The 72,089-nt window shown below is 40.4% G+C and overlaps 1 long non-coding RNA gene across 2 annotated transcripts; it reads left to right on the forward strand.

Annotated features, from left to right (window-relative positions):
- Positions 1–13,805: 13,805 nt before the first annotated feature.
- On the forward strand, positions 13,806–51,975 carry LOC120100824 (uncharacterized). 2 transcript variants are annotated; one of them, XR_005500964.2, is made up of 3 exons: positions 13,806–13,954; positions 22,038–22,307; positions 48,471–51,975. It is a non-coding gene; the product is annotated as an uncharacterized LOC120100824 (long non-coding RNA). The 2 variants fall into 2 exon arrangements; XR_005500965.2 differs by lacking the exon at positions 48,471–51,975 and adding an exon at positions 23,868–26,370 and having other exon boundaries at positions 13,826–13,954.
- The last annotated feature ends 20,114 nt before the right edge of the window (positions 51,976–72,089 follow it).

Genomic DNA, 72,089 nt, shown 5'->3' on the forward strand with positions numbered 1-72,089 from the left:
TGTGTGAAAAGACTACCAACTGCAGCTTCCTGCTCTTAGATGTTTAAATCCTGAGACTGCTCTTTAACAGACCTCCTACCTAGACTAGCTAATTCCTCCTCCTGTGCTGAACCTAATAAACATACAGGTCAAAGAACTGCCTGTAAGTTTTAAACTCTCAGAGTTTGGAGACAAGCAGGCTACAGTTACCAGTTAAGGGAGAGACCTGTAACTTCTGCAACTAACACATTCTCAGCGTACCTCATACGGCCCACTTTCAGTCTTGTAGTAGCTGCACAGGATCTGTTCCAGGTACTTCGTGATGAACCCAAGCGCTAAGGGTATCAAAGTCTGTGGGACATTATAGCTAATGGCTTGGTAGTGGTATTTGTGTGTGTGTGTGTGTGTGTGTGTGTGTGTGTGTGTGTGTGTGTGTGTAAAACACACACAAATATATATATATATATATATATATATATTTCCAATATACTCTTGCTAAGTAAAAATTACAGTAAACATTGTTTCTTATCAAACACTCAAACACTGTATTAAATCTCAACAGACAGGGCCAAAAATTAAAATGGAGTCATTGAAGCTAAGGTTTCATGTCACCCAGATGAACTAAGCTATGTATCTGATCTTCTGAGAAAGCAGGATTAGAGAGATAACAGCTGAATTTTGCAAACGGGCCAGTTTTAACTGTCAAGATAATGAAATTCCCTTGACTTTAATCCTCACACAATAGAAGTAACCCGAAACAAACTGTTGTTAAATGAGCAATCATTTTCCTATTGTTCTATTTCTCTGTGCTTCTTTACAAAGAATGTAACTTTGTAATGACCCTTCAGGGTTTCTTTTACCTTGTTTCTGTTTGCATTAGCCCTTTTCTGTTTATAAAACCAACCTTTTCTGTTCAGCCCAGATTCTATCTTACAAAGTAAAGAATTGTCAGATTCTAGAATTGCAAAGGAAGCAGATTAAGATCATTAGACTAAATGTCCCCAAAGGCTCATTTGTTGAAAGGTTGGTCTGAAGATAATGGCCATGAGGGAGGTGGGGGATTCTTTAAGAGGTGAGGTCACATAGCAGAAAGTAAGATGGTTGGTGACAAAGCTTTGAAAGGTAATTAGGGCCTTAGCCCCTTCCTATTGTGTACTTCCCAGGCCTCCTCTGCCATGCATCACTCTCTCAGGATGTTCTGAGCTAACCCATTGTTGAAGCTAGGAACCAAAGACCATTATCTCCCCTTTAAACTGATTATCACAGGAATTCTGTTGCAGTAATTAAAAAACAAACATAAAACAATAATTTTAAAAATCTACATATTTAGTACAGAATGAAAGTTTTAAAAACATTTTTGTACCTACATGTGTATGTGTCTGTGTGCATATTTGTGCAGATTTCAGTGCATATATGTGTGTGCTTGTGTTTTCACGTCTGCTATGTGTACAGGGAGGCCAAAGGACAATCGCAGGTGTTGCTTTCCCAAAGGCACCGTCTACCTTGTGTTTTTGTTTGTTTGCCCCAGAACTGCCTCCCCATCACTGAGATTATAAGCTCTCACCACCATACCTGGATTTTTGAGGTGTGTTATGAGAATCAAAGATGTCATTATGCTTGCCCATTAAGTACAGAATTTCCAACCTAGAAAAAACCGCTTTGTTCCCAAATTAGTTGAGTTAAATTAGATCTGTGGAACATAGAACCCAATGAAGATGAACAACCGATTTTACTTCCCTTTGTCTTATTGTTAGTTGACATGCAAAGAATGAAGCCATCACTACTTGTTACAATTTTTTTAAAATTTATCATAGTTTTATTTATTTATTTATTTATTTATTTATTTATTTATTTTTTAATTGGATATTTTTAATTTATATTTCAAATGTTATCCCTTTTCCTCATTTCCTGGTCATAAACCCCCTATCCCATCCCATCTCCCCCTTCGTCTATGAGGGTGTTCCCCTCCCCCAACCACCTACCCCTTAGCACCTCCCCACCCTGACATTCCCCTATACTGTGGGGACCAGCCTTGGCAGGTCCAAGGGCTTCTCCTCCCATTGATGCCCAACAAGGCCATCCTCTGCTACATATGCAGCTGGAGTCATGGGTCTTTGATGGTCATGAACTCTTTGGATGGTGGTTTAGTCACTGGGAGCTCTGGTTGGTTGTTCTTAAGGGGTTGTCCTTATGGTATTGTTCTTATGGGGTTGCAAACCTCTTCCTCTCCTTCAATCCTTTCTCTAACTCCTCCAATGCAGACCTCATTCTTAGTTCAATGGTTGTTGAACATAGGCATTTGTTGATCTGATGATTTTTTTAATTTCTTCAGATTCTGTTGTTATCTCTTTTTGTTTCTGATTTTGTTAATTTGGATATGCTCTCTGTGCCCTCTGGTTAGTCTGGCTAAGGGTTTATCTATTTTTTTTGATTTTCTCAAAGAACCAGCTCCTGGTTTTGTTGATTCTTTGTGTAGTCCTTTTTGTTTCTACTTGGTTGATTTCAGCCCTGAGTTTGATTATTTCCTGCCTTCTACTCCTCTTGGGTGTATTTGTTTCTTTTTGTTCTAGAGCTTTTAGGTGTCCTGTCAAGCTGCTAATGTATGCTCTTCCAGTTTAATTTTGGAGGCATTCAGACCTATGAGTTTTCTTCTTAGCACTGCTATCTATCATTGTGTCCCATAAGTTTGGGTATGTTGTGTCTTCATTTTCATTAAATTCTAAAAAGTCTTTAATTTCTTTATTTCTTCTTTGACCCAGTTATCATTGAGTAGAGCGTTGTCCAACTTCCAAGTATATGTGGGCTTTCTGTCATTTTTCTTGTTATTGAAGACCAGCCTCAGTCTGTTGTGATCTGATATGATGCATGAAATTATTTCAATCATCTTGTTGAGGCCTGTTTTGTGACGAATTATATGGTCAATTTTGGAGAAGGTACTATGAGGTGCAGAGAAGAAGGTATATTCTTTTGTTGTAGGATGAAATATTCTACAAATATCTGTTAAATCCATTTGGTACATAACTTGTGTTAGTTTCTCTATATCTCTGTTTATTTTCTGTTTCCATGATCTGTCCATTGATGAGAGTGGGATGTTGAAATCTACCTCTAATATTGTGTGAGGTGAAATGTGTGTTTTGAGTTTTAGTAAGGTTTGTTTTATGAATTTAGGTGCCCGTGCATCAGGAGAGTCATTGTTTTAAATAGCTGAGTAATATTCCATTGTATAGATGTACCACATTTTCTGTATCCATTCCCTGTTGAAGGGCATCTGGGTTCTTTCTAGCTCCTGGCTATTATAAATAAGTCTGCTTTGAACATAGTGGAGTATGTGTCCTTGTAATCTGCTGGAGCATCTTTTGGGTATATGGTCAGGAGTAGTATAACTGGGTCCTCTGGTAGTACTATATCCAGTTTTCTGAGGAACCTCTAGACTGATCTTCAGAGTGTTGTATTAGGTGTCAATCCCACCAACAATGGAGGAGTGTTCCTTTTCTCCACATCCTTGCCAGCATCTGTTATCACCTGAGTTTTTGATCTTAGCCATTCTGACTGGTATGAGGTAGAATCTCAGGGTTGTTTTGATTTGTATTTCCCTGATGACTTAGGATGTTGAACATTTCTTTAGGTGTTTCTTAGTCATTTGATATTCCACAGTTGAGAGTTCTTTGTTTAGCTCTGTACACCATTTTTAATAGGGTTATTTGATTCTCTGTAGTCTAACTTCTTGAGTTCTTTGTATATATTGGATATTAGCTTTCTATCAGGTGTGGGTTTGGGAAAGATCTTTTCCCAATCTGTTGGTTGCTCTTTTGTCCTTATGACAGTGCCTTTTGCCTTACAGAAGCTTTGCAATTTTATTTGTTGATTCTTGATCTTAGAGCATAAGCCATTGGTGTTCTGTTCAGAAAATTTTCCCCAGTGTCCATGTGTTCAAGGTTCTTCCCCACTTTTTCTTCTATTAGTTTGAGTGTATCTAGTTTTATGTGGAGGTCCTTGATCTGCTTGGAATTGAGCCTTATCTAGGGTGATAAGAATGGGTCAATTTGCATTATTCTACATGCTGACCTCCAGTTGAACCAGCATCATTTGTTGAAAATGCTATCTTTTTTCCACTGGATGGGTTTAGCTCCTTTGTCAAAGATCAAGTGACCATAGATGTGTGGGTTCATGTCTGGGTCTTCAATTCTATTCCATTGATATACCTGCCTGTCTCTGTACCAATACCATGCAGTTTTCATCAGGATTGCTCTGTAATACAGCTAGAGAACAAGGATGGTAATTTCCCCAGAAGTTCTTTTATTTTTGAGAATAGTGTTCACTATCCTGAGTTTTTTGTTATTTTGAATGAATTTGCAAATTGCTCTTTCTAATTTCTTTCTTTCTTAATTCTTTTCTTTCTTTTTGAGTTGGAATTTTGGTGGAGATTGTATTGAATCTGTCGATTGATTTTGGCAAAATGGCCAGTTTTACTATATTAATCCTGCCAATCCTTGGCATGGGAGATCTTTCCATCATCTGAAATCTTCAATTTCTTTCTTCAGAGACTTGAATTAATGGAAGACCATCATTACTTTAGAACAGGATTCCAAAAGATTCTGAACTGAAGAAGAATTCATGAGACACTGAACTCCCAGGATGAAACTGAGAAAGCCTCAGCTCAAAGTGGTTAGAGATCTGTGAAAGCATTATGGGAGTTGAAGAGCCTTGTGCTTCCTGGTCACAAGGAATCTTGTGACCTTGTGTCCTTAGGAAGCCGACTTCACATTCTGCTGTGTTATGTAGCTGTTTCTGCTAACATTAAAATCTTTCTTCTTGGGGTAGAGATGAAGGGACTTTTTTTTTTGTTGTTTTTCGGAGTTTGCGCAGCTGATTTTCTTTTCTTTTCTTTTTTTTTTTTTTTGTATTAACTTGAGTATTTCTTATTTACATTTCGAATGTTATTCCCTTTCCAGGTTTCCTGGCAAACATCCCCCTAATCCCTCCCCCTCCCCTTCTTTATGGGTGTTCCCTTCCCCACCCTCCCCCCATTGCCGCCCTCCCCCCAACAATCACATTCACTGGGGGTTCAGTCTTAGCAGGACCAAGGGCTTCCCCTTCCACTGGTGATCTTACTAGGATATTCATTGCTACCTATGAGGTCAGAGTCCAGGGTCAGTCCATGTATAGTCTTTAGGTAGTGGCTTAGTCCCTGGAAGCTCTGGTTGCTTGGCATTGTTGTACTTTTGGGGTCTCGAGCCCCTTCAAGCTCTTCCAGTTCTTTCTCTGATTCCTTCAACGGGAGTCCTATTCTCAGTTCAGTGGTTTGCTGCTGGCATTCGCCTCTGTATTTGCTATATTCTGGCTGTGTCTCTCAGGAGAGATCTACATCTGGCTCCTGATGAAGGGACTTCTTAAGATATAGATTATAAAAGGAAAATTAAATCAACAGGATATTTTAAGACAAGATGTTTTCCATGGAGTTAAAACACTTCATCCTTCAGGGAAGCTATTTAGGACAGGAAGTAAATAATACAATAGCTTTAGAAAGTTCCTGAAACTAACAAAATTTTCTAGGCCCTTTTCCTGACAATCAATATTTTTAAGCAGTAGACCCTGTTCAGGGTCACTCTTAGCCAGTCACCTAGCAGAAGCAGAGGTCAGCCAAGCTGCCTAAGGAAGGTAGAGAGCAGCCAAAATGTGAGAAAGAAACAAATACCAACCAAGTTGTCTAGAGTAGGCTCATGTTAACTGAGCAACCTAGAAAGGGCACTCTCTTATCTCTTCAGTTGCCTGCAGTCTATGCAGTATGCTCCAGGTTTCCCGTTTATTCCGATCTGTCACTTATGCTGGGGTGGACCTTGCTGAGCAGCTGTCTTTGAATCACTTCTCTTCCTATAAGTAACCTATGTATCTACAAATAACCTCAACAAAATGTATTGATCCATCAAGTTGGACTTTGGTTGTATGTATTCTCTGGATCTATTGTTAGTTTTCTATCTGGAATTCATGTCTCCCTAGAAATAGTGTCTTACAACACAATACTCTAGGATTCAATTTGGTGTCTTAAAAATTGGTTGAGTGATCAGAGAATATTGAGTCTTTGAGGCTCCTAAGTGTCTCTTATATAAAATGAGACCAGGTACAAGACCTTAAAATAGCAGCTATTCATCAAGCATTTCTGTAGGTTGGCTCTTTTAGCACAGCCACAATATGATGTTGACTATGAGCCATGTAAGAAGGAAAGTTTAGGAGAATGGACCTGAATGGAACCAAAGGAGTTATCTGTTCCTTTGCTACAACCATACGATCTTATTAGGTGAGATTTTATGTGAAATATCCAGCAATAGAGTCCATATAGGTCAGATTATTTTTTATAGGACTCAGTTGGATACAAGATAGAGGTGGGGAACAACTTTAAACTGGGGAGAACTTGAGGTTGGGCATGGACATGAAACTGTCTCCTTTCTTAAGCACTTTTCTTAAGCTGTGGGAAACATGTTCTTATAGCTCTGCTTCATTGACCTAGAAATCCTTTCTCACCTGGAGTTCACCAAATCCTTCTTTCCAGAAAGAAAATCTCTATTTCAGAGTCAGTAGACTTAATCCAGTTATCAATGGTGATATTTCAAATAATGCAGAGTATTAACTTCTGGCAGAACTTGGAGCCTCAACCTACGCTTGTTGGAGAAAGCCCATGAGTCAAGAGCCATAGCCTCCAGGTCTACTCATGCTCCTGAGAGCTGAATTCCCCACCCAACTGCTTCTGTGCACAAGAATAATTTTCCAAAGAATTCTGGCAGGCTCCTGATAGTAGAAACAATGCAAGGAGCTTTATGGAAATGACATCTATTGAGAAAGGGCAAAGGCAGGCCCATTCCACCATGAGTATTATTTCCTGGGCTGTTCTGGCCAAGGGATTCACTAAGTGAGAAACTTTGCATGGCTGAGAGATTTTTGGAAAGGAATACTTAGCTGAAAGCCAGGTGACTTTTGGTGACTTTATATAGAAAAGGGAAAAGGCCTTTCCCATCTACTCATTTTAGTTTCTCTGGAAAGGGCCTTATGTAATGACAACTTAGGATTTTGGTTTCTTTAAAAACAGAGAAATATTATAAGAATATGTTTCCATTTTAATCCCAGGTATGGAATATGGAGCTATTTCAGATTATCCACAGCAGCTGACTATGATTTGCCTTGACCTTGAGGGAGAGGAGGCCTGATTTCATCAGAAACTTTCCACCATTGTGTAACTTTGGGAATTCTGGGAACTTTTCAGAGGGGTATGTGAATGCTAGAGCCCTGAGAGGTAGGGTTATTGAGTTGCTGGTTGGTTGTTGGTTTTTGGTTGGTTGTCCTTAGTTGTTGTTGGTCACAGTTTGTTAAGTAATCATGAACAAAAGAGAAAAGAGAAGAAGAAATTAGATATTCTGACAGTGGATCTCAAACTTGCCCCACAGAACTTGGCACAGTAGTCTAATGATAATATCTCCTCCTTTCCTGTCTATTCTTTTTTCTCTATGGTCTCTCGGAGAGATCTACATCCAGCTCCTGTCGGCCTGCACTTCTTTGCTTCATCCATCTTGTCTAATTGGGTGACTGTATATGCATGGGCCACATGTGGGGCAGGCTCTGAATGGGTGTTCCTTCTGTGTCTGTTTTAATCTTTGCCTCTCTATTCCCTGCCAAGGTTATTCTTGTTCCCCTTTTAAAGAAGGAGTGAAGCATTCACATTTTGATCATCCGTCTTGAGTTTCATTTGTTCTAGGCATCTAGGGTAATTCAAGCATTTGGGCTAATAGCCACTTATCAATGAGTGCATACCATGTGTGTTTTTCTGTGATTGGGTTACCTCACTCAGGATGATATTTTCCAGTTCCGACCATTTGCCTACGAATTTCATAAAGTCGTTGTTTTTGATTGCTGAGTAATATTCCATTGTGTAGATGTACCACATTTTCTATATCCATTCCTCTGTTGAAGGGCATCTGGGTTCTTTCCAGCTTCTGGCTATTATAAATAAGGCTGCGATGAACATAGTGGAGCACGTGTCTTTTTTATATGTTGGGGCATCTTTTGGGTATATGCCCAAGAGAGGTATAGCTGGATCCTCAGGCAGTTCAATGTCCAATTTTCTGAGGAACCTCCAGACTGATTTCCAGAATGGTTGTACCAGTCTGCAATCCCACCAACAATTGAGGAGTGTTTCTCTTTCTCCACATCCTCGCCAGCATCTGCTCTCACCTGAGTTTTTGATCTTAGCCATTCTCACCGGTGTGAGGTGAAATCTCAGGGTTGTTTTGATTTGCATTTCCCTTATGACTAAAGATGTTGAACATTTCTTTAGGTGTTTCTCAGCCATTCAGCATTCCTCAGCTGTGAATTCTTTGTTTAGCTCTGAACCCCATTTTTTAATAGGGTTATTTGTCTCTCTGCGGTCTAACTTCTTGAGTTCTTTGTATATTTTGGATATAAGGCCTCTATCCGTTGTAGGATTGGTAAAGATCTTTTCCCAATCTGTTGGTTGCCGTTTTGTCCTAACCACAGTGTCCTTTGCCTTACAGAAGCTTTGCAGTTTTATGAGATCCCATTTGTCGATTCTTTTTTTTTTCTTTTTTTTCTTTTATTAACTTGAGTATTTCTTATATACATTTCGAGTGTTATTCCCTTTCCCAGTTTCCGGGCAAACATCCCCCTCCCCCCTCCCCTTTCTTATCGGTGTTCCCCTCCCCACCCTCCCCCCATTGTCCCCCTCCCCCCAACAGTCTAGTTCACTGGGGGTTCAGTCTTAGCAGGACCCAGGGCTTCCCCTTCCACTGGTGCTCTTACTAGGATATTCATTGCTACCTATGAGGTCAGAGTCCAGGGTCAGTCCATGTATAGTCTTTAGGTAGTGGCTTAGTCCCTGGAAGCTCTGGTTGCTTGGCATTGTTGTACATATGGGGTCTCGAGCCCCTTCAAGCTCTTCCAGTTCTTTCTCTGATTCCTTCAACGGGGGTCCTATTCTCAGTTCAGTGGTTTGCTGCTGGTATTCGCCTCTGTATTTGCTGTATTCTGGCTGTGTCTCTCAGGAGCGATCTACATCCGGCTCCTGTCGGTCTGCACTTCTTTGCTTCATCCATCTTGTCTAATTGGATGGCTGTATATGCATGGGCCACATGTGGGGCAGACTCGGAATGGGTGTTCCTTCAGTCTCTGTTTTAATCTTTGCCTCTCTCTTCCCTGCCAAGGCTATTCTTGTTCCCCTTTTAAAGAAGGAGTGAACCATTCACATTTTGATCATCTGTCTTGAGTTTCATTTGTTCTAGGCATTTAGGGTAATTCAAGCATTTGGGCTAATAGCCACTTATCAGTGAGTGCATACCATGTATGTCTTTCTGTGTTTGGGTTAGCTCACTCAGGATGATATTTTCCAGGTCCAGCCATTTGCCTACGAATTTCATAAAGTCGTTGTTTTTGATTGCTGAGTAATATTCCATTGTGTAGATGTACCACATTTTCTGTATCCATTCCTCTGTTGAAGGGCATCTGGGTTCTTTCCAGCTTCTGGCTATTATAAATAAGGCTGCAATGAACATAGTGGAGCACGTGTCTTTTTTATATGTTGGGGCATCTTTTGGGTATATGCCCAAGAGAGGTATAGCTGGATCCTCAGGCAGTTCAATGTCCAATTTTCTGAGGATCCTCCAGACTGATTTCCAGAATGGTTGTACCAGTTTGCAATCCCACCAACAATGGAGGAGTGTTCCTCTTTCTCCACATCCTCACCAGCATCTGTTGTCCCCTGAGTTTTTGATCTTAGCCATTCTCACTGGTGTGAGGTGAAATCTCAGGGTTGTTTTGATTAGCATTTCCCTTATGACTAAAGATGTTGAACATTTCTTTAGGTGTTTCTCAGCCATTCGGCATTCCTCAGCTGTGAATTCTTTGTTTAGCTCTGAGCCCCATTTTTTAATAGGGTTATTTGTTTCCCTGTGGTCTAACTTCTTGAGTTCTTTGTATATTTTGGATATAAGGCCTCTATCTGTTGTAGGATTGGTAAAGATCTTTTCCCAATCTGTTGGTTGCCGTTTTGTCCTAACCACAGTGTCCTTTGCCTTACAGAAGCTTTGCAGTTTTATGAGATCCCATTTGTCGATTCTTGATCTTAGATCATAAGCCATTGGTGTTTTGTTCAGGAAATTTTTTCCAGTGCCCATGTGTTCCAGATGCTTCCCTAGTTTTTCTTCTATTAGTTTGAGTGTATCTGGTTTGATGTGGAGGTCCTTGATCCACTTGGACTTAAGCTTTGTACAGGGTGATAAGCATGGATCGATCTGCATTCTTCTACATGTTGACCTCCAGTTAAACCAGCACCATTTGCTGAAAATGCTATCTTTTTTCCATTTGATGGTTTCGGCTCCTTTGTCAAAAATCAAGTGCCCATAGGTGTGTGGGTTCATTTCTGGGTCTTCAATTCTGTTCCATTGGTCTATCTGTCTGTCTCTGTACCAATACCGTGCAGTTTTTTTTTTTTTTATCACTATTGCTCTGTAATACTGCTTGAGTTCAGGGATAGTGATTCCCCCTGAAGTCCTTTCATAGTTGAGGATAGTTTTAGCTATCCTGGGTTTTTTGTTATTCCAGATGAATTTGCAAATTGTTCTGTCTGACTCTATGAAGAATTGGATTGGTATTTTGATGGGGATTGCATTGAATCTGTAGATCGCTTTTGGTAAAATGGCCATTTTTACTATATTAATCCTGCCAATCCATGAGCATGGGAGATCTTTCCATCTTCTGAGGACTTCTTCAATTTCTTTCTTCAGAGGCTTGAAGTTCTTATTGTACAAATCATTTACTTGCTTGGTTAAAGTCACACCGAGGTACTTTATATTATTTGGGACTATTATGAAGGGTGTCGTTTCCCTAATTTCTTTCTCGGCTTGTTTCTCTTTTGTGTAGAGGAAGGCTACTGATTTGTTTGAGTTAATTTTATACCCAGCCACTTTGCTGAAGTTGTTTATCAGCCTTAGTAGTTCTCTGGTGGAACTTTTGGGATCACTTAAATAAACTATCATATCATCTGCAAATCGTGATATTTTGACTTCTTCTTTTCCGATCTGTATCCCCTTGACCTCCTTTTGTTGTCTGATTGCTCTGGCTAGAAATTCAAGAACTATATTGAATAAGTAGGGAGAGAGTGGGCAGCCTTGTCTACTCCCTGATTTTAGTGGGATTGCTTCAAGTTTCTCTCCATTTAGTTTAATGTTAGCAACTGGTTTGCTGTATATGGCTTTTACTATGTTTAGGTATGGGCCTTGAATTCCTATTCTTTCCAGGACTTTTATCATGAAGGGGTGTTGAATTTTGTCAAATGCTTTCTCAGCATCTAATGAAATTATCATGTGGTTTTGTGCTTTCAGTTTGTTTATATAAAGGATCACGTTGATGGTTTTCCGTATATTAAACCATCCCTGCATGCCTGGGATGAAGCCTACTTGATCATGGTGGATGATTGTTTTGATGTGCTCTTGGATTCGGTTTGCCAGAATTTTATTGAGTATTTTTGCGTCGATATTCATAAGGGAAATTTGTCTGAAGTTCTATTTCCGTGTTGGGTCTTTGTGTGCTTTAGGTATAAGAGTAATTGTGGCTTCATAGAAGGAATTCGGTAGTGCTCCATCTGTTTCAATTTTGTGGAATAGTTTGGATAATATTGGTATGAGGTCTTCTATGAAGGTCTGATAGAATTCTGCACTAAACCCGTCTGGACCTGGGCTCTTTTTGGTTGGGAGACCTTTAATGACTGCTTCTATTTCCTTAGGAGTTATGGGGTTATTTAAAAATGGTTTATATGTTCCTGATTTAACTTCGGTACCTGGTATCTGTCTAGGAAATTGTCCATTTCCTGCAGATTTTCAAGTTTTGTTGAATATAGTCTTTTGTAGTAAGATCTGATGATTTTTTTGAATTTCCTCTGAATCTGTAGTTATGTCTCCCTTTTCATTTCTGATTTTGTTAATTTGGATACACTCTCTGTGTTCTCTCGTTAGTCTGCCTAAGGGTTTATCTATCTTGTTGATTTTCTCAAAGAACCAACTTTTGGTTCTGTTGATTCTTTCTATGGTCCTTTTTGTTTCTACTTGGTTGATTTCAGCTCTGAGCTTGATTATTTCCTGCCTTCTACTCCTCCTGGGCGTGTTTGCTTCTTTTTGTTCTAGAGATTTTAGGTGTGCTGTCAAGCTGCTGACATATGCTATTTCCTGTTTCTTTCTGCAGGCACTCAGCGCTATGAGTTTTCCTCTTAGCACAGCTTTCATTGTGTCCCATAAGTTTGGGTATGTTGTAACTTCATTTTCATTAAATTCTAAAAAGTCTTTAATTTCTTTCTTTATTTCTTCCTTGACCAGGTTATCATTGAGTAGAGCATTGTTTAATTTCCACGTATATGTGGGCATTCTTCCCTTATTGTTACTGAAGACCAGTTTTAGGCCGTGGTGGTCCGATAGCATGCATAGGATTATTTCTATCTTTCTGTACCTGTTGAGGCCCGTTTTTTGACCAAGTATATGGTCAATTTTGGAGACCTTTTTCTTAATGTCTCAATTTTACTGGCTTGGCATTGATTTGTCTTTGTGTTGTGTAGTCTACTGTACTGTTAAGAGAAATCAGTTCTACCTGTTCTTCTCTTAATAGCCTCCGTCCCCTGAACAGGATCTGCTTTTCCCCTCAGCATCATGGAGCCAAAACAAAGACTGAGCACCAACTAAGAAAACTTTAATATTTCACTGAGAATAGTTCAGGTAGGAGAATCAGGACTTCTCAATAATGCCAACTTCTCCAGACTAGGAGGTTTATAAATGGAAGAAAGCAAGGGTGGACCAGCCAGTTTGTGCTAGCCCACCTAAAATGGGAATTCTAGGCTGTGGGCAGCCTGTCCTCAGAAGATAAGCAATGTGAGGACAGTGTAGAAATTCAGGTACGTCACCTAAGCAGATTTGAGGGGACACTCCCAGAGGCTTGAACAAGTTCTACATGTACCTGATTTTTAGGAGAGTAAAGAGAAGGCCTGCCATGAGTTGAGTTGCTGCCCCTCCCCCCCAACCAAAGAAGCAGTGGAACACTAGGCCCTAGGACATGTAAATGGAATCCCATTTAACAACAGAGCTTTGCAAACATAATGCATTAAAGACAACAGCCATCAAGTGGGTCCCCATCAAAGACGACTGGTGTTCTTACACAGGGTCACACACAGAATGGAGACTACTTGTAATGTTGGATACCAGTGCAATCCAAAGAATACCTGAGACAGCAGAGACTTCTCCTGGGGGCTCTAGAGGGCCCATGACCTGAAAGAGACCTTTATTTCAGACTTTAAACCTTAACAGCTACAAAAGAATACGCTTCTACTGTTTAAAGCTGCTTAGTTTGTGTTACTTTGCAATCTATACCCTTACAAAAACTGACACAAGATTTCATTCTAGGATTGACAAAGATGCCTGAGGGCAGGAGCTCCCCAGGAGTAAAAGATTGTGATTCACAACATCCTTCAGATACTGAAATGGTGGACCTGAAGGAAAAAATTTCCTGGAGAAGCTAGCAGTTGGCTAGCTATCTCTTCACATTGGAAGGAGGGGATCTGACTCAATTCATTGTAGTCTAGCTCCACACCAGTATTAAAGCAGAAGTGGGCATCTTTCTGAACCCAGAGCCTGCTAGTAGTCCTGCTTCAGGCCTCAAACCATTCCCCTCTGCTTTCCTTGGTTTGGCTCAGTCCTTGTTTAAAGAACCAGTCAGCATGGCTCATCGGAGTTCAGAGAAGCAGCCTTGGCTAGTTGCCTTGACAACCTGATGATGTAATGCTTTACAGTACTTCCTGGCTGCAGGTCTTCTGAGATTCTCCACTCAGGCTCCTCTCAGCTGGGTGGCATGCTCCACAGCAAGAGCACTGCAGCCCTGCACTCTTAATGATCCCCTCAGAGGCCTCTGCAGGATGCATTTGCATGAGCAATGAGAGGTAAGGCTGGCGGTTGCTAAGCTACGTAGACTTTTTGCCCAGGGGACACAAGGCTACTGCTGACTGATTGGCTTTTGCTGTGGGCACCCTCAGTTTGTCTTAACTGCTGTGAGGCCCTTTCCATCCTTGTTAAGCACCAGGTTGGATTCCCTGCCATAGCTCAGTAACAGACAATGAATGTCACATTCAGTCAAAAGGATTTCTAGGAAATTCCCAGCCCTGAGGTGGACTCCCAGCTTTTCAGAAGATTTCATCCCAAGTGGTTTCTTAACACAGTAATTTTTCTGTTTCCAATCATTTTCTCCCCGTAAAAGTCTTTTGGTTTATGCAAACTGTTTTCAGAAAAGCAAAATCACGTCCTCTGTAACAAATCACACCAAAGTGTGACTTCTTATTTCACTGGATTTCTTTCTAGTATTTGTGCAAAACGACCCCTGAGCAATCCCACCCCCCTCCCCCATTAGTAAAAGCAAGCAGGCCAGACTTCCTTTGTGGAGAAAAGCACCTTGACAGATGTCTATGGTGGGTACGTGTCTGCTGTGTGAGAGAGATTTGATTTGCTGGGATTTTTTCTTAAAGAATAAACCTCCTAACCATGGGTAAGACAGGACATACGCAAGACACCGTCCCATACGCTGTGCTTCTTCAGTGTTGGCATTAGAGTTAGATACAATAAGCTGAGCAGAGAACCCAGTGTCGCAACCTCCTCTCCAGAGTTCACGTGAGGCAGGAGCCCAGACCCCTTCTACATTGAGAGGAGCCATTTTGCAAAGAGTCATTGCTCAGCTCGCCAAGGTGTAGCCACTGGTAAATCCTTTACTCATGTTTGTATCAGAGAATGAACTGTTAAAAACCTGGTGCCTCCGACTGCCAAACCGAGTAACTAGGGAGAGATGTGCCGTTGTCTATGGTTAGCCCGTAGGCTTTTGCTGTGGGTGCCCCTAGGCTTTTGCTGTGGGTGCCCCTAGGCTTTTGCTGTGGGTGCCCCTAGGTTTTCTTAGCTGATGCAAGGCCCCCTCCATCCCTGTTAAGCAATCCACATTTAGTGTCAAAACCAGGGAGTTTGGAGTTCCTTATTCAGAAGCCCCCAGGACAGAGGATAGCTTCTGAATGGTCAAAAGATGTGAATTTTCAAGTGGCTCAAAACAGTTATTAAATGGTTGACAAGCCCAAGAATGGTAAGCACGGCTCTGTCAGGCCTTGCCCTTCTTCCTTTCCTCTGTTGTGTTTTATAAAAACGAAAGGGAGAAGCCAGGGATATGTTTGGTAGGGCGAGGTATGGTGGGGTTGTGGAAGGGCCTGCCTCTGCAGGGCCCATGCTGAGGCATCCCTTCCCGCTGAGGTACCAGTCACTAAAGTATAAAATAAAGTTTTATGAAGGGCATGGAGAGGGGGAATTGAGGGATTAGAGACAGAGAAAGAGAGGGGGGTAGGGAGAGAAGGGGAGGAGGCAGGCCATGAACACATGGAAAAGAGGGGGAGGGGAATGGGAAGAGAAGAGCTAGAGAGGGAAGAGGGTAAGGGAGTAAAAGATATAGAGAGCAAGAGAGAGAGAGGAGGGGGCAAGCAGCCCCTTTTACACTGAGTCAAGGAGACCTGACTGTTGCCAGGTAACTGTGGGGCAGAGCCTAGAAGAAATGCTAACACTCTCCCTTGCTAAATCACTAGACTACATTTCTAATGTGCTAGCCACTAAGATCTGTCTTCCTTATTTAGCCACTTCCTTATGCCTGACTAAAACTTCAAGATCCAGCAATTAAAATGTATTATGTAGCTACACTTGCTAACATGTCCAATCAGGACTTACCAATTCATCCTAACAGTCATTTTTCCCCCCTTTCTCCTTAAAAACTGCTCCTGCAGAAACACCTGCTGCTGTCTTTGTCCAATCCAGAGGGAGAATCCCCTCCTGTTTGTCCTTGGGGAAATAAACCTCTTTTGTATTTGGTGCCTGGGTGTATTCTGTGTCGACTCAGGGACCTTTTGATTATTGCTTTCTAAATAATCAAACCAGCCTGTCTTTATGGCCATGCTTAAAAACATTACTATATACATAATAATGGGTTGCATTGCAATCTTTCCATATATGTGTATAATGTATTTTTGATGGAACTCACTCTTCCTCATTACACTCTCCTCTTCTGTCACTCTGGTTGGTCTCCTTCCCCTTCCCCATGGGTCCCCCATCTACCCACAGATCTTATTTTTTGTGCTTTTTTGTGAGCCCAGTGAGTTTATTAAATTTTCTTACAGGAACATGAGTAAAGGATTTAGCATTGGGACACCACCTAAGAAATTACCTTCTGATTCTCCAGAAACAATTAGCTACTTACACATTCTCAGAGACAGGAGGGAGTGTTTGCCATACCATGAACCTGTTTCTGATGGGTCTGTGATTGATCCACAGCATTCAAGAGTATAACGGTCATGTCACATCTAGAAGATAGCATCCCACAATACTCCTTCCCTGCCTCCAGGTCTTAAATTCACTTTGACCTCTCTTCCAAAATGTTCCCTGAGCCTACAGATGTCTCACTCAGAGCTGAGCATTCAATAGTCACATATTCTCAGAAATCTGATCAGTTATGAACCTCAGTAGTAATCACCATCCAGAAAGAAGCTTCTCTAAACAAAGATGATAGTGGCAGTAGTGTATGGGCAGAGATATAAATATTCAGAATGCAGCTTCACCTGGTTTATAGTACTATATGTGAGCTCCTTATATAGCAGGCTTCAAATCTAATCAGAAAGCTGATGATTACCCGTCACACCGGCCACTATTGCACCAATGAGCCCATCTTGTCTGGTAGGTTGGTGGTGTGGCAAGGCAGGTCCTCACTTGGGTAAGAAGCTATGGAAATGGTGAATGACTAGAACTAGGTGTTTCTCCACCTAGAGAAGAGGAATACTATGGGACAGTGAGTCTGAGCAGAGTATAGGTCAAAATGAATCTTACGCTTGTAGAGAAATGTGCTAATGTTATGTTCTGCTTTTCACTTCCTTTAAGCAACACTCCCAGTCCATCTTTTCATGTGATCAAGGATTCCATCTTAAGCTGAGTTCTCAGGATATAGCTACATACTGGGAAAATACTTGTATCGGTGATTTCCAACAATTGGTCACCCTTTAGTTCCAACTATAGTAAGAACTGATGCCTACTTACTGCATATCATCTAGAGATGCTTCTGAAAATTGCAAATTGTCATATGAGTTCAGTAATTTCCTTGTGTTGTCTTCATTAATAATACTTTTAGTGTTAGTTGAAGGCAAATGACATTAGAGAACTCTGAAAAGGAAGATTAGATAGTGTTCACATAGGAAAGCAGACAAGAGAAGTGAGTCATGCTGGGACTTATAGACTATAGGCATGCTGAAATTCAAAAAATTTGTGCTGTGGCAGCAACTACCATATTTATGTCCAGAGAAGATATATCATGCAGTGTATATATATATATATATATATATATATATATATATATATATATCATAGACTCACCCATAACCATTAATCAGCAAAAACATGCAGCAGTTTAAAAAAATGGAGTGTGGAGTTTTCTGTTGATCAAGCAGTAAGTGGATTAGATATAGCTCTAATTCAAGTTCCAATATCACTATAAAATGAAACTCTCTCACGCTGAACACACAAGACATTTGGAGAATTATCTGGGAATGTCTCATTAAGATTTGCATCTTGAGCCTGACAGAATTTTGGATTTCACGAGGCCTGACTATTCTGAACTAACAAACGAAGCTTTTAGATTATAGTGTTTTATTTATAAGCTTATTTATGACAAAGAAGTTTATATTTTGTCTCTTCTGCAATTTCAGATAATACAAATAGATTATACTTACACTGGGAATCTGATAGATTTGATTATCTTTGAAAAGGAATTGGGGTAAGAAGATGCCCAAGTATTTTCCCCAATGGTTCCCATCATCTGGTTTGCACACCCTGTTAATCTCCTCCCATTTGGTTCAGGGTTGATCTCTATGACTTACAGAACTGGTGAGTGAAACTGAAATAAAATATGACACACACACACTCACACACACACACACACACACACACACACACACACACACACACACGTGCGCGCGCGCATGACTTAGTCATTGATTCAGTATCAGTGTGAGCATTTTAAATGATCTCAGGCTGGCATCCTAGCATGAGTCTGTGATATTGACTCAGTATTGATACATTCAGAAAAAAAAATACATATAGTGCTTGGAGAGATAACTCAATGGTTAAGAGTACTTGTTGTTCTTGCAAAGGACTCAGGCTCAGTTCCCAGCACCCAAATAGCAGCTTATAGACACATGTAGCTCCAGTTCTTCTGGTATCTATCAGTATTGCAAACACATATTCCACATACATACTCAAGATACATATGACATTTTATATAAACATATGGTGAAAGAAATCTATCACTGAAGACTTCCAGTCCTCAATGTTGGCATACATCACCCCATTCAGAGGCTTACCTTGACACAAATGTCCAGTTCTCTTGTTTATTCACTCATTCTTTTCTAATTCTCTTAAGATTTGGTCACGGCTCAGGCTGCAAATTATACTATTGAATAGGTTGGAGTGGGCAGAATACATGAGCTTGTTTTATTTCGTAATTCTATAACTCATCTGTTTTTTTCTGCTGCTGGATACTTGGGAACAAATTAACTAAGGTGACTGACAAGTGACTTTCCTCCTCTGGCTATAATACAATCTGATTTTCCATTTAAAAACCAAGTCTAACTCACTACTTTGGGACAAAGGTAGTCCTTGGTTGTCCCCCTTCTTATCTGTCACCTCCTTGTTTAGCATCTAGCTTCAATTAAAGAAATGATGTGGAATGTGCTAAGAATGCTGACATAGGATCCCAGATTTAAAGCAAACTTAGGAACATTGTTCATGGTGTGCCTTGGCTCCCTGACTTCTGGAGTGGTATCCTCTGCCCTAAACCTGTCACAACTGTATTCTGACTACTGTTTGTCCTTGCCTTGCTGAGTGTTTGTTGGTCTTCACAAGTCTTATTACCTAAGTTTTCTTTCATGAGCAATGGGAAGGCTCTGAGCCTCTAGAGTGACTTTTAGTAGGATCCTACCTGGGATGTGGCTAGCATCCCCTCAATGGAGAGGTTTTTACTATGGTTTCTACCAAGCTCTCCAGGTTGCTTTGCTTCTATCTGTGCTATTTGAAATTGTGGAGAACCAAGGAAAGCCAAACCTCCAGGCTCACTTTGCCCAACAACTAATTTGATTTAGGTTTGTTGAGAGCAATGCAGCTAAAAGAAACATGTGAGAAAATTCTCTTTTGAGGTTTGGGATTTTAGCCAAACATTACTTACTTAATACATGCCTACTCTAGGCTGATGCTTATATTTGAAAGAACGGTATACTGGTTTGTCCTTATGACTTTTCTACCTCTATGGTTTCTTCCCTATCTCCTCAGCTCCCATGTCTGTTCCATAATGTAATGGCATTGGTCTGCTGTAGTAAGTAAGTCATGACCTGTTGATCAGCTCACCACCAGTGTGTAGCTCAAAGAAGTTTTTTCCCCTCCTATATCATGAGGAAAAAATATGAGCAGAATTCTCCAGCATAGGCCATAAACAGAATTACCTTGTTAGTAATTTTCTGTATCCATAGATGTTCTCAATTTTAATACCAGAAATCAAATGTAGCCTCATTGCTTTTCTGATCATTCTCTCTGGAATAACCTTAATTTCCTTTGTAAATAATTGTCTTGGAATAGTTCTGGGTAGTGGAGGGACCAATAATTCAGAAAGCAAAAAGGAAATAAGGAAAATGTAAAAGAAAAGTTCCCACTCAGAATTGTCTAAATTAGACCACATCATGCCCTGCCTGGTACTGCTATTTTTATTGCTGAATTCTTTTTTGCTCCAGACATAGATTTTCATCTGGAAAATGGAGATGCTTGTACATTGGCCCAAGGCTAAGGAATCATCTGGAAAACCCAAGAGGTAGCTGTTATTGAAGAAGAGCAAAGTGATTAGTGTTCCTTTTATTCAAGTAGTCTTTTATACAGTTAGCCTCAATGCAAGGTAAGAGAAGAAATCTATTTACACATGGAAAGCATAGGCAAGCGGGCTTAAAGCCAAGGACCTTAATAGAGCTATGCTTGGCACAAGAGAAAGTAGTAAGCAGGTAAGTATGACATTCACTGGTCATGGGGACAACAAAGAGCTTTACAGTGACATGTTTGGAGGGGAGAAGTAATTTGGAGACACCACAGTGTCTCTGAAATGCATCTTTCCTGGTTTAGCTGTCCCACCTTCTTCCTCAAGAGAAACTGGAAGGAAAAAGAGAGACATAGAGATGCTGAGGTGGGCCTCATAGTCTTATTGGTACCCTTGAGAGGGTGACTTATGACACTTCTAGGACTTCTAAGACAATACTTTTTGGATAATACATGCTTTATGTAGCTCCCAGGAGGGCATGCCAGCTACATGGGAGAGCACATTACATGGTCACTTACCAGCTCAACTGAAAGTTACGTACTGAAACCTTGACATCCCTAGAAATGAAGCACCCAGGATGAGAGCAAGCAAACAAACCAACCCAACAAGGCTGAGTGTGGTGGCAAATGTTTATAATGCTACCACTGGAAAGGCAGAGATAGGCTGATCCCTGTCACTTGCTTGTCAAACAGTATATCTCACTCAGAGAGTCCTAGGTCCCACTGAGAAACCTATCTCAAAAATTCAAGGTGGATGGTTTCTCCGGTAAAAAGCAAACATCCAAGATTGACTTCTGGCTTTGAGTCATCTTACATATACACATACACATACAAGAATGTGTACACACAACACACAGTAGAAGACACATTTCTGGAGATCTCCAGATGGGGACATTTTGGACTTCCCTGAATCAGTGACTAACCACAAACCTGCCACTATCATCTGTAACCCACTCTGCTCTTGGGTGGCAATGCCACCTCTTCCATTTGGAAAGCTACCCAGGGGCCAAAATTCCATGGAACTTCTTTTAGAAATAAATAGTTGTTAAACAGTTTTTCCAGGTCAGCGACTTATCTTTCTGAGACTAATACCCATTGCAAATCATCTTTCTGAGAGCAATTTCTCATAGCAGCCATGACACAATAACAGGAACGGTTACATGTGACAGTCCTCACAGACGGCCATGGCAAATCTGGTGTCAGTTAGACAAGAGGCTTGAATGACTCACGGTACAGTCTTTCATTAAGACTAGGTGACAAATGCTGCAGTTTGGATGAAGGTCTTTTTTTCCTTTCTTTCTGTGTGTATACAGAATCCAGAGACTTGAAACCCAGGGCTGGGACAGATTTTACCAGGTGCTGGTAGTAGCTGTGCCCACCTGAGAGATGCAGGTGTAATGCTCATTTTGGTGGAATATTAAGGGTGATGCAGAAGAGGGGACTTGTCACAAATTCTGGGGTCAGTAGCCCAAATTATGGGTTCAGGAATCAAGACAGAGTGTGCTTAAGAGTTCCTGGTAGTTGATAAAGAACAACTGTTGAAATCTTAATTATGTTAGGGAGTGGGAAACTCTAACCTGGTTAAATCTTAGTTCAGTTGTTACTACCTGATTTTGGAAGCAGAGCTGAGAGGTTTGGGACCATGGAGTTACAACTATACCAAGGAGTGCTTGTTTCCCAATGACTTGACCTCCCACTGCCTGCCCTTTCTCCCTGGCTCTGATTTTCTGCAGCCCAGATTCCTTGTCTTCTTTCACCTTTGAGATTGAGAGCTGATTCTTGTTATATAGAGAGGGTTTTCCATTTCTCTTTACAAGGTTGCTTAAAACTATTCTTAAATATGAAAACTTTCCATCCTCCAATATGCCTACAAATCTCACCAACTATGTCATTATTATTGCCGTTTTCATTATTCCTGTTGTTATTGTTGTTGCTGTTATCGTTATTCTTATTACTCATTGTTGCACTGTTTGTGTTTTTAACTTCTGACATCTAAGCACATGGTGGAAAGATCAGAGATGTGGCTCTCCTTTAACTCATAATGTTTTTGATTTAAGTCTCTGTGTGTAGCTGGGAAGACACTGTCCTAGGCTTTCTTGATTTTTATAGGACAGAAACCGAAGTGCTGGGTGCTGCATTATCTGGAAATGTCTGCTCGGTTTGCAGAAGGCCTCGCTCTGCAGAAGGCCTCGCTCTGCAGAAGGCCTCGCTCTCATCTTTGCTTGGCTTCATTTCACACGAACATCCTCCTCCTCCACATTCCTGGGTCCTATGAAATATGGATGCTGCATTAAAAGCCGGAGGTACAATGTAATCATTCCATCTACACACATAAAGATGAAGCTCAAGTGTTCACAGGAAATAAAACACCAATTCCAGGTAACAGCTTTACAACTGTCATCCAAAGTGACAGCTCCTCTGGAGCAGTGCCTTAAAATAGAAGTTGGTGACATCTGTTTATTAATTTGGTCTACATGTATTCTAGGCAAATTGGATTGGGGAGGGCTTTAAATCACAGGGGTAACGACAGGCATTTCCCACTTACCTTAATTATAGAATTTTTACTGTGGAAATGGCTTATCAGCAACTGCAGTTTGTTTATCTATTTCACCCTTCTTGAAAATTAGATCACATAAACCGAAAAGGTCTCAGATTGATTTTGCAGACATTGGATTATTTTAAACAAAAAAGGCAACAGCCTCAGAATAATTGACTCAGTCTCGTTATATAGACACAGCTCCAGGCCAAAGCGCCAGGCACTTTGGCATTCAACATTCTTGCTTGAGAAAATGCTCTGCAGCTTTTCTAGGCTCTATTTTACATTTATTTTTGCCTGTTCCAAAGTCATTGCATAGTCAAGATAGCCTTCTTTTATCGTTACATTTTACATTCTAAGAATTCATGTGTAAGCATCAGACTGCCTTTAAAAACATATTCGGAATGCATGCAGCTTTGCTATTTCCCTTTACAAAGGCTCCTCTAAGCCTGGAGATTGTTACTGGGTGAAGTCAAGTGGTAAATCTATCCTCATCTGAGGTGTGTTCAGTCTACTGACTGGGGTGCTTTGGTGGACATGATTAAAAAACGCTCCAACTCTGATCCATTCAGCTTTCCTTTGTCTTCAATGATGTACAAAGTCGCTTTTAGAACATTATACATTTCCTTCTTAATTTATCTCCTCTTGTCGATCAAAGGGCAGTCCTTTCCACTATACTTTTTATGAGAGCCAAATCATGACATGCAGCTTCAATTAACAAGTGCCAAAAAAACATGTGCGCGACATCTGTCCCTGTAACCCACGGTAGCCAGTTTTGAAACATCCCTGGGAATCGCTGCAGAGAAATAGGGCACATTTTCTGACATTCAGCCTAAATAATGCGGCTTTGTTAGCAAGAAAAGAAAATTCTACACAAGACCTTGGTTTGAATTTGGGTCATAACTATTAAGTCAGCTGTAACTGTCTGATTACATTTTGGGAAACAGCTCCATCGAAACACATTTTAGAAGGGTGATTCTCTTCTTTTGGCTTCATTGTGGGATTCTGGGCTCATTATCCAGGACAGGCAGAACACATTTTTTTAATCATCAGAAATTTTAAGGAAATATTCATTAATGAAGAGGCGTTTGTGGAATTTAAAGAATATTAGACTATATTCATCAGTAATAAAAACCGGTCTTCTATTTCTTGCTAGGTTTTCTATTTTATTTTTGTAAACCATTCACACAAAAGTTCATGGTCCCCCTGCCTTCCTTTTAATGGGGGAATGTGCTTACTTTTGTTTGTCTTGACCTTGCCTTTGTAGTAAAGGACCACGATCAGATCAATGAGGTTTCTCTGGAGACCTAGCCATAGTGGTTCCTAAAGGGAAAGTGGGACAACTAAAGAAACCCATTTCCAAGGATCCTGTTATCTAATGGCTTCTGTGTTTCATTTTACAGACTGCTATGCATGTCTCCATTTATTACAAAATCTTTTCCTTTGATGATGAAGACATCATCAGGGAGTAGAAAAGGCTGCCCACTCTCTCACTACTTATTCAATATAGTTCTTGGAGTCCTAGCCAGAGCAAACAGACAACAAAAGGAGATTAAAGGGATACAGATTGGAAAGGAAGAAGTCAAAATATCACTATTTGCAGACGATATGATTGTATACTTAAGTGATTCCAAAAGCTCCTTCAGAGAACTACTAAACATGATAAACAACTTCAGCAAAGTGGCTGGGTATAAAATTAACTCAAACAAATCAGTAGCCTTCCCCTACACAAAAGAGAAACAAGCCAAGAAAGAAATTAGGGAAGCGACACCCTTCATAATAGTCCCAAGTAATATAAATACCTCGGTGTGACTTTAACCAAGCAAGTAAAAGATCTGTATGATAAGAACTTCAAGCCTCTGAAGAAAGAAATTGAAGAAGACCTCAGAAGATGGAAAGATCTCCCATGCTCATGGATTGGCAGGATTAATATAGTAAAAATGGCCATTTTACCAAAAGCGATCTACAGATTCAATACAATCCCCATCAAAATACCAATCCAATTCTTCATAGAGTTAGACAGAACAATTTGCAAATTCATCTGGAATAACAAAAACCTCAGGATAGCTAAAACTATCCTCAACAATTAAAAGACTTCCGGGGGAATCACTATCCCTGAACTCAAGCAGTATTGCAGAGCAATAGTGATAAAAACCGTATGGTATTGGACAGACAGATAGACCAGTGACAGACAGCTAAACCAGAGACAGACAGATAGACCGGTGGAATAAATTGAAGACCCAGAAATGAATCCACATACCTATGGTCACTTGATTTTCGACAAAGGAGCCAAAACCATCCAATGGAAAAAAGAGCATTTTCAGCAAAATGGTGCTGGTTCAACTGGAGGTCAGCATGTAGAAGAATGCAGATCGATCCATTCTTATCACCCTGTACAAAGCTTAAGTCCAAGTGGATCAAGGGCCTCCACATCAAACCAGATACACTCAAACTAATAAAAAGAAAAAGTGGGGAAGCATCTCGAACACATGGTCACTGGAGAAAATTTCCTGAACAAAACACCAATGGCTTATGCTCTAAGATCAAGAATCGACAAATGGGATCTCATAAAACTGCAAAGCTTCTGTAAGGCAAAGGACACTGTGGTTAGGACAAAACGGCAACCAACAGATTGGGAAAAGAGCTTTATCAATCCTACAACTGATATAGGGCTTATATCCAAATTATACAAAGAACTCAAGAAGTTAGACTGCAGGGAGACAAATAACCCTATTAAAAATGGGGTTCAGAGCTAAACAAAGAATTCACAGCTGAGGAATGCTGAATGACTGAGAAACACCTAAAGAAATGTTCAACATCTTTACTCATAAGGGAAATGCCAATCAAAACAACCCTGAGATTTCACCTCATACCAGTGAGAATGGCTAAGATCAAAAACTCAGGTGACAGTAGATGCTGGCGAGGATGTGGAGAAAGAGGAACACTCCTCCATTGTTGGTGGGATTGCAGACTGGTACAACCATTCTGGAAGTCAGTCTGGAGGTTCCTCAGAAAATTGGACATTGAACTACCTGAGGACCCAGCTATACCTCCTTTGGGCATATACCCAAAAGATGCCCCAACATATAACAAAGACACATGCTCCACTATGTACATAGCAGCCTTATTTATAATAACCAGAAGCTGGAAAAAGCCCAGATGCCCTTCAACAGAGGATTGGATACAGAAAATGTGGTACATCTACACAATGGAATATTATTCAGCTATCAAGAATAATGACTTTATGAAATTCATAGGCAAATGGATGGAACTGGAAAATATCATCCTGAGTGAGGTAACCCAATCACAGAAAAACACACATGGTATGCACTCATTGATAAGTGGCTATTAGCCCAAATACTTGAATTACCCTAGATGCACAGAACACATGAAACTCAAGAAGGATGTCCAAAATGCAAATGCTTCATTCCTTCTTTAAAAGAGGTAGAAGAATACCCTTGGCAGGGAATAGGGAGGCAAGGTTTAGAACAGAGGATGAAGGAACACCCATTCAGAGCCTGCCCCACATGTGGCCCATACATATACAGCCACCAAACTAGATAAGATGGATGAAGCAAAGAAATTCAGGCTGACAGGAACCGGATATAGATCTCTCCTGAGAGACACATCCCGAATATGCAAATACATAGGTGAATGCCAGCAGCAAACCACTGAACTGAGAATGGGACCCCCATTGAAGGAATCACAGAAAGGACTGAAAGAGCTTGAAGGGACTTGAGATGCAATATGAACAACAATGCCAACCAACCAGAGCTTCCAGGGACTAAGCCACTACCCAAAGACTATACATGGACTGACCCTGGGCTCCGACTGCATAGGTACCAATGAATAGCCTAGTAAGAGCACCAGGGGAAGGGGAAACCCTTGGTCCTGCCAAGGCTGAACCCCCAGGGAATGTGATTGTTGGGGGGAGGCAGTAATGGGAAGAGGATGGGGAGGGGAATACCTATAAAGAAGGGGAGGGGGAGGTGTTGGGGGATGTTGGCCTGGAAACCGGGAAAGGGAATAGCTATTGAAATGTTAATAAGAAACACACAAGTTAATAAAGATGGAGGAAAAAGAAAAAGGAATAAAAGTGGAGACTATGATTAAATTATAATCTCAAAAATAAAAATATATTAAAATAGCCTTAAAAATAGTCTTTGCTGGCCTGCATCTCTCTAAGGAGACTACATGATTTGGCTAGTGAACTCTAGAGATCCAAAATTGTTGGGCAATATTTAAGTGTGTGCTTTATAGTTTTTTTTGTACTGAGGGCAAGGCAATATTACCTGACAAGCAGATCTCAAGAAGAGAAAAATCATTCTGCTATTTTGGGTCAGCAGTAGCAATTTGGCTTAGTACATAGCTGATTAGAAAACATCTTCATCTGTGAGGATGTCAAACACTTGTTTATACAGTGTCAGATGTGAGTATAATAATAATAATTATTATTATTTGCAACATAAAATGCACCACTTAATTTCTCAGGTTTAATTCAATTAATCTTTGAAGAGCTAAATGTTATAGGTATAAGGACCAATTACCATTTTGTTTTGGCAGTTTAAATTTGTTACAAATCTGGGTATGTAAAGCAAACTAATTGTCTAAAATTGAGCCTTCGAAGTAAGTTTGATACATGTTTTCAGAAAGCTAATATGCTGGTTAGTTTCTTTTTTCTTTTTAAACCAACTTGACACAAGCTACGTTCATCCGGGAGGAGGGGCTCTCCAGAGAAAATGCCTTATGGTTGTTGGAGGCTCCAGCTCAGTGGGCAGTGGCTCTCCTAGACGGTCGATCCTTTGTTGTATAAGAAAACTCATAGTCTAGTGGGTGTGCTGGGTGTTTCTTTCCAGATATATAGATGTTACAATCCTTGCTCACAAAATTAGACAATCTGCAGTTCCTAAATTAAATCTAAATCATTGGAAAGCATACTTTGAAGATGGGTCTGATCCTGCTTGAGTATGTAGTAAAACTTCAAAAGTCACAATGAATGAATGTATCAAACCGAACTTTTTTGTTTAGGCTATTTAGGGACCCAATAAGTAAAAACAAGCAGACCCTGTTAACATCTCGCTAATGATTATGGTTGCTAGAGCCAGGAAGGAGATGTGCAAAGCAACCTAAAAGTCTTAGTATTTTCATGGATCAGGATACATGCCATTTGGAATATCTATGCACATAAAGACATCACTTTCATATATACAACATGATTACATATAAATTGTGCATTACATGATTTGGTCATATGTTATATGACTATATATATGATCCATATTTCCTAGTATGTATATGTAGTGAATCCACTTAGATTAAGCTGAGCTTATGGTGATAAGGGGGTTATATAACCTGAAGGCAGGAGCTTGGTTATCTGAAAAATAACCATATGATGTTTTTAGCCCTGTACTCAAGCTTCAAGGCAGGGCTCTTAGAACTTAAGTTTAGTCACATGGCTAATGATTGTGTCTATCTTGGCTAAGTAATTCAAATTTCATGAAAGCTTTGCATGGCATTTAGTATTTCCTTGGTAGTGGTCTTATCTGTGTACCAGAAGGCAGCATAGTGCACCTTTGTGCAATACAGTGCTTCTTTAATTTTTCCATATTCCAACCTCCCCCCATTTCAGTTTACAATCTCTTTAATAAAGTTGTAATTCTAAGTGAACTATTTTTCTGGGTTCTGTAAACTAGTCTAAGGGACCAGAGAACTCCAATATATTAAAGAAGCCCTGGATTAGATGCTGGCTGGGAATAAATGAAGCTTACTTAGGAATACTTAGAAATTGTGGTTGTCATTAGAAGGACACTTTGTAAGGACTGAAGTGTTTAACATGTGAAGTCTATGCTAAATCTAAAATTGGACTTACAACTGGACCAAATTGAAGGGCACCTCACTGTAGAATTGTTGTTGGGAAACAACACATTAACAATCACTTTGGATCATACACAGAGTAATCCTTTGATTCCCAGGGTTGGGAACTGAACTTCAGACCACCCACACATACTGGTTGAATGTTTTATCAATGAGTGATTCCCCAGACCCAAGGTCATGTTATATCAAGAATGAATTCTTTTAAAGAAATGGAGAAAGCATTCAGCAAGTGACCTGAGTTTTATGATAGTAACTGAGAAATTCATAATTGAGAAAGTCAAGGCAACGAATAACCTCAAGGCACAGGTCTCTGAAAGAATATTCTGTGTACAAACTAAGAATGCTCATTCTGAACTCAGGTTTTCTTGGAAATCTTGGTTTAATCTTAAAATACTGTGCAGTTAAATCTTTCATCTCCACTCTATCTGCCATGCTTTTTGTATGTAATAAATCTCCACCCCCCAGGTCACCTCACACTATGAATTTTGTGTATTCATGCTGTTTATTATTTCAATGCTTTGCCTTCTTGCCAAGATTAGCACCTAACCATTCTCTTCCCCACCACTTTCCTCTCAGGCCTGAGATGTAAAAAACAGGTGGAAGGAAAATTCCGTATTATTGAAAAGGGCTCTGACTCTTAGTTCTTTTTCTATTGCTGTGATCAAACATCATGACCAAGGTAACTTATAGAAGAAAGAATTTATTGGGGGTTATAGTTTCAGAGGATTCGAGTCTATAAGCATGATGGTGGAGTATATGGCAGCAGGCAGGCAAGCTTGATGCTAAAGGAATAGCTGAGAGTTTATATATAATGTGTGTGTGTGTGTGTGTGTGTGTGTGTGTGTGTGTGTGTGTGTGTGATCAATCACAGGCTTTTATAACTAGAAAACCAATGACACACATCTTCCAACAAGGCCATATTGCCTAGTACTTCCCAAACAGTTCCACCAGCTGACCAAGAATTCAAGCATGTGAGGACTTGTGAGCCATTCTCATTCCAACTACCACACCCGCTCTGGGGAGCTTTTTTATTTTTTTAATGTATGTTCCCCAGTGCTTTTCTACATACTCTTCGTATACATTCTGACTGTATAACCCATAAGTCTGTATTTTATCAAGCTCTCATGTCCAACCCAGATCAGGGATTGATTTTAATGTTCTTTTCTTCTCTCATTGGAAAGTGACAGTGCTGATGAGATGCACTGAGCTGTTTCTCCAGGACTCACAAAGTTCTGTCATTTTTTTATTCTGTTATACATACAGGTTAAAAAAAATTTAAAGACTGGTATCAAATAAAAACCTCATGTACTTTGTTCATTGGACACAGTCGTTGAATGAGAACCCTCTCTGCTCCATTCGTGAATAATATGTAAGCTTCCTTAATAAAACCCTTTGTCCCTTTGAAAACTATACTTTCCCATACTAGTGCATTAAGACCTCTACTTTTATAGCTGTGAGTCACTGAAATTAAATCTTAGAGACCGAATGAATACAACAGTTTAATTGGTCTTGTGTATTTCATTATTGTGATTGTCATGGCTGTACTTGGAAATTTTCATTTGCATACTAACAACTGCCTAAAGGAGATAAACTTTATTTTTTCCCATTGGCAGGAAAAATCTATGAAAATGTTTTTATACTAATTAGGTTTTTAAAATTCTCATTACAGCATTTGTATTTTTCCCAAAGAATGATTTTATACCCCACCCCAAATAACAAAAACACCTCTAAGCTGTTATATCTAGGATTGTTAGAGAGACTATATTTTTATATAAAAGCTTAAAACTTGGCCAAAGAAAGTTTGACTATGGGAGATGGAGGTGCACCTAGTGCAAGGCAGGCAGAGGACTAATTACAGAGATATTTGGGCTACTTCTTCCTACTGCATATACATGCTAACAATAGTATGCAAATCGTAAGAGGACAAGGAGAACAGAAAAATCTAGGTCTGATTATTTGATAGCACTAATGTCATGCAAATAGACCAGTCACCTCCATTATTCCTTTTTCTAGCATGCTGGTCTAAAACCTACTACCCACTTCCTGATTTCCTCCTAAAAACTCTGCTGAAGGAGAAAGGCAGCACTTTCTAGAGCACATCTACAACACAGACCGGGTAAGGAACTGTAGAGTAAGTAGGGTGTTATAAAGAGCAGGAAGATTGGATAGCATGGATTTTCAGAAAAATCAGACATGATCTGGAAGAGCTGGGAGGGCAGCCTGAACAGTTGCATTCAGGAACTGCATAGCTGCTAAGTTATGGTAGCTTTGGGAGCCCCATACTTTGACCAGTCTGGAGCTCCTCATATCCCCATCCACCAGGGATTTAGGGAATGTGTGAGTCCTTTATTTAAAGACAAGTGTTAAGAAAATGATTACAGATGCACAGACAGAAGCAGCAGGGCTCCCAAGTGTGGAAGGCAGCAAAGAGTTAGGTGGGGCCCAAGAGAAGGAAGTGTGTCTGAAGACTAGGACAGAGGTTTGGGGTGCTGGAGGGAAAGCAGGGCAGGTATTAGTCACTGACGTTTAAGAGGAAAACCTGGTATACAGTGGCCAATCAGATACATCAAGAAAGCTCTTGTGTACTAAAGGACACCTTGCTCAGAGCATGTTTTATGTGCCAGATTTGACCCCAACCTAACTTGTTACTGGCACAATTTAAACAGTGCGAGTAAAGACAAGAAACCTTCTTCCTTGTTTCACCTGTTAACAGTGTCATCGCTTCTGAAGCCATCTAGAATTTTTAAAAGTGTGGGGGGGAGGGGAAAAGAAGAAGCAGAGGAAGAAAGAGATGGGGGAGAGGGAAGTGAGGAAAAGAATGGGAGGAGAAAGAAAGAAGTAAAAGAAGGAAAGAAAAATATATTTAAAGGAATATATTTTAATAATCCAGACAGAATGACACCATTCTTTTGACATCTTGAGTTTTGACTATCTACTATTTTCACAGATCTTTACCCCAAATGGGGAAACAGGAAATAATCAATAGTTCTTGATCACATGTTTGCTATCTTCAGAATCAGTAGGATAAGCAGATTACTTCTCATTGGCAATGCTACAAACATGTGATCTGCTATAGGAGTGCAGAGAAGGGTGAAGTTCTCTCTACTAGAAACCATTGTGGTTACAAAATACAGACACAGTGGGATGTAGACTCATGTACTCTTTCCTTTATCACCCTCACTATTTTCTTCCCTGATAATTACTATAAAAATGTTCTGGTGAGCAGACTGTGCACCTAGGAGGACCTGCCTACACTGCTCCTTCCTCCTGGGATGCTGTCTTATATTTTCTGTTGCAGTGATAAACAGTGTGACCAAAAGCAGCTTGCGGAGGAAAGGGTTACTCCATCTAACAGCTCACATTCCTTCATATGGGTAAGGCAGGACCAGAACTCGAGGCAGGAAGTGCTTCCTAGAAACAGGAACTGAAGCACAGGCTATGGAGGAACTCTTACTGGCCTGCAAAGTTTGCTTTCTTATCAACCCAGGACCATCTACCCTGGGGTGGCGCCATCTACACTGGCATGGGTGTTTCCACATTAACCATTAATCAAGAAAATGCTCTCATAGACTTGCCTAATGGCTAATATGATAGACACATTTTCTCAGTTGAAGCCCCATCTTCCCAGATTACTCTTGTTTGTGTCGAGTCAATAAAAACAAAACAATCCAAACTAAGGGCAACAAAACACCTAAACTAACCAGCACAGATCATTTTTTTTCTCCTACATTGATGTCCTAAACTCCCAGAGGCTAGATTTGAAGATGGAGCCTATCAGGAAGTAACTGAATTGAAAAGAGGTCATAAAGGTAGGGCCCTGGTCTCATAGGGTTAGTGTTCCTGTAAGAGGAGAGAGACAACAGAGAGTAGAGTATGCCAATATTCTTAAACTCTATTTCTTTATAGCTTTCTTTCCTCAGGCCATGTGATGGACAATGAGGTGGCCATCTACAAGCTAGGAAGAAACTATAGTCTTTAATCTGGAACTTTACGTCTCTAGAACAATTTGAACAAAATACTTTGTTGCATAAGCTACATAAGCTATGGTGTGTCATTTTCTCTAATTGAACTGACTAATTAAAAACAGTAATGGCATATTAATTAGAGAAGATTTAATAACTATAGAAACTTGAAACATGGAAGGAAGAAAAAAGTTAACATTTTTATTAGATTAAAAAAGAACATCTTTTATTTAATTGTTTTAAAAAAATTCACACAATTAGAAAAGATAGCACCTTAGAGGTCATCTGTACTTCTGGCCTCTGCTGAGGTGGTTGACTAGACCCAAATGAAAACAATCTACCTATGTGATAAGAGTGTTTCATCTATAATTTTAGAATTTTGTTCTTTTCTGAAGAGTGATTTCTCTGGCTCTAAAATCTGGTTAAAGGAAATCTGGCATGCCTGTCTTTTAAATCAAGATTTTGCACTCCTGGGGAGAGGTACAGATGTTAACAAAGAGGTTTCTATAACCCAGCAGTACCCTCTGTCTTCGATATCAAATCTATGTTCATCTAAAATCCGTGTGACAGACTGTTGGTCTGAAAGGCCAGCAAAGTTTTACTAGTGTGAAGTACGTCCTGTTGAAGAACAAGTGAATGCAACTTGAAATAAAGAAATCAGAAGGAGAAAGGCAAAAGGCTTGTTTCTTTGCATGTATCATCGTAACAAAGCTGAAGGAATTAGGAGGTCTGTGTGGCTAGAATAACAGAAACACACAAGGTAGCGACGTCCCAAAACTTTTCCCCTCAGGTTTTTTTGCCTCCAAGACTCAATATTCCTTCCTTTCGACTCAGTGGATTTTCTCTTTTGTCTTCTTGTCTTTTATTTTTTTTCTCATAAAGCTCATAGAAACACAATCCAAGATAATGAGAGCATAATTTTAATTTATTTCCATTTCAGATTTTTATGCCTGTAATTATGTTTCTGTTAAATGAGATTAAAATGTCAATCTGCCAACTTGCTCCTTGCTTTTCGACCTTTTGCACACAGAGTTTATCATCCTGACAAATAAAAAGGCCTCTCTGATACCCAAGATGAGATACAAATCGTGTCTTTTCAAATTAGAAAATAACCATCCATCATGTTATTTAAAGTTAGATGAGAAGCCCAGTGCACATTAAAGTCTCTAGCAATTCGGATCCTATAGCATTCAAATAGCGCAAAATATCATAGTAAAGAACAAAGCTGTTGTGAGTTGATGCTGTTAATTCCAATCCCTTAAAATGAATGAAGGGTGAGGATAAAATGCAGATTTCCTTTTAGCAAAAGCATCCTGAGCTTTTCTCCATTTCTAAACTGCATGGTTATCTCCCCAAATGAGAGAACTCTAGGTTCACATCAATGAAACACAGCTAGCATTTCTCATGATACCTAACCCAACTTTCCTCTATCTCATTTCTCACATTGCTACATCTATTCTCCCCTGTAAACACAGAAGTTCTTTCTTGGTTTTGAGCTTCCTAAGAAGAGTCATTGATGTGTTACCCCAGTGGTGTAAACCTCAGGATGTGGTGCTCACTCTTCTGTCAACTGTACTTGACAATGGTTGGGCCTAGTGATGCTTCTATGACATCATTCCCCTCATTTGGCTTCCACACCCCCAACGCCCCCCCCCCCCGGTTCTGTGCTTGAAGGAAGACTTTAGGAAATAACTGTGTGTTACCCTTTCACTAGAGTCAACACCAAGTCTCTAATTGACCACTCCTTTTGAATTTCTTATCTGCAGATATTGTGAGTTTTAGTTAATTTTTTAAATTTTATTAGTTCTTTGAGATTTTTGTACATTTTGATCCCATTTACCCTTCCTCCAAGTCCTCTTTCTTTTATTCATTTTCTTTTAAAAAAAAAACATTCAGTTCAACTAGAGGTGTCCATATGTTCTTAGGTTTGTGGCCCTCCGCTCAAGCATAGTCTGTATAGGAAGGGCTACACCCTCAAATAAAACTGGCCCCCCACTGACTCTCAGCATCTTTCAGTTGTCTGTAGTTTCTTAGCTAGGAGTGGACTTTGTACCTACCTCCTCTCTCTTAGCTGGGATTTGGTCTGGCTTGAGCTTAAAGAAATCTTGTACATTCTGTCCCAAGTGACGTAAGTCCATTTGTGCTACTGCCCAGTTGTGTCCAGGGGATCCTGTTTTCTTGGAGTTGCCTTCCATCTCTGGCTCTTACAATCTTTCTGGCCCTTCTTCCACAGTGATCTCCAAGCTTTGTGAGGTTTGTTTGTGATACAAAGGTTCCATTTAGGATAGCAGTTTCTACGGTCTCTTCTTCTTCATACCTTGACTAGCTGTGTGTCTCTGTGTCAATCAGCCTTTTAATCCCAGCTTCTTAAACTGTTGACTATGATCACATGTGGGATCCCAGTAATGAACAAGAGGGCTGTGTAAAATTAAGCAGCAATAAAAGCAAAAGGTAATTCAAAACCGCATGTGTAATGGGACCACGGTGTTTCTGTCATTGTTTGCTCATATTTCATCATGTGACTTTACCATAGCCTTCCTTGTGAATGAAATGCATAGGCCACCATTCCAGGCATAATCAAAGAATGATGCCTGAAACAGCTCAGCTCAGTTTCCCGACTGTTCTATGGTCTGAGCACAGGGTTGTGACTGAGCATGCAAAATCCTCTGCTCTTAGACGAACCATAATTGAATCAAGAAAAGCAGCAAGTTTTAATAGGTCTCTCACTCGTCAATATATAAGTATCAAATTAGTATATGTTTGGATTGGAATGCATTAGATAATTTGACTTTAAAAGTTTCTGTTTCCAGATTTTATTTTTAAAAATATTAAATAAATTTGGTTTTGAGCTCAATAATTTCAGAGTTGAACATAAATATATTCCCCTTATTTCATACTATTTATTTATGTGAAGCTGTGCTTTCGACAGTAAGGGTTATAAAATCAAAATATTGATCAACACTGAAAAATGATAAAGCTGTTCTGTGTCCGATTTTATCAATAGTCACTCAAAGTCTAATTATTTGTGTAAAGATAAACAAGCATACTCATCTCAGTATGCAATGTTTTGTCTTTAATAAATTAAAAACATAGGTATACCAAATTAAAATTTTGATTTCCTGAGTAAATATTTGATTTGTCTATGTATTTTATATTAGTATACCTGTGTAGTTTAAATTTCTTTTCAGGTGAAAATGGATACTGAATGTGAAAAATTCAAGAAACCCTGGATTAAATGATAATCAAGTTCATGTTTGAGGGGAAGATCATGAGTGAGTCTAGAAGGTTCAGGTTGCTCCTGGGGTCTGGTGGATTTTGTTTTTCAATGACAGGACATGATCCTGCTTCTGTTCTTCATTGTACTTTCTACATCACACCCCCACATGTAGCTCCTCTTAAATGCTGGTGTTGCTCTTTGGTATAGGGCAGCAGTTCTCAATCTGTAGATCATGACCCTTTGAGGGTCTAATGGCCCTTTCAGAGGGGTCACCTAAGATTATCAGGAAGAACAGATATTTACATTACATTTCATAACACTAACAAAATCATTATCATGAAGCAGCAAGGAAAGGAATTTTATGGCTGGGGGTTACCACAACATGAGGAACTGTATTAAAGGGTCAGAGCATTAGGAATGCTGACTGGTGAAGTGATTGTTGTTGTCTCTTGGGTGTGTTGGGAAAGACCACTCTATCTGTTAGCTTAGCTCTCCTCCAATCCCAGTAAGGGGCTTTTCATGAACTTTTGGCTTCAGCATATCTGTACTCAAATGCCAATAAGGTTCACTTGAAAGAAAACAAATTAGCCATTAGTGATATTGGCAGAGGGGAAAAAACAAGCTTTTAGTCTTATCTTCTAATCTTGAACCAACAGAGCCTAAATGGGAGCAGTCAAGAAAGGCCTGACCTTTAGTCACAGGTTCAGGCTTACCTCTTGTATTGGCTATTCTTGGTGGTCCACTTGAACACATCCAGAATAAACTGTAACCTAGAAATGGAGGGCACGCCTTTCAGGGATATTTTTGTTTGGTTTTAAGTAGGTGAATCCATCCACTTCAATCCTGAACCTCTGTGTTAGGAAGACATACCTTTGCTCTGGATGTTGAGGGGGTGGAAACAACACACTTTTAATCTGGATTACACCTTCTGCTGGAAGTCTACATGAGGAACAGAAGACCAAAGAACTTTTGTTCTTTGCCTGCTTGCCCTCACCTTGCTAGCACATCCATTCCTTCACTGCCTTTAGAGACTACTTCTTCAGGATTCCAGCATACACTGAAGACCAGCAGGGACATCCAATCTTGTGAACAGAGCCATTACTGGATTCTTGGACTTTTCATTTACTGGCACCCAGACAGCCAGGCAGATAGGCAGCCATTTTTTAAATCAACTGAACAACTAGACAGCAGTCTGTAAATCATCTCAATAAATCACACACACAGACACAGACACAGACACACACACACACACACACACACACACTTATATGTATGTAGGTATATATAAGAGAAAGAGAGGAAGATTTATTCTTTAAGTTCTTCTATTCTAGAGAACCCTGACTAATACAACTCCATTTTTTTTCCTGAGGAGATATGGTCTTGAAGGAGTTTATTATGGTCCCCAAATTAAAACTAGCTGTAAGCACTAGACCAGGCTCTAGGGTTATCCTTCATTCCTAATATTTTAATTCTCAGAAAATTCTATCACTTGTAGTATGGGACCTTCTCCATCCTCAAGTCGTTAGCACTTACAGTGGGTGGGGTTTCCGAACAATCAGGTTCATTGCTGTGTATACCAGGTTAGCTGGCCCATGGGCTTCTGGAGCTTCAACTGTCTCTGTCTCCCATATTTCCATGACAACTTGAAGTACTGAGAAGGTCTACCATGCCCAGCTTTCTGTGGGTTCTGGGGATTCAAAATCAAATTAGACTTGGACCATAAACACTTTATCTACTAGTCATCTCCCTAGCACCTTTTTCTGTTTCCATGTAGGAATTCGGGAATATTGAAAAAATGTGTTCTCTCCTCCATATTTCCAAGACTCCTTTTCATATAAATGGAGAAACATATTTATTTAAAATATATACACTATTTCTGGTAACTACATGGTACACTGATCTTATTTAGATTACATGACCATGCTAATATGAGAGGAGATGACTTGGCATATTTGCATTTATTTCTGTAATTATACTGCCAGGAAGTATTTCACAACACTCTTTTAGAGCTCTACCTGGCATCCACCCAGTGGACTTTAAAAAATTATCTTTAAAGTATCAGGGCATACACACTTTCCTTTTTCAGGACCCAGGAGCACATCTGTCAAGTATTCCATTTTAACTGTCTGAAGAACAGCCACCTTCACTAGCATTGAAGTATATGCCAGTCTCTATCCCAGGAAGGCTTGCTTTTTCATAACCTCCAGTCATAGTAAAAAGAAGTTTCTAGAGATTATAAGCTGCAAAATGAAGATAATATATAGGAAAGTGTAACGTGTCCCATGGACTCTTCTCAAAACTCCCTTTTCTGATATCTGTTTGGTTTTATCTTAAAGATTCCCACACCACTCAGTACACTTCTGTAGTTTAATAAGTATGAGGCAGTGAGGATCTTGCTTTTGCTTCATCTTCTGTCAGATCCACTATGGACACGGTGATGTATTGTTAGGGACGTTGGTTTTCCTCCTTCCAAATGAAAAGCCAGAGAGAAATTCCAAACACATTAACACAGTTAGTCCATCAATTACAAAAATTAGGAAATAGAAAGGCAATGGCAGAAGCTGTTCCACCTACATTAAACACATTTCAATTATGAACACCAGCTTGGGTAATCCAATGAAAGATGCTATTTGGAAGAAGAATGTTCACACTGGTAACATTTGGGTTTGTGGATTTAAGATGATAATCTATAATATAATAATAATTTTCTGGAATTCTAAATTCCATAGGATGGATTTATATTTGCTCTCAGATGTGATCCTTACATAGTCTCTTTGGGGGGGATATATATATATATATATGCAGGGGAGCTTCTGGTGGAGGTTTCTGGAGAGCAGATCTCTTCCCCAAGTGTCAGTGTTATAGTTCTTATGACAGAAGCTCTCAGAAAATGGAATAGTTCTCCTATACCTTTAATCATTCTGGATAGGATTCTTATATACAGTTTTGGGGTGGTTCAGCAGGTACTTCCTATTGGCTTGGCCTCAGAGCTTGGAAATACCTCATCTACATGTGGGAGGGGTTGGTAAGGGTCTGACAGTAGGTACTTCTTATTGGCTTGGTCTGAGATCTTGGGAATACCTTATCTACATGTGGGAGAACTTGGTTCTGTTTCTAAGTGACTGATAGCCATAAGTTTCTCTACAGGGGATTGTATGTGGGGCTGTAGCTATGTGAGAGGGTTTCCTGGGAGTTTAGGGAAACACCTACTGTCCTTTTCAAGGTCACCGGGGTTTCAACCTTATCTTGACCAGGAACCAGGATACCTTTCACAGCTTGCTGCCTCACAATCCCTCCCTTTTCTTTTATAAGGAAGAAGTATCAACAGAATAACTGTCTCCTATGTTGGGAACAATTTGATACTGAACCAAGACCTGGTTGGTAGTGATCTTTGCAATGCTACTCATCTGCTGCTTTAGAAACTTAATGAGACAGGGTACCAAGAGAAGCAAGGTTCAATGGCTAGTATAGGGTCAAAGAGGGGAAGAATCCAAGCTACCAAGGGGTTAATGTACCAAGGGGAGGGGTGTTGGGAGTGTAGCATGCCCAGAGGTTCTCCAGGAGCTCTTTGAGCATTTGTCTATCAGCCCAGATTCATTGACATAGAAGCAACATTCTTCCCCCAGTCTCTCCCTGTTCAGCAGTCAGTAAGTTTAGGGCTTTCCGGTTTTGGAGAGCAGTAACTCCTGCTAAGGAGTTTATCTGGTGTTGAAGAGACTCAAGGCTGTTATAGTAGAAGCCATTCCCTGGTCATGCTTGTGTTGGAAATCGCTGGCCAGATGTTGTATTTGGACAAGGGCTGCTCCAGCAATTCCTGTCGCACCCAGTGATACAGCAAGGTCTAGTCCAATGAGCAGAAGGATGAAGATCTCTCTCTTCTTCTGGTTTCCTCCTATCTGCAAGGGGAGTTCTTTAGGTCTGTAGATAAACCTGGGGGACAATTATCATGGGGATGAGCAACCTTGAAAAGGGAAGTTAATACAATTACCTGTAGTGCCTTTGCACCAGAGCAGGGCAGGAGGGTTAACACATACTGATTTGGTGATGGTGATGTTACTGACACATGTAGGGTGGGGTGTTAAGGAGGGCCCTACAGGAGAGGTGGGGGTAGGTCAAAGATAAGAATGTCCTATGCTTTCCTTGTGGGTAAGAGTCCATGAAGGTCATGAAGGGAAATGCTAATGGCGGGGAAAGGGTACTAAGAATGCAAAGCATTTTCAGTCTCCAGGTGGAGAGGTATGGAGAAAAGAAGCCTTTTATGTCTATTGCTAATAGGGCAGGGATGGTTGAGATGTATGGTAATGCTCTTTGTGGGGAGCCCCAGACTCACATGGTTTTATTAATTGCCTTCAAATCTTATAATACTCTCCATTCCCCTGAGCTATTTTTTATAGTGAACACAGGAATATTTCATGGACTTCGGGGGTGGGGGGTGGATGTGTTTAGCACCAGCTCTTCTTCTTTCAGCTGTGTGAGGGCTCTAAGCTTCTCCCTTGGTAGAAGCCACTGTGGGACCAGATGGCTTTGATGGAGAGCCAATCAAGGCAGGGATATGAAATCTAACTGTGGCCCCTAGAATTGAGGGTGATTTGGAGGAGGGTTTTTAGGGTCTCATTGGGTATTACTTTACAGGTTATATCCTTTATCTTAATGCAGACTCTTTCTGGTCGGGTGGTAAGAACTACCTCTAAGGCTTGTAAGGCTTCTCCCTAGAAGATTGGTGGTTACTTGAGCCACCAGAGGGTTTATGAGGCCAGTAGCTCCATCTGGATCTTTCCACCTCTAGGCCTGTTTGGGTTTAGGCCTATTTAGATGAATGCATGAGAGGTACACCTATGCCTAGGAGCTGGGGCCCAGGGATCAGTTGCCAGTCACTTGGGATCTCTAGCTGTCTTTAAAATTGTCCTGTCTTCTCCAGTATCAATAAGATACTTGAATGGTTTAATATTTATTTTAATGATTGCATTTGGGTGGGAGCTTTCTGAGATGCAGGACAACCATAAAGCTTCTATGGGAGTAGTGGTCCCTCTTACTGTCAGGGATGAGGGCTGCCCTGTGTGAAATTTAAAGGCTACAGTGGCTTACCATCCTTGTCATATACAGTGGTACAGTATCTCCTCCAGTGGAAACCTTCTCAAATTCTCTTAGGACAAATTCTTTTAGGAGGATTAGGATCTGTTATGGGGAGAGAGATTTGTGGGCATTTGTTCCTCCAATGTCCTCTCTCTCCACATTTGAAGCAGATTCCTATTGTTTTTACTGTTGTTACAAATGTCTGAGCCATGGATGTAATCTGCTGTGATGTGGTTCCTATATCTCGGGTTGCCATGATCCACCTATCATGATGCTCCTCCCGGAGACCTGGCAAGCTGGTCTATATTCAGAAGTCACACCTTCTATACAATGGTTTTAAGAAGGAGGTCTCTGGCTGTGGGGTTTGGAATTTTTCTGTCTTGACCCATTTTAGTTCTGAGAATAAAATCAGATAGGGGTTCTCCAGGCTTTTGATGGAGAGAGAGCAGGGAGGAGGTAGGGTCTTGTGACCCTGAGGGTGGGGTGAGTCTGTCCCAAGCTTGGGATACACAGAATCATAATACCCTGTTGGCTGAGTTGCCTGCTGTGCTCTGGTAGAAAAGTTTTCCTGGGCAAAGAGTTCATTAAAACCCGAGGAAATGTTGTCTTGGTCCTGATTTTGCCTGACTTGTTGAAGTCATAAGGCTTCCCATTCCAAAAACATAGGGCTGGGCAGGGAAGAACAGCAAATATATCTCCAGTCTTGAGGGGTGTTTAGGTTGTCAATACGGCTCTGCAGAAGAAATTTTGTCCAGGGTGCATGGATGCCATCTTCCCTCACTGCCTGCCTGAGTTCTTGGTACCAGCTGAGTGGCTTAGTTGACTGGGGTTGATATTAACAGGGAATGCTCAAGCACTTGGGGGTTCTAGTTTTGTATTAGACTGGGGAGAAGTTTGTTTTTAAAACAGAGCTCTGTCCTTGGGTGAGAGAGAGAGGGGAGCAGACAGTTTATTTAGTGTCTCCTCTGAAGCATAAGGAGGCAGGGGTGGGTAGATGGATTTTATTTCCCTTATTAGTTGAGTAAGGGCTGTGAGGTTTTTAGGAGCTTGATCTTTGGGCTCATCTGACTGAGGGGACTCAGGAGCTGTGTTGCTATCAGACTGTCCTATTTTAGATGACCCTATGCATTGTTGAATTTTGGCTAAGATTGGTCATTCACAGGAAGGTGGTTTTCCTTCTTGGGTCTCTGTTTTTGATAAGAGAAGATACTCAGGTCCATGAGTCTGGGCAATAAATATTGTCATGCACGGCGCTATCTGAAGGCTTTCCTCCCAAAACAAGGAGGCTTGTTCTTTGGTTATTTTTATTCCATGGGATTTTAGTAGAGCACATGTCTCCCTGGCCTGGGGGAATTTTTTATGTGATGTTGAATTGACATGACATGACAGAAAAGAAAAGAAATGCTTTGTCCAGTGGGAATGATATCCCCTTGGCCTCTAGGCTTTGGGAGATTCCACAGAGGTCTGAAGAATGCTAAGCCTTCCCACAGATTTAAGAACTGGCAGCTGCCCTGTGGCTTTTAAGTGGCTACTGAGTTACCAGTTTTCTGTTTTGTTTTAAGAAGTAGTTAGATAGGGAGTCTTTGCCAGTGCCCATTGCGGGCTGTTGGGATTTAGACAGGGGCTAAAGAGACCTTCAGCAAATACCAGAGAGTAGCTCTGGCCAGGAGGCCTCAGTTGCTCCTTTAACTTGTCCAAATCCACACGATGGCACTGAAAGCACAGTGAGAAAGGACAAGTTGCTTGTCTCCAGAGTTGGTGGGGGAAGGGGGCTCACCTTCCCGCAGTATCTATGCAGTTGTGTCACTGTTCAAGCCCAATGTTGGTCACCAGATTTTGGCCTTCGTACTGGAGACTTTCCACGGAGATTTCTGGCCAGCCAGGTGCAAGGGTTCAGGAGACAGGAAGAAAACTTAAGCAGGGAGGAGGAATTGAGCCAGCAGGAGGTTGGTTAGCCAGGGAAGGGTACAGGGGAGCTTCTGGCACAGATTTCAGGAGAGCAGATCGCTTCCCTAAGTGGCAGTGTTACAGCTCTTATGACAGAAGCTCTCAGAAGATGGAGTAGTTAACACATACCTTTAATCCTTCAGGATAGGATTCTTATACAGTTTTGGGGTGGGTCAGGGTCAGACAGCAGGTACTTCCTATTGGCTTGGCCTTGGAGTTTAGGGATACCTCATTTACATGTGGGAGAGGTTGGTCAAGGTCTGACAGTAGGTACTTCCTATTGGCTTGGTCTGAGAGTTTGGGAATACTTTATCTACATGTGGGAGGGTGCTGCTTCTATGTGACTGATGGCCACAAACCTCTCTGCAGAGGGTTGTGGGGCTGGGGCTGTAGCTATGTGAGAGGGTCCTGGCCTCCTGGGAATTTAGGGAAATGCCTACCATCCATTTAGGGTTATGGGGTTTCAACCTTATCTTGACCAGGAACCAGGATACTTTCACAGCCTGCTGTCCCACACCCTTCCATGGTCTCTGCATCAGCTTATCCCTCCAAGTTCCTGGCCTGTTTGAGTTCTTGTTCTGCCTTTCTTTGATGATGAACAGTACTAAGGAAGTATAAGCCAAACAACCTCTTTCTTCCCTATGTTGCTTTTGGTCACGGTGTTTCATCACAGCAAGAGTAACCCTAACTAAGACAATTTGGTAGCAGAAGTGGGGTATTGATGTGACTGACTTTACCCTGTGATTTTGGGGAGTATTGTGGAAGGATATTAGAATGATGGGTTAGGAAAGATAATGAATTTTGAGAATTTGGTGGGCTGTTCCATAGGATCTTGAAAGATAGAATATTGAAAGCATTACAGGTAATACAGGCCTGGCTTATGAAGTTTCAAAGGGAAGCAAAGACTATACCAGAACATTTGGCGGAACAATTAGTGTTGTCTGCTCCCTGTAGTAGAAGAATCAGCTGTGATTATCAAGAGACAAAAACCACTAAAGTCAAACCTTTGCATTGCTGGGAAAAGGGACACTGCTAAGTCTAGGCTAAAGAAACAGCTAGGATTAAGAAGAGACCAGAATTATTGAGGTAAAATTTAGTGGAGAATGCTTCCTAAGATCAGGACATAGAAGCTTTGTTCTAGGGGTGGCCAAAGTTGTACCTTGTGCTGGCAGCCAAACATGATAGTGTAAGAGTACCCAAGGTGGAGATGTTTTTGAAGGTATGAAGGAGTCAGGCTTGAAGGTATGAAAGTATGAAGTTGAGGCTTGGCGTTATATAGTAGGATTGGAGTCCTTGAAAAGAGCACAGAAGAGACTATTAGAGAATGTGCAACTTAGTTGCAGTAAGAGATCCCAGCACTTTAGATAGGTCAGCACTACGGGATGTGCTGCATCCATTTAGAACAGCAGCAGCAGAAGAGTGGAGCCAGCCGGATCTTACAAGACAAGTTGTGTGTGCTGCAGAGAGAAGAGCCAGGGAGGTGACTTAAATCCTTAATAGGAGCTCAGAAGATCATGAGTGGAATCCAGACATTGGACAGTGAGTTATATTTACAGTGTTGGGATTTGTTTTTATTTTGATTTACTGTAACTTTTCCTTGGTTCTTCCCTCTTGATATAAGGATCTATTTCCTTTATTTTGGGTTTTATAGGAACCCACCATTGAGAAACTGAATTAAAATTATATTAGGTTTTAAGGGAGACTATGGATTTAGAATGGAGTGAATTTTAAAATATTTGAATCAGTAAAGATTGTGGGACTTTAAGTCTTGGAATGTTTTATATTATGACATTTATATTAATGTGTGCTCTTGGAGATGAACAAGGGGAAAAATGGTTGTGGCTTTATAGTGATATATTTGTGTGTTAAGGTTGGCAAAATGTCAATTGTGCTGGCTAGTTTTGTATCCGCTTGATACAGGCTGAAGTCATCTGAGAGGAGGAAATGTCAATTAAGAAAATGATTCCATAAGATTGACAACACTGTAGGACATTTTCTTAATTAGTTATTGATGGGGGGAGGGCCCAACTCATTTCGAGTGGTGCCATCCTTGGGCTTGTGGTCCTAGGTTCTATAAGCAAACAAGATGAGCAGCAAGTCATGAAGAGTAAGCCAGCAAGCAACACCCCTCCATGGCTTCGGCATCAGCTCATCCTTCCAGGTTCCTGCCCTGTGTGAGTTCCTGTCCTGACTTCCTCTAATGATGAGCAGTGACATAGAAGTGTAAGCCAAAAAGATGCCCTTCTCCCCAAATTTCTTTGGTCATGGTGTTTTATCACAGCAATAGTAACCCTAGCTAAGATAATAATCCTAACCAAGACAGGTCACTATTTAACAGTGTGTGACAGATCAGGTTATAATCAATTCTTCAATTTCCCTTAAAGTTAGCTAATATTCTTTGATTTTTAATGAAAAGAAGTTGAAATTAAGTTGAACTAAATAATGCAAATGATACAAATTGCTGTGTTGTACATACTGCAATCTCCATTGTTTTATTTAAAGATAGTCTTCATTTTATATCATCTAGTGAAAAATGTCCTTTCATTTAGCTGGTAAATGACCACGTATTGACCAGTTAAGGCTCTGATGTCTGCTACCTTTTAGAGACTTTCAGTTTCTATATGCTCTGGTTAGAGAGACTGTTCATTTAACGAAGGCTTTGTTGGTATCCACAGATTAGATTTTTAGCCTGGTTCCTTTTGGTTACATCATCTTGAGATGGATGTTTAAATTAATGAAAGCTTCATGGGCCAGACTGATGGTGACATACATCACTTCCTTTCACTTTTCACCTGCCAGGATTTATGGAGATGCATGTGGAGAGACTGGGAGGATGTCTGAGTCAACCACATGAGGGGACTTCACCCAGGCACATAAGGTGAAAGCTGACAAAATGAGAGTTTAGATTCAAATGGAAAAAATCAGAAATTTTCACATAATGTTCTTCCCAAGAATTTTTAAAGAAGAAAAGTATTTATCAGTAGCTGAGTTTATCAGGGTCAATATCAGCTTATGCATGTAAATGATTTCACTTTCATTGCCAAAAATCCTGTTATCTATGAAATCTTAAGTCTTAATCCACCTGACTGCCTAGTATTTTGTCTAACAGAAGCATTATCCCATTTCTGTAGTGTTATGTGGTAGGACTTCACAGTACATGAGACTCACACACTCAGTGCACCCATCCTGCCTATCACTGACTAGCAACCATCTTTCCTTGTTCCTCCCTCTTTGGTGGGGGTGGAACTCTGTTATCTTCATGGACAGAAAAGGCTTCTCCATACCCCTCTCTCCATTTCCTCTGATGATTCATCTGATTAGATGAGAGTCCAGCACCCCACAGATCACTACTGGAAGTACCTTCTAAAGGCACCCTCTTCTTTAATTGTCTCCTTGAGGCTGCCAGAGAAGTGAGTGCTAGAAGATCTTAACCTCTCCTCTGTCACTCATAGTTCAACTATGGATCCCTTTTAGCCATGGCTTATATAACAGTCAAGTCTTCCAATTGAATTTCTGCCTATTCTACCCATAGGCCAGCTTCCACAACGGGGGAGTTCCCAGTCCAATTTGAGGTCTTAATCTAGTCTTAAACTGGGTATCTCATTTCCAAGGATACAGCATTAGGTCCCAGATAAACAGTGTGCCCTGTAGATGTTCTTAGGAGACCTGTTTTGACCAGGAATTGTAATTGATGGAAGGAAAACTATAATTGATATATGCATCATTTGAAATTGAAGTCTTTTAAGTTTTTATAAGAACTATTTTCTTTTCACAGGCATTTTACACATTTGCCTTGAAATACTGTTCAATTAAGAAAGGTTTTATAGGCAATCTAAGAAAAGGTTTCACTGTGGCTCCAGAGTTAAATGCTTGCAGGTTGATGTTCAGCTTATTGCAAGCTTCCTCGACATTCTTAAGTTTTTCATGCTATAGATGTATGTTTTAGTGCCTCGTTTTGCTTTCACTAAAAATTCATCCTCGTCCCATGTCAGGTACATGGGCTTGGCCACAGCAATTAAAGGCCTCTTGGTAGTTTCAGGACAAGTACAGCATGAAGTTCCCCCCTGGAATCATGAGGTCTTGCAGAATGGTAGGAGATCAAAGTCTTAAGATGTCCCGGACTCATGGTTCATGGCAATGTGCACTAAATGAATAGACCTTCAACTGACTAATCTATTAATTCTGGCCATTTAATGATCAATTAAGATGACTGAGTAGATGATCTATCATGGTGATCAATAGTCATCATGAAGAAAGCTGAAATGGAGACCACCACAAATCAATAGAGAACAGGACACTGAAGCCTAGGCTAAAGCTCAGTTCTGTACATTGTTAGAGATTCTGTTTCTGCTTCCAAACCCGGGAATTTCTCCAATAAAACCAAAACCTGCTCTTTGAAATTCTAGGTCTCTCAGCAAAAGGTTCTTGTTTAAGCATTTTCGCTAAAATTTACCTCACAAAGTAATTTCTCTATTGGTGCATTTTGAGACTCTATATTTATTCTTTTCAGCAGTTTTTAAATCTGTCTAGATTGGTTTCACAGAAGACAGATCCATACAGATCTACATTTTTTGAGAAGATAACGTCTCAAAGCCAAGGCACAAAAGTTTATAGTGTCTCAGGGGTAAAAGAAACAAAATCTCTGAATGATCCTTGTTGCTTGCCATCAAATCACCAAAGTCTAGACCCCATGTCTCTGTGGAATTAGGCAGAGCGCTATCTCTGGACCCCAAGAAAAGGATAATATAAGCCTTAGACCAACAGCAAGATTTTATAGAGAATCCAGGGTCTTTTAACAGAAAGTTAAAAATTCAGGATTGTTAGAGTATGCTTCAGTTCTAGGCTGCATGGCAATTTTAAATTTCCGAGTAGATATGCAGGCCTCATCTTTGCTTTTGTTTTTCCATTGAACAAACATAGTTTTGCATCTATAAACCATGAAATAGTCACAGTCCAATGGGCCTTAGCATCTAGGGCTGAGAAAAGGAAAGCAGAGGTGGACTTTCAGCATCAGAGTTGGCGTTTGAAAAACTCAGGAAGGGGACAGAGAGCATTTGCCCTGTACTGAGAAATGGTGATGTTGGCAAGGATAGTAAGCTGGAATTCCTCAAAAACCCAGAAGCCTGGCATGGTTCAGGATACTTGTTGCTAGATTTCCTTGTATTTTAAGAGATTTTCCTACATACCCTCAGTTGCTTTCCTGGTAGTAAAATCTTTGACAAGAAAAGGGTACATATGTACAAGATAGTTCTCACCCAACGGTTTTCCTGGCTCTCCTAACATTAGGGAGTCTCTCTAGTGAAATATGTTTCTAAGCTAGTTGCCATGGAAATATGTTTTAAAGATAGCCCATCCCAGGGAACACTGACAGGCACTGATGACAAATCAGGCTTTGATTTACCTATTCAATACAGCTTGTGGAACCACTGAGACAAGTGCCTGGTAACTGCACACTTGCTCCGGAGTGTGGTGTTTTGCATGAGGCAAGCCTGTTAGTTGCTGATTAGAAGCTAAAGTGCCTTGGAGACTCTTGCCTCTTCTCCTCCTGGGCTCTGTGCTTTTGGTGCTCCATTCTTATCACTTCCATCAGAGGAAGAAGAGGACAGGAAATTCCAGTGTTCTCAGCTCTCATGAGATGTATAGAGGAGCAGCTAGAGCCAGTCACTGAAATAATGTGTTTGTTTATGATGAGCCTTGGTTTCAGTTGTTGTTATTCTTGTATGAGCAAGTTGATTGTTTGCCAATGATTGCATGTAAGTTAATTGAAAAATGGCAGGCTGGTTGGGTGAAAACCATCTTGTACATATATACATGAGTTGTCTGTTCTAATAATGTAATCATGTCTAGAGACACTCGATTCACTGATTTCCTATTTTTCTCTGTCTCTCTGTCTTTTTGTCTGTCTGTCTGCTTGTCTTTCTTCTCCACCCCAGGATCTTCACATACAGGATCTTACTACATAGCTTTGAATGGCCTGGAACTTGCAATGTAGATCATGCTAGCCTGAATTCACAGAAATCCACCTACTTCTGTCTCTAGAATGCTGAAGAATAAAGACTGGTGTTACCACTAAATATCCTGATTTTTTTTTTGAATGTGTGGAGAAACACAGATCATTCAAACTTAGAATGGAATGTTTATCATGATACAAATCATTTGTTGGACCATACCAATTTAAAATTGTATAACAATTGCCAAATTGTAAGGAAGTCGTCAATAGATTTAATAAATGAGAAGCATCTAAGCTTCCACTGAGCAAAGAATGTGTACATATACTTATGTATGCAGACATGCATGCGTGCATATATATATATGTATATATATATATATGGCACATCCATGTAGATAAATATATGACCACGTCTCTCATATATATATGTATATATATATATATGCTGGATTTTGTCTTTACATATGCATATGCATTCATTTTATCATTTGTCAATTTTCATTGGTTACATTGATGAATATATCTCATGAGCAAAATATGAACTGTCTTTCTATATAGCAAAGGAGGCACTGCAAAAATGAATCACCATCTGCAGAGAACTTTGAAAATGAGCCCTCACTCTTCTGTATCATTTTTACCACATACGTCCCTTCTGTTGAAGGCGTCAACTGCTCCTGATGAGGATACCTGTACTTCCCTGGCTGGGCTGTGTACTGTTGCTTTTCCAGAGAACTGGTTTCTCTTCTTTCTTGGCCTGAGCGGAATGCAAATTAGGGACTTGTGGAGACAACCCCTGCCTAAGTCGAGATGAATCACTGGATCAGGACTAATCAATGGCTCTGGGCATTCTTTAGTGTTGCCTTGTAGAATCTCTTATAGGTGGTCCTTATCTGCTGTGTGGCTGCTGGTGGGCAGCATTGACCCGCACAACTGAAGTTCATCATTTTGATACCTTGTAGAGCACACAATGTCAAAGCCTTTACAGTGCTTTCTCTGGGCTGTCAGTTCTCTCACACATGTATACACACACACACACACACACACACACACACACACATACACACTTGAAATTTGTCTGAATCATAAAGCACCAACAAGGAATGGCTTTGATTATGTAAAGTAATTTCTTAAGGAAAACAATTCTGTGAATTTATGAATTATAAGCAAGAGCAGACTCTTCATGGTTTCTTGAGCATCTGTGTCAGTTAGGTGTTTTTTGTCAACTTGAAACCAGTCAGGATCATCTAGGAAGAGGAACCTGAAAATGAGAAAATGTCTTTGTCAAATTTTTCTGTAGGCAAGTCTATTGGGCACTTTTTTTTATTAGTGATTAATATGAGACTGCCCAGCCCACTGTAGGTAGTACCACTTTGAGCATGTTGTCCTGGGCAGGTTGTATAAGAAAGCAAGATAAGCAAGCCATGGGGAGCAAGCCAGTAAGCAGTAGTCCTCCATGGTCTCTGCTTCAGTTCCAGCCTCTGTGTTTGTGCCTCAAGTTCCCTTCATGATGGACTGCAATTAGGACTTGTAAGCCAAATACATATTTTCCTCTCCAAGGTAGTTTGATCATTGTCTTCATCTTAGCAATAGAAATCTAATTAGGACCATGACTCTTCGTTTAAAACACCCAAGGTATGTGATGATTTATCAGAATTAACATGTATTCAGGTAAAGAATCCCTTTTATTTAAAATATTTTATTAATAAATTCATTTAGTTTATGTAATGATAAATTCATTTGCTCTGGAAATTATTAATGGTTTATATTATTAGAATTTTGAAGTGATGAAATGAATATTAGTGACAATTCTTGTTCTTCATCTCTGCATTAACGAGTCCAGATGGTGACATGTTTCAGTGAAATACATACGAATTCACTCGTAGATTTGAAAGCACTTGTCTTCTGTATATGGTTTCACAGGTATGCTAACAGAACATATGACCAGCACTGAGCTCTTGTTTTTGACATTTCCATCCAACGTAATTCATACACCTCATAAAAGTCTTCTCTGAAAGGATGTGGAGATCATGTAGGAAGGCAAGTAGGTGTCTACACATTACAACTTTCTCTCATACAGGCTTCCTCTCCTCCCCCTCCCTCTCCTTCCTTTTCTTTTGTGTGTTGGGGATGGAACCCAGGACCTTGTGTAGTTCAAGAATATGTTCTACACTGAGCTACTCCATCATCTTCCCTGTGTGTCCCTCCACAGTTACATACCTTCAGAGAGCCAAAAATAGAAGTGAGAACATAGTTAACAAAAGAAACAGAGATCCCAATTTGCCACATTAGCTAGTTTAATCCACTATAACTCAAGAGAATGCCACTCGATAGCTTAGCAGAGCTGGCTGCACTTCCTGCAGTGGACATCTGGATTTAAGCTTAGTTTTCCACTGTGCTTTAGACGCAAGAAACAGAGGTACTGTGACCAGCACAAGACTTGTCACATATACCTCTACATAGTCTTCATCTCTCACATGGCAAACTAAATGACTTAGAGACTTTATTCACCGTTATCAAGGAACATTAGTTCAAAGATTGTTTTTCTTGCTCAAAACTCCTGTCTGCAGACCACTCTGAATCTGCCATTCCTGATGCAAGTAGGGTTCTTGACATTTAGTGGCTGGCAATCTGCCTTTTCATTTTTCCCTTTGATGCACCAGGGAATAGCTCAAGGACTTCCCTACCCTCAAACCCCATCATAAGATACTAAGAGATGTTGTGTTGCCCAAGTCTTTGCCAGCTTGCCCGTGACACCTCAGGCTTGCTGGGTGACCTGAAAAGCCCACCATGCCTGGAGATTCAAATGTGAGAATACTAATTTTGAGAGTTTGGGAAAATGAAACAAGGCATTAATTAAGTCTCTACAGCACGTGAAATAAATTGTATACTCTTTGAGAATGATTCTTTGCTCTTACTTAAGTTCATTAAGCTATTTAAAATTTAAACAGGCACTACTCTGGGAATTACATTTCCCACCTGTCTGCAAAGATTTAACATTTTCACTATTCTATTGACAAGGGCTTCTGAATTGAAATGCTTGATGTTTCCTAATTAATCAGTGTGATGAATTCTGTAGTTTTATAGTCATGCTTACAACAGTAATTTCTTTGGAATTATGTCTTCTCAAGTACCTGTTGATTATTTGCTTATGCCCAGGTACTATTTATTTGGACCCAGTGACCAGGGAATAAAGTCTACCCTATTGCCCCAGGAAACTATTGGCAATTGATGGCTTCTAAGGGAGAGAAAGTTAGCTTTCTTTACCATTTTTGCCCAGGTAAGTTGACGATACTTCAATGAAGACTACACATCCGAAAGTATATGGTCAGCATCAATTAGACTTGATGGGTGTTAAAAAAAAATAAGGACACCAGTTGGGTGGGTAAGAAAGTGGAGAAATCTGGGAGGAGCTGGGGCAGTAATGTGAGCAAAATCAAATGTATTGTATAAAAATATAAAGGAATTAATAAAAAAGTAAAATACCAAAATGGCATTGCATACTCATTTCTGAAGTAATAAGAATCTATATGCACATGTAAAAATGCTCTAATATCAAGCTAATATAATCACAACATGGGGAGAAAAATGATCAGATTGTTTAAGTGTACTTTCATTTGCTGTAATTTGAGTGACAAGGTTAATTACAATGTGCTTTGATGAGGTTATATATCTGATATTATTGTCTCAGGAACATGGAAGTGTTAGTTGTGCTTGACTTTCTTTTATTTAGTGCCATAATTTTTAAAATGCATATATTTGCTGGGAAAATAGACATTTGCATTTGTGGCCATACTATCTAAAAGAGCTACTAGCCCTACACAAAGAGATTTAATGTGCAGCAGAGGGAATGATTCTGATAAACTGCTATATCCATTGCAGATGTTAGCAACTGCTCTCAGAATATGGCAAAACCAATTTATAAACAGTATAATCAATAAATAGTATAAATGAATAAACAAATAGTTACTGAGGGCATTCATTTAGTGTCTGACAATACGGTATACAAATGTTTCTTCTATGAAGGGTCCAAAACATATAACATATAACAACATATAATAGACCCTTGATTAGTGCCACTTGAAGGTGAATATTAAGTGAGTAGCAACCCATGAATAAATGGTACCACATGTGGTCCTGATTATGGCCCTCCTCAGAACACTAGCTCTTCTTTTACTGATTAACACATAAAACTGTGTTTTGTAGATGCCTGACTTGAGTCCTAAGATTTGATCTTGCAGGTGAGAACATTTCTTTCTTAGGAACCCTCAGTTTCTGCAGCTGCTGATTATGTGCCCCCAGTGTCCTCAAGCCCAGGTAATCTGCATTTCGTGGGTCTTGACTCCCACTGAGAAACAGTCTTGAATCTGTCACCCAACCTCCTAGTCATCTCCGAGAGGCTCAGCTGGGAAAGGGAATTGGCTCCATCAGAATGACCTATGGCCATGCTTCATAAGTGTTTTCGTGATTGGTAATGGATGGAGGAAGATCCAACCCACTGTAGGTGTTGCCATTGTTAAGAGGTGTGCCTGGGCTGTATAAAAAGGTACCTAGCTGAGCAACCCTTAGGAAACAAGCCAGTAAGGAGAGTTCCCCCATGGCCCTTGCTTCAGTCAGGCTGGAGCTCTTACCCAGACTTCCTGTTCATCCCCTAAGACAGACCTGGATACTGTGCCCAGAACTTGATTTAACATCTTTCTGCTTTGAGCCTGAACAGGCCTTTTTAGGCTATATTTTCTCTACTCTATTATGTTTTATTATCAAGGTGCTTATTTTGCTATTAAATTGTAAACTATTGGGTGAGTAAAGTCTATTTCCTGCCAGATGCCATACCAAAGCACTTCAGAAAGTAGATACTCATTGGATGAGGGCATGCACAGATCACCCTAGCGTGTCCTTTATGCTGTTGGTAGAGGAAGTGAGAGTCACTGTGAGTACAACTGCCTTGCTCTTCTGCATTTGTGAGAAGTTGTTTCCTATACTGACTTTAAGCACAGCTTCCCATTAATCAAGTATTTGAAATGCTAAATCACAGTGACCAGTTCCTGGCAGTCTCTCATTTTTGCTAACACCCCAAAGGAATGTGGCTTTCAGATGTCATAGATGACTCATCACCTATGCCATAAAACATGGTAGATTAAAAAGCCAAGAAGAGGTCTGCCTCTTGACAGGGGAAGATGTCCTCCTTTCTTAGACACATTCACCTTTGTAACTCTGCCAAGGACATGATGAAATTGTCTTCCTGATAGAGAAACTTGGGTACTGTGGTAGCCCTTCCCTGAGTAAGGAGTTCCTTCTATGGCTCCTTCTTGTACCTCTCTGTGTCCTTTGGCATACTGCTTTTTGAGGGCACCTTCTAGTGTGAATTTGCATTGAAATGTCCTGACAGAGACTAACTTGTATATATTCTTTTTTATCAAGATATATATTTGACCATGCTACCTAGAAATTAAGGCTTCTCTGGTGATGAACTTCAGTCGTAGGATTCTTGTAGGTATCAACAGTTTCATGTTAACAACTCTGTTCATATGTGGCAAAGATCACAGTTCTTTTAGAATGTCATTCATGGATGTAAATATGATCTAATTTTGTAAATATTGCTTCTTTCAAGAACTGAAGAGAGTCTATGATTTTAACTCACTCTATGTATGTAAAAATATCTGATCTCTTTATGATTGTACCACCCTTTACAAGTTAACGAGTAGTAGAAGGCATGAAGTGACCTGGGTCAGAGACAAAGGTCTTTCTAGCTCATAATGAAAGTGGTACATTATAAACATCCTGTGTTGGCTCCCCAATTCCCATAGTGCTGCCTACAGAGAGCCAGGCAGCATTCCTCTATAATGTTAATTACATTGTAGAACCTCAAGCTTAGGGAAACTGACTCTTTATAATGGACAGGAGGCATGTTTTTTTTCTAAAGTGAGGCACAGCATGTAATGTGTGAGGCAGTAAGCAAGAGTGCCCTTTGATCCTGAGGAAACCACTTTGTCAGTTTTGCAAAGTAGCCTACTATACATATGTTTTAAGTAAAAGTAGCCTAGAACAAAGGGAGACAACATGTTCTCTGCTTGCATGACAGGCAGAAATGGGGCAACATATAGAAAATTATACCTACATAAAACATGTACCACAACACCAGGCAGAATTAGAATGCAGACATTGTAAGTATAACCGTAATTTATTCAGAAAGATTATGCTACCTTGTCCACCCAAGGCAACCCCATTCCGTGGGTGATCAAATCAAAAGTGGTTCAGAGAAGTTGTCATGTATGTATACATTTTAGACCATGAAATCGATTATGCTCATTCATGGGGCCCTGTACCAGGTAAGGCAGCTTGAGGAGGGTTTACTTCACTTTGATGATGCTGCTGCTGGTGCATCTGTTTGCTATAATGTTTTCTGGGAGAAAATAAATAGAGGCCACTACCCATTCTTTGGTAAGTTTGACCTTTCCACCTCAGAGGACTCACTCACTGCTTTAGTTTGCACAGCTATGACTTGCTGGTGCTTGGAGAAAAGATGTGTTGTGGTCCTTCTACAAATAAATAAGCACCTGGACATTTTTGTCTTCAAAATGCCATTGGGTTTTTCTATTAAGTAGAAATATTGGGTGGTTTTGATGGAAATGGAAGACTGGCTGTGGTAACTTTCCAAGACTGAGGAGTCCAGCTAAATTACACTAGTGCGTGCCAGGGTGGCATTTGCTTTGGACATATCCTTGCTTATGTCCCCCAAATACTTGCCCTCCCCAGTGAAGCCCAGTCTCCAGCATCTCACTTTCTAGTTTGCTGGGGAAAGTAATTCATTTACCCATAGCATCCTGCTGTATATGTGTTTAATAAAATTACCTTATCTTTTGACAAGAAACGAAAGCCCTCATATCTTCATCAGCCCAGGCAGGCAAACTTTGAGTCTCAGTAAAAATATAGTTCTTAGCTAATGGAAGAGACAAAGTATGACTAAGTGATGGTAAAGTAGTTGACCTTAACTGAGATATCCACATCACTTCCTATAAGATTCAGGGAACATAACAGAAAAATGAGGATGAGTGTTGCAGAAGGCTATCTTCTGTAGTGACAGGACCATTGTACTCATGAACTCACTGTAGTGCCATTACCTGTACAAGGCCTGTGCAGGATTGGACTTGTCGATATTTCATCATGGCAAGGGCAGGGGCTCATGAGGCCTATTTGTCTTTGAGAAAATGTGGGCAGTTAATGGTTGCTCAGGTGTGGTGTCAATTTCTTCACAGTTGTAGCCACTGGTGATTTGTCCATGCTCCAATAAATAACCTACCACTTGTGCTCATGCAAGCAGCCATAATGAGATTCTATGGGACACACACACACACAACCCACTCACACACACCTGCATGCACATGCATATGCTCATAAACACGTAGACACACACTCACACATACACTCATACACACAAAGACAGACACGCTCACACATACAATCACATACTCACACACACAAATGCAGACACAAAGACATACACTAACACATGTACACACAGAGAGACATTAGAGTAGGAATGGGGCTTGCCGAGAAGAAGGGGGTTTTCTATGGGAGAGGCAGGGATATCAGGGTGCATAAAGAGGGGTGCAAACAACTAAAATTTATTGTAGACATGTAAGAATCTATAAACCCACTTAAAAATTCAACAACAATTATAATACTATGTTGTTAACCAGATGACATAATAAGAAAGATAATCTGTCAGTGACTTTGTGTGATCTTTAAGTCTTGAGCAATGAAACTGGTGCTTAGACATCAAAGACTAAGAATTTGGATGAAGAAAATGAAGGAGAGGGAGCAGAGACAGAGAACACATTGAAACATTGGCTTACTCCAGGAATCTCCTTAGAAAGAGACTGAGCCCCTTGTTCAAGAGATTGAACAAGTCTTTGCATACCCTACTGACAGGTAGGTCCTGAGGAGTAGGTCAGGGAATTATGGTGGAGGGCAAAGGAATGTCAGCCTGGATAGCCTGCTTAGCTCACAGCACTCAGCATCCTATGCTAGTACAACTCACAGTTCTGAAAGCAGATGGCTACACTCAGCATCACTGTCACAAACACATCTCATGCCCATCCCACATGCTCCCCATCTCCAGGCAGTCTTTCCACCTCTCTTTCAAGCTCCCTCCAAATGATAAGAGAATTACCTGAGGAGCAGAACATCTGCCAAGTATTAATCACATTCCCAGACCTCAAGTCTGTGTCCAGGCACCAAGCCAACATAAGCTGAGCCTACCAGAAAGAGACCTTGCCCTGCTACCAGAACAGCTCTAGAGAACCAGTTGCCCTGCTATGTGTTTTCTAGGTCTCTATGACATTGGTGTGCTTTCATAGCAAAAATCATTCTTTTTCCTTTAAACGTGTCCATGCCTCTGATGGCTCGTTTTCTAAAACAAAAGAAAATGAGAAGCCAGAGAAGCAAAAACCTTGAAATCCCCATGGAGATGAACTCAGTCCTAGTTCAGGAGGTGTTTGAGAGATTTTTTTCCAAGACCATAGACTACCTCCAAGCAGGGGAGTCCTTAGATGGTAGGAAAGGGTGTCTGCAGCTACCTGGCCAGACTCCTCGCTCCTCTAACTCACCTCTTTACTGTGCTCCCCACACGGGGCTATGGTGTTCACCTGCCATGCATGAGAGCTCCTACCCTGAGTCTAACCTGCATGTTATTCATCTCTTTATCACTTGCAACCCTTTTCCTCACAATGTAATTCATAGCAAATGGATGTACAGCAGCTTGACCTGTCCTCTGCATGCCCTATGTAGATCATCCTTGGTGATGTTTCTTATGGGACCATTCGTGCTGTCTGGGGTATGGTCAATGAAACTGGATGTTGGATCCTTCCACTCACCTTATGAAATACCTGCATAATTTATTTAATTACCAGCACTTAAAATTGGACATTCCACTACCTGAGGACCCAGCTATACCTCTCTTGGGCATATACCCAAAAGATGCCCCAACATACAACAAAGACACATGTTCCACTATGTTCATAGCAGCCTTATTTATAATAGCCAGAAGCTGGAAAGAATGCAGATGCCCTTCAACAGAGAAATGGATACAGAAAATGTGGTACATCTACACAGTGGAGTACTACTTGGCTATCAAAAACAATGGCTTCATGAAATTAATAGGCAAATAAAAGGATGAATTTAGAAAATATTATCCTGAGTGAGGTAACCCAGTCACAAAAATACACACATTGTATGCACTCACTAATGAGTGGATAGTAGCCCAAAAGCTCGAATTACCTAAGATACAATCCACAGAGCACATGAAGCTCAAGAAGAAGGATGACCAAAATGTGCATGTTTTTCTCCTTCTTAAAAGGGGTAACAAAAATATTCATAGGAGGGGATATGGAGACAAAGTTTGGAGCAGAGACTGAAGGAATGGCCATTAAGAGCCTACCTCACCTGGGGATATAGCCCATATATATTTATACAGCCACCAAAACTAGATAATATTAATGAAGTCAAAAAGTGAAGGCTGACAGGAACCTGATAGAGCTGTCTCCTGAGAGGTACAGCCAGAGCAAGCCAAATACAGAGGCAAATGTTAGCAGCAAACCATTGAACTGAGAACGGGGTTCCCATGGATTAAAGAAAAGACTGAAGGAGCTGATGGAGCTTGCAACACCATAAGAACAATAATTCCAAACAATCAGAGCTCCGAGGGACTAGACCACTACCCAAAGACTGCACATTGACAGACCCATATCTTCAGCTGCATGTGTAGCAGAGGATGGCCTTGTTGGGCACCAATGGGAGAAGAAGCCATTGGTCCTATCAAGGCTGGACCCCCTGTGTAGGGAAATGCCGGGGTTGGGGAGGTAACAAGAGGGGGGTGTTTGGGGACTGGAAACACCCTTATAAAAGAAAGGGAGGGGGTGGGATAGGTGGCTTATGGTCAGGAAACTGGGAAAAGGAATAACATTTGAAATGTAAATAAAAAATAATCAAAAAATTAAATAAATAAATTGTATAAAAATGAGTGAAACACTTAATGAAGCTTAATTAAAAACTCTCCTCCCTCCCTCTCCTTCTCTGTCTCTCTGTCTCTCTGTCTCTGTCTCTGTCTCTGTCTCTCTGTCTCTCTGTCTCTCTCTCTCTGTGTGTGTGTGTGTGTGTGTGTGCGTGTGTGTGTGTGTGTGCACCCCTCTCTCACATTTGTAGAGGACAAGTTGCAAATATCAGTTTTCTCCTTATTCTTCGTAAGTCCTGGGCATCAAACTCACATTGTCAGGCTTAGCAGCCAGTTCTTTTTCCTGCTGGACCATCTTACCCATCCAAAATTTGAAAATATATTTTTTGCAAAGTTAGTTCATTTAAAATATTTGTAAGCCCATATAAAACATTTTGAGGACTGAGTAAGGGAAAAAATCATTTAGGTTTTCTTGGTAAGGTTGGGCTCCACGGGTATGTATGTTTGTAGGATTTGGGTCATTATTGTAAAATGTCTTAGAGAAGCTTACTATGGCCATTGGTAGTATTGTCTGCAGGATCCTAGGCAACAATGTCCAAGAATCACTCAGGATATCTTGGATTGAGTTACATTCTGACCTACCTTAAAGTACTGTGGGGGGAGGGGGCTGTTTGTATCGATGGAGGAGTGTTAGTACAGTGGTTCTGATTTAGCATTTGCTCCGTTGCTGATGGTCTCATAGAGAGTATCATGACAATAGTGTGTCATTTTCACCACTTTCCAGTCATAAGGACGGTGATCTTCCTGATCATTTTCTGCTTCAGCTTCTTCACTTTTTTATCCCCTCATCATCATCAACAACATCATCATCATCACCACAGTGATAATAATGATGATATTAATAATTAACAATAATAGTAATAATAATGACTTGAGAATCACATATATGCTTTCACAAACAGCATCAATTTACCTTAGCTAGGAAATGAGTTTTCAAGTAGTGAACAACTTTTGTAGAGATTAGTAGGTCTAAATGGTGTTTCCCAGCTGACATGCTACATCTGCCAGGCAGAATAGAAGCTGAGGAGTCAGCAATTACAGGGTTTTTGGTTTTGTTTTTTTGTTTTTTTTGTTTTTTGTTTTTGTTTTTGTTTTTGTTGTTGTTGTTGTTGTTGTTTTTTGCTGATGATGGACAAGTATGCCTGTGAGTGCCCATTGTTTGATGCTCTTCTGGTGATCTTAAAGACAGATTTATTACTATTGCCACAGACTGGAACATTTGGGAAAGGAATTGGGCTTGGGCTTACTTGTGCTCAAAAAATGTATTTTTTTTGCCCCACCAGGGTTAGTATCAGGAAGCCTGATACCCTTCCACATTCTACACTCTCTGAAATAAGCAGGGAAACAGGTGAGAATCACACTCAAATACCCACACCAACTGGGACACCCACAGAGCCCAGCTGACTTAGGACCTACCCACTCTCCTGAGTACCACCTTCCTTTGAGTCCACTTCTCAACCCTGGTCAGATAAGCAGGTTCAATACCCTCCTACGTCCTACATCCGATCTGCCTCCTAGGAGGTCTGTAGTAACCAGGGGCATAGCCTGCCTTCTCTGAGGAGGTCAGAGTAGCCAGGGATAGCCTGTTCTACCAGAGACACAGGAAGCCTACCCTAACCAGAGACAGCACTACCTGACACCCAGGAGACCAGCTCTAACCCATGTCACAAAGCTTTCTACCTGCCTCCAAAGAGGCTGGTTCCAGTCAGAGACACCTAGGCCAATTAACACCAGAGATAGCCAGATGGCAAGAGGCAAGCACATGATTATAAGTAACAGAACCCAATACAACTTGGCAACACCAGAACCCAGTTCTCCTAGTACAGCAAGCCCTGGATACTGTAACATACCCCAAAAGCAAGATAATGACAACAAATCCTTTCCTATGAAGATGATAGAGACCTTTAAGGAGGATATAAATAACTCCCTCAAAAATATACAGGGAAACAGAGGCAAACAGGTAGAAGACTTTTAAAGAAGAAACAAATGAATCCCTTAAAGAAATACAGGAAAATGAAATCAAACAGGTGAAGGAGTGGAACAAAACCATCCAAGACCTAAAAATGGAAATAGGAAAAAATAAAGAAAACACAAATGGAGGCAACACTGGATATGCACAACTTAAAAAAAAAGAATAGGAGCTACAGATGCAAGCATCACCAACAGAATATAAGAGATAGAAGAGAGGGAAGTCCCACATCCGCGGATCCCGGCCCGCAGCAGCTCTCTGCTCCCAGACCCGGTGAGAGAGAGACCCAACCGCCTGGTCAGGTGGGCACTACTGAGGCTGCAGAGCGGAAGAGACCACCAACACTGCTCACCCCTGCCCACATCCCTGGCCCAAGAGGAAACTGTATAAGGCCTCTGGGCTCCCGTGGGGGAGGGCCCAGGAGCAGCAGGACACCTGCCTGAGACACTGCCAGAACCTGAAAGAAACAGACCTGATAAACAGTTCTCTGCACCCAAATCCCGTGGGAGGGAGAGCTAAACCTTCAGAGAGGCAGACAAGCCTGGGAAACCAGAAGAGACTGCTCCCTGCACGCACATCTCGGACGCCAGAGGAAAAAGCCAAAGACCATCTGGAACCCTGGTGCACTGAAGCTCCCGGAAGGGGCAGCACAGGTCTTCCTGGTTGCTGCCGCTGCAGAGAGCCCCTGGGCAGCACCCCACGAGCGAACCTGAGCCTCGGGACCACAGGTAAGACCAAATTTTCTGCTGCAAGAAAGCTGCCTGGTGAACTCAAGACACAGGCCCACAGGAACAGCTGAAGACCTGTAGAGAGGAAAAACTACACGCACGAAAGCAGAACACTCTGTCCCCATAACTGACTGAAAGAGAGGAAAACAGGTCTACAGCACTCCTGACACACAGGCTTATAGGACAGTATAGCCACTGTCAGAAATAGCAGAACAAAGTAACACTAGAGATAATCTGATGGCGAGAGGCAAGCGCAGGAACCCAAGAAACAGAAACCAAGACTACATGGCATCATCAGAGCCCAATTCTCCCACCAAAACAAACATGGAATATCCAAACACACCAGAAAAGCAAGATCTAGTTTCAAAATCATATTTGATCATGATGCTGGAGGACTTCAAGAAAGACATGAACACACTTAGGGAAACACAGGAAAACATTAATAAACAAGTAGAAGCCTACAGAGAGGAATCGCAAAAATCCCTGAAAGAATTCCAGGAAAACACAATCAAACAGTTGAAGGAATTAAAAATGGAAATAGAAGCAATCAAGAAAGAACACATGGAAACAACCCTGGATATAGAAAACCAAAAGAAGAGACAAGGAGCTGTAGATACAAGCTTCACCAACAGAATACAAGAGATGGAAGAGAGAATCTCAGGAGCAGAAGATTCCATAGAAATCATTGACTCAACTGTCAAAGATAATGTAAAGCGGAAAAAGCTACTGGTCCAAAACATACAGGAAATCCAGGACTCAAGGAGAAGATCAAACCTAAGGATAATAGGTATAGAAGAGAGTGAAGACTCCCAGCTCAAAGGACCAGTAAATATCTTCAACAAAATCATAGAAGAAAACTTCCCTAACCTAAAAAAAGAGATACCCATAGACATACAAGAAGCCTACAGAACTCCAAATAGATTGGACGAGAAAAGAAACACCTCCCGTCACATAACAGTCAAAACACCAAACGCACAAAATAAAGAAAGAATATTAAAAGCAGTAAGGGAAAAAGGTCAAGTAACATATAAAGGGAGACCTATCAGAATCACACCAGATTTCTCGCCAGAAACTATGAAGGCCAGAAGATTCTGGACTGATGTCATACAGACCCTAAGAGAACACAAATGCCAGCCCAGGTTACTGTATCCAGCAAAACTCTCAATTAACATTGATGGAGAAACCAAGATATTCCATGACAAAACCAAATTTACACAATATCTTTCTACAAATCCAGCACTACAAAGGATAATAAATGGTAAAGCCCAACATAAGGAGGCAAGCTATACCCTAGAAGAAGCAAGAAACTAATTGTCTTGGCAACAAAACAAAGAGAATGAAAGCACACAAACATAACCTCACATCCAAATATGAATATAAAGGGAAACAATAATCACTATTCCTTAATATCTCTCAATATCAATGGCCTCAACTCCCCAATAAAAAGACATAGATTAACAAACTGGATACGCAACGAGGACCCTGCATTCTGCTGCCTACAGGAAACACACCTCAGAGACAAAGACAGACACTACCTCAGAGTGAAAGGCTGGAAAACAACTTTCCAAGCAAATGGTCAGAAGAAGCAAGCTGGAGTAGCCATTCTAATATCAAATAAAATCAATTTCCAACTAAAAGTCATCAAAAAAGATAAGGAAGGACACTTCATATTCATCAAAGGAAAAATCCACCAAGATGAACTCTCAATCCTAAATATCTATGCCCCAAATACAAGGGCACCTACATATGTAAAAGAAACCTTACTAAAGTTCAAAACACACATTGCACCTCACACAATAATAGTGGGAGATTTCAACACCCCACTCTCATCAATGGACAGATCATGGAAACAGAAATGAAACAGTGATGTCGACAGACTAAGAGAAGTCATGAGCCAAATGGACTTAACGGATATTTATAGAACATTCTATCCTAAAGCAAAAGGATATACCTTCTTCTCAGCTCCTCATCGTACTTTCTCCAAAATTGACCATATAATTGGTCAAAAAACGGGCCTCAACAGGTACAGAAAGATAGAAATAATCCCATGCGTGCTATTGGACCACCACGGCCTAAAACTGGTCTTCAATAACAATAAGGGAAGAATGCCCACATATACGTGGAAATTGAACAATGCTCTACTCAATGATAACCTGGTCAAGGAAGAAATAAAGAAAGAAATTAAAAACTTTTTAGAATTTAATGAAAATGAATATACAACATACTCAAACTTATGGGACACAATGAAAGCTGTGCTAAGAGGAAAACTCATAGCGCTGAGTGCCTGCAGAAAGAAACAGGAAAGAGCATATGTCAGCAGCTTGAGAGCACACCTAAAAGCTCTAGAACAAAAAGAAGCAAATACACCCAGGAGGAGCAGAAGGCAGGAAATAATCAGACTCAGAGCTGAAATCAACCAAGTAGAAACAAAAAGGACCATAGAAAGAATCAACAGAACCAAAAGTTGGTTCTTTGAGAAAATCAACAAGATAGATAAACCCTTAGCCAGACTAAGGAGAGGACACAGAGAGTGCGTCCAAATTAACAAAATCAGAAATGAAAAGGGAGACATAACTACAGATTCAGAGGAAATTCAAAAAATCATCAGATCTTACTATAAAAACCTATATTCAACAAAATTTGAAAATCTTCAGGAAATGGACAATTTCCTAGACAGATACCAGGTATCGAAGTTAAATCAGGAACAGATAAACCAGTTAAACAACCCCATAACTCCTAAGGAAATAGAAGCAGTCATTAAAGGTCTCCCAACCAAAAAGAGTCCAGGTCCAGACAGGTTTAGTGCAGAATTCTATCAAACCTTCATAGAAGACCTCATACCAATATTATCCAAACTATTCCACAAAATTGAAACAGATGGATCACTACCGAATACCTTCTACGAAGCCACAATTACTCTTATACCTAAACCACACAAAGACACAACAAAGAAAGAGAACTTCAGACCAATTTCCCTTATGAATATCGACGCAAAAATATTCAATAAAATTCTGGTAAACCGAATTCAAGAGCACATCAAAACAATCATCCACCATGATCAAGTAGGCTTCATCCCAGGCATGCAGGGATGGTTTAATATACGGAAACAATCAACGTGATCCATTATATAAACAAACTGAAAGAACAGAACCACATGATCATTTCATTAGATGCTGAGAAAGCATTTGACAAAATTCAACACCCCTTCATGATAAAAGTCCTGGAAAGAATAGGAATTCAAGGCCCATACCTAAACATAGTAAAAGCCATATACAGCAAACCAGTTGCTAACATTAAACTAAATGGAGAGAAACTTGAAGCAATCCCACTAAAATCAGGGGCTAGACAAGGCTGCCCACTCTCTCCCTACTTATTCAATATAGTTCTTGAAGTTCTAGCCAGAGCAATCAGACAACAAAAGGATATCAAAGGGATACAGATCGGAAAAGAAGAGGTCAAAATATCACTATTTGCAGATGACATGATAGTATATTTAAGTGATCCCAAAAGTTCCACCAGAGAACTACTAAAGCTGATAAACAACTTCAGCAAAGTGGCTGGGTATAAAATTAACTCAAACAAATCAGTAGCCTTCCTCTACACAAAAGAGAAACAAGCTGAGAAAGAAATTAGGGAAACGACACCCTTCATAATAGACCCAAATAATATAAAGTACCTCGGTGTGACTTTAACCAAGCAAGTAAAAGATCTGTACAATAAGAACTTCAAGACACTGCGGAAAGAAATTGAAGAAGACCTCAGAAGATGGAAAGTTCTCCCATGCTCATGAATTGGCAGGGTTAATATAGTAAAAATGGCCATTTTACCAAAAGCAATCTACAGATTCAATGCAATCCCCATCAAAATACCAATCCAATTCTTCAAAGAGTTAGACAGAACAATTTGCAAATTCATCTGGAATAACAAAAAACCCAGGATAGCTAAAGCTATCCTCAACAATAAAAGGACTTCAGGGGGAATCACTATCCCTGAACTCAAGCAGTATTACAGAGCAATAGTGATAAAAACTGCATGGTATTGGTACAGAGACAGACAGATAGACCAATGGAATAGAATTGAAGATCCAGAAATGAACCCACACACCTATGGTCACTTGATTTTTGACAAAGGAGCCAAAACCATCCAATGGAAAAAAGATAGCATTTTCAGCAAATGGTGCTGGTTCAACTGGAGGGCAACATGTAGAAGAATGCAGATCGATCCATTCTTATCACCTTGTACAAAGCTTAAGTCCAAGTGGATCAAGGACCTCCACATCAAACCAGACACACTCAAACTAATAGAAGAAAAACTAGGGAAGCATCTGGAACACATGGGCACTGGAAAAAATTTCCTGAACAAAACACCAATGGCTTATGCTCTAAGATCAAGAATCAACAAATGGGATCTCATAAAACTGCAAAGCTTCTGTAAGGCAAAGGACACTGTGGTTAGGACAAAACGGCAACCAACAGATTGGGACAAGATCTTTACCAATCCTACAACAGATAGAGGCCTTATATCCAAAATATACAAAGAACTCAAGAAGTTAGACCGCAGGGAAACAAATAACCCTATTAAAAAATGGGGTTCAGAGCTAAACAAAGAATTCACAGCTGAGGAATGCCGAATGGCTGAGAAACACCTAAAGAAATGTTCAACATCTTTAGTCATAAGGGAAATGCAAATCAAAACAACCCTGAGATTTCACCTCACACCAGTGCGATTGGCTAAGATCAAAAACTCAGGTGACAGCAGATGCTGGTGAGGATGTGGAGAAAGAGGAACACTCCTCCATTGTTGGTGGAATTGCAGACTGGTAAAACCATTCTGGAAATCAGTCTGGAGGTTACTCAGAAAATTGGACATTGAACCGCCTGAGGATCCAGCTATACCTCTCTTGGGCATATACCCAAAAGATGCCTCAACATATAAAAGAGACACGTGCTCCACTATGTTCATCGCAGCCTTATTTATAATAGCCAGAAAATGGAAAGAACCCAGATGCCCTTCAACAGAGGAATGGATACAGAAAATGTGGTACATCTACACAATGGAATATTACTCAGCTATCAAAAACAACGAGTTTATTAAATTCGTAGGCAAATGGTTGGAACTGGAAAATATCATCCTGAGTGAGCTAACCCAAACACAGAAAGACATACATGGTATGCACTCATTGATAAGTGGCTATTAGCCCAAATGCTTGAATTACCCTAGATCCCTAGAACAAACGAAACTCAAGACGGATGATCAAAATGTGAATGCTTCACTCCTTCTTTAAATGAGGAAAAAGAATACCCTTGGCAGGGAAGGGAGAGGCAAAGATTAAAACAGAGACTGAAGGAACACCCATTCAGAGCCTGCCCCACATGTGGCCCATACATATACAGCCACCCAATTAGACAAGATGGATGAAGCAAAGAAGTGCAGACCGACAGGAGCCGGATGTAGATCGCTCCTGAGAGACACAGCCAGAATACAGCAAATACAGAGGCGAATGCCAGCAGCAAACCACTGAACTGAGAATAGGTCCCCTATTGAAGGAATCAGAGAAAGAACTGGAAGAGCTTGAAGGGGCTCGAGACCCCATATGTACAACAATGCCAAGCAACCAGAGCTTCCAGGGACTAAGCCACTACCTAAAGACTATACATGGACTGACCCTGGACTCTGACCCCATAGGTAGCAATGAATATCCTAGTAAGAGCACCAGTGGAAGGGGAAGCCCTGGGTCCTGCTAAGACTGAACCCCCAGTGAACTAGTCTATGGGGGGAGGGCGGCAATGGGGGGAGGGTTGGGAGGGGAACACCCATAAGGAAGGGGAGGGGGAAGGGGGATGTTTGCCCGGAAACCGGGAAAGGGAATAACACTCGAAATGTATATAAGAAATACTCAAGTTAATAAAAAAAAAATTATCATCCAAAAAAAAAACCAAAAAAACAAAAACAAAACAAAAAAAGAGATAGAAGAGAGAATCTCATGCATAGAAGATATCATAGAGTATATTCACGCATCAGTCAACGAAAATACAAAGTGTGAAAAGCTCCTGATCCAAAATATTCAGAAAATTAAGGACACAATTGAAAATATCAAATGTATGAATATAAGAGAGTGAAGAATCCCAACTCAAGCGGCCAGAAAACATCTTCAATAAAATCACAGAAGAAAACATTTCTTACTTAAAGAAAGAGATAAGCATAAATGTACAAGAAGCCTACAGAACACCAAATAGATTGGACCAGAAAAAAAATCATTGCATTATATAATAATCCAAACACAAAATTCACAAAACAAAGAAAGAATATTAAAAGCTGTAAGGGGAAAAGGCCAAGTAACATATAAAGGCCGACCTATTAGAATTACAACAGACTTCTCAACAAAGACTCTAAAAACCAGAAGATCCTGGACAGATGTCATCCAGACCCTAAGAGAACACAAATGCCAGCCCAGGATTCTAGAAAAACTGTCAATCACTATAGACGCAGAAACCAAGATATTCTATGACAAAACCAAATTTAAATAATATCTCTCTTCTAATCTAGCCCTACAGAGGATACTAGAAGGAAATCTCCAACATATGGAGGGTAACTGCACCCAAGAAAACACAAGAAATTAAGTATTTCACAACCAAAAAGAAGAGAATAACACACACATAATACCACCTCCAGTTCAAAAATAACAAGAACTAACAATCATGTGTCTGTAATATCTCTCAACATCAATCGACTCAAGTCCCCAATAAAAAGACATAGTCTAACAGACTGGATACATAAACAGGATCCGACATTTGGCTGCATACAAGAAATACACCTCTGTGATAGATATTATTTCAGAGTAAAAAGCCAGAAAAAAGTTTTTCAAGCAAATGCTCCCAAAAATCAAGCTGGAGTTGCCACTCTAATATCCAATAAAAGATACTTTCAACCAAAAGTTATCAAATGAAATGGGGAAGGACCCCTCATATTCATCCAAGGAAATTCACCAAGAGGAAACCTCAATTTTAAACATCTATGCCCCAAATGCAAGGGCACCCACACTCAGAAACGAAACTTTACTGAAGCTCAAGATACACATTGAAACTCACACAATAATAGTGGGAGACTTCAATACCCCACTCTCACCAATGGACAGGTCATTGAAACAGAAATTAAAGAGACACAGTGAAATCAACAGAAGTTATGAACCAAATAAATGTAGCAGACATCTACAGAACATTTCACCCCAAAACAAGAGAATGCACCTTCTTCTCAGCATTCATGGAACCTTCTCCAAATTTGACAAATTTGTTATAATTGGACAAAAAACAAGTCTCAACAGATACAAGGGGATTGAAATAATCACAGGCATTACATTAGAATACCATGGACTAAGGCTGGACTTCAATAACAGCAAGAACAACAGAAAGCCACATATAATGGAAGCTGAACAACTCTCTGCTCAATGAAATCTTGGGCAGGGAAGAAATAAAGAAAGAAATCAAAGACATTATAGAATTCAATGAAGATGAAGATATATCATACCCAAAATTATGGGACACAATGAAAGCAGTGTTAAGAGAAGAATTCATAGCACTAAGTGTCTTCATAAAGAAAGTGAAGAAATCTCATACATGCATCTTAATGCCACACCTGAAAGCTCTAGAACAGGAAGAAAATCAGGTGCAAGGCAAGGTTTCCCACTCTCTCCATATCTATTCAATATAATACTTGAAGTTCTAGCTAGAGCAATTAAAGAACAAAAAGAAACCAAAATACACAACTTGGAAAGGAAGAAGTCAAAGTATCACTATTTGTAGATAATAAGATAATATACTTAAATGACACCCAAACTTCAATCAGAGAATTCCTACCACTGATAAACAACTTCAGCAAAGTGGCAGGATATAAAATTAACTCAAATAAATCAGTAGTCTTTCCTTATACAAATTATAAACAGGCTGAGAAAAAATCAGGGAAACGACACCTTCTACAATAGTCACAAATAATATAAAATACCTTGGTATGACTCTAACCAAGCAAGTGAAAGATCTGTATGACAAGAACTTCAAGTCTCTGAAGAAAAAAAATTGAAGATCTCAGAAGATGGAAAGATCTCCCATGCTCATGGATTAGCATGATTAATATAGTAAAAATGGTCATCTTGCATCAAGTGAAGGGCCCAGGTTACTGATACACAGTGAAAGAAAGGAAGGCCAATAATTGACCAAACTTGGTATCCATCTCATCGGGGGCATCAAGGCCTGATACTATTACTGATCTTATGTTGTGTTTACAGACAGGAGCCTAGCATGACTGTCCCCTGTGAGGCCCCACCAGCAGCTGACTGAGATGGAAGCAGTTACCTACAGTCAACCATTGGACCAAAGTTGGGGACCCCTATAGTTGAATTAGGGGAAGGATTTAAGATGCTGAAGAGGAGGGGAACCCCATAGAAAGACCAGCAATCTCAACTAACCCAGACCCCAGTGAACTCCCAGAGATTGAGCTGCCAACCAGGAATCATACATGGGCTGGTCCAAGGCCCCCATCATTTATATAGTAGAGGACGAGTTGGTCTGGCTTTAGTGGGGGAAGATCACTTAATCCTTGAAAGACTTGAGGCCCCAGAAAAAGGGGGAGGCCTTGGGGGGAGTACCCTCTTGGAAGAAGCATGGGGTAGGAGAAATGGGATGAGGAACTGTGGAAGGGGGAAGCAATGGCTGGAATGTAAATGCATACATACATACATACATACATACATACATACATACATACATACATACATAAGTTAACAGTTTCCACCACCACCACCTCCCCAAAAAAAGGAAAAAGGAAAAAGAAAAAAGAAAAGAAGAAAAGAAATGTATTTTTACCAGCCATGGGAGATAGTAGTATATGGTTGTGATCCTCATCCTTTGAAGGCCGAGGCAAGGAGATTGTCACAAGTTTGGAGGCAGCCTTGACAGGACAATGAGTATCAGCCCAGCTAACATTATATAGCAAAAGCAAAACAAAGAAAGATAAAGCAAAAACAAATGACCAGGATACATCTCAGTATATATATATATACATATATATATATGTATATATATATGGTAGAGTGTTTGCCAAGCATGTTCAGCTTCCTGGATCCAATTCCCAGCCCTGTATACACTTCTCATAATGGTAAATACCTACAACTGCAGTCCTTGGGAGGTGGAGGGAGGATCAGGAGTTCAAGGGAGGTTCTGAGTCAGCTCTACCCAATGAGCACTATGTAGAAACAGTGCTCTACTGTGGCTAGAACCTCTTTCTGTTCAAGGGAAGTGAGGAAGGTAATGTCTCAGTGTTTGGTCCAGTTGGAAATCTTGGCCTACATGCTTTTAAATGATGAATGATTCATAGAAGCCAAATGTGCCGGGCAATTTGGACATAGATGCTGCTTGATTTACTCAGATAATTAAGTCAATGTCCAAGGTCACAGAGATTGCAAATGCATACAGCAGGCTTCTGATTTCTTACTTTCTGTTACGGCTTCATGCCCCTTACACACATCATTCACATGACAAAATCACTTTATTTTATTGCACTTTTGAGGTGCTATGGATCTAAATCAAGACCTCCTGCATACCTGCATACTACAGGACTGTAGCTCTAAACTAGGACCCCAGCCCGAATTTTATTTTCTCATCCATATGATTGCTGATATTTGGTAACAATTCAAACTTGAATTATTTTTCCATGATTTCCTGTTGTAGTAAGGTTGATTTTTCATAGTGATCTTATGATATAAATGTTACAGGCTAATATTCACCCCATAACAGCATGACGTGATCTCCAGTCCCAGTCTCACTAGCCTCGAAGTCCATCAGCTCTAAGGCAATTTCTTGCAGAGAGGGGCCATCTTAGTTTCTAAAAGCAATATGGAGAGGAAAGAGTTTATTTCCTCTCACAGAGTGTCATCCATCATCCAGGGAAGTCAGGGCAGGCTTGAGGCAGGAATTGATGCAGAGGCCATGGAGGTACAGTGCTGCTGCCTTGCTTAGCTTGTTTCCTTTCCCAGGGGCAGCCCTGTTCTCAGTGGGCTGGGCACTTTTATATCAAGAACAAATCAAACAAGAAAACACCTGACAGCTTACCCACAGGGCTATCCTGTGGAGCCATTTCCCCCTGTTAGATTCCTTCTTCCAGACAACCCTAGATTCTCTCAAGTTGACAAACCAATAACAACGAAACCACCCAAAACCACCAAAACTTAACCCGCACAAGTACCCAGGTCTGCAAGATGGCTGGTCTCTCATGGCTAAATGGTGACAGGCATATGATAAAAATTCAACACACTGATTCCAGAGCCCACAGTGTGAAACCTTAGAGATTGATGGTTTAAAGCATAGACTCCTTTTTCTCTGGGCTTAAGGGTGGGCAGGCTTGCTTATGCCAATGAAAGACTCAGATAGACTAGACTGTCTATCCACTCTGTTACGTTGATCTTCCATCCAGCGCTATTAACCATCCATTCTTGCATCTGTGCACATATACACACAGGTGATTGTTTGCTTGCCAGCCACCACCTCCACCACACAAGTAACAATTCATTTCTATCACAGCCTTTTGAATGAATGAATGAGTTAATGAATGAATGATTTAATTTTTCATCATAAGCTTCCCTGAGGAGACTCCGAGGACCCGAAACTTGGAAATTGGCACTGGGTGTCATAGAGAAAATAAGAGATAGATGTCACCAACGGTTACATCATTCTGGGTGGTACTTTCTGGAAAGTCTGTTCAGAAGTTTTCAAACTGAAATTAATTTTACTTCATTGAGAATTTTACTTCATTTTCTGTATTCCTACTTGTAGTCTGTTTGCCTGCATGTGTAGTGTGCGTGTGTGTGTGTGTGTGTTCCTGTATGTGTATATGTTTGTGTCCCTGTAT

The sequence above is a fragment of the Rattus norvegicus genome, chromosome 2 (genome assembly GCF_036323735.1).
Source record: "Rattus norvegicus strain BN/NHsdMcwi chromosome 2, GRCr8, whole genome shotgun sequence".
Taxonomy (NCBI): Eukaryota; Metazoa; Chordata; class Mammalia; order Rodentia; family Muridae; genus Rattus; species Rattus norvegicus.